Source organism: Talpa europaea, assembly GCF_964194135.1.
Source record: "Talpa europaea genome assembly, chromosome: 7".
Lineage (NCBI taxonomy): Eukaryota > Metazoa > Chordata > Mammalia > Eulipotyphla > Talpidae > Talpa > Talpa europaea.
This window is the reverse complement of record NC_140074.1, coordinates 128,239,937-128,308,534: the sequence shown is the minus strand read 5'-3', so window position 1 is coordinate 128,308,534 and position 68,598 is coordinate 128,239,937. Positions and strand designations below refer to the sequence as shown.

Genomic DNA, 68,598 nt, shown 5'->3' with positions numbered 1-68,598 from the left:
AGAATTGGTTTGCAAACCTGAATTGTGCTTGAAGTTATAGTTATTTATTGCACAATAATCTGGGGGAGGAGCACTTTGGAAAAACGTGTTCTGACTTTGAGACTGGTTACCAAGAATGTTTACAGAAATACTTTTATTGTCCCTTTCTCTCATGCTCATGATGTAAGAATTTGGGGAATGTAAGATGAATTCCAAGATCTTTTTGCTCTGTGCACACTGAGTGATGAATCAGAACGGGAAATATGTAGCTCTTCTTAGCACAGTGTTACCTCAGTGTTATCACAGGCTTTTCAATAAGTAGAACTTTCATGCTTCTAGGATGTCTGCATTTGTCTTCAGTGGAATGACCAGATGAGAGGGGAAAAGTAGAACCTACTCCATGTTGAAAAGGGGGTTCATGTACTCTTTGGTCTCCTGATAGACTCCAAGCAGACAGAAACTGGGGAAGAAAGCAGGCAATGCTAATTCATGACGGGACATATAAGGGTTTAGAGCCAGAATGAAGTTCCCCTGCTCCATGGGGCCATGGCTGGTTCCACAGTGAGGTGTTATTTTCCTGCTTTGCTAAGTCACCTTCCAAGTGTCTATGCTGTATGCTCTGTATTGGAGACCACCTGTGGGGATCCCCAGTCCTTGTAGGGACACGCTGACTTAATGTCTTTTCCTGGGAACCGCCTTCCATCCTCCAAATATTGTTCATGGGCTTTATGAGCTCTGTGCTTCCTCCGCTTCTACCTACACTTGCCTCATCCTCATCAGGCAGCCTCGGTAGCCTCTTCTTTTGGCATCACTTTTGGAAGCTGCGTCTGCCAAGCATGCCCCCCAGAGCATCATCCTTCTCCAGGAATAGAACAGCTGCTCCAGGCAGGGCACACCCCCTCCTTATGGCTGTGGAGGAGTTTGAGGCCACAAGGGGGTTTCTTATCCCTGGCCAGCTTGACCTTCAGGTATAGGGACCTGACCCCTTGTGTGGCAGCTCCTGCCTCCATGGTTGGCAATGCCACTGTTGCCACCATTGCTCGCCAGTAATTGGATGAAATAAAGAGTGGCTATACTGTGGATGCTCACAAATAGAGTACGTAAGACCCTCTTCCCTGTGCACTGGACTGGACAGTCAATGACGGGTAAGATCGGGGGCAGACTAAAGAAGGCACTGGCCAGCCTCATGTCTGTGACTCCTGACGACCTAAGACAGGCGCAGTCCCCGAGGGGCTTCATCATAATAAACTTTGGCGTTCAGATCAAACAAGGCCTACAAGCCTATAAGCCCAATCTAGGCAATAAGCCTGCAGTAAAAAACCCCTTCTTTGCTTGAAAACAAGGCTGCTAAGAGCGTTGCCTACAAACAAGCCTGATGGAATTACCTACAAAGCAGTTTAACCATTAACCAGTTAATCATTGTTTCTGAATAAGTAGTAACTTAGCAACTTGTCCATAATTAATTTTCTTACCTGACTTTTTCTATATATGTAAAAATCAGTTTCAGGAAATGTAACCACATATGCTTAGCAACTTGTAAACTATTAGCTAGAAAATTGTATTCTATGCCTAGGTAACAAGAAACATTGTTATGCTGGGAAAATAGATTTTGTGTGACCTAATGCCTTTTGAAAATGTATAAATATGCGTAATGATTTGAGCAAATTACACTCAGATTTTCACTCTCCCTTGAGTGTGTCTGTGTGTCATTCTTTCTTGTCCCCGGCCCTAATTCCTTCGACCACCTTTTGCTCGTTCTCACTCAACCCTGAGACTGTCTCGATCTCCCGCCACCGCAGAGCTGGTCTGTGGCACCCTTGCTCCAGATTCACCAGTTAAAAGCCAACTGCCAACTGCAAGCCCCCAAGTCCTGGCTCATCTTCCAAGTCACCTCCCTGGCATGCTTCCCAGGGGACCATGATTGTTCCAGGATCTCTTAACTTTCTTTAACTTGGTTTACAAACACTGTTTGCTCTACAGTGAAGACCTTTTGAGTGCACTCAAGTCCCATGGTTTCCAGGAGGGGCCCATTAAATATTTGTGTAGTTTGGGCTGATTAGGATTATGGGAAGATGTAATGTTTTGGTTATGCACAAAGGCATCTCTTTCTGGGAGGTATTCTGGGTTCCTACTGCAACAAAAAAATAGAGAAAGAAAGGAGTAACCTAATCCTACACACACACACACACACACACACACACACACACACACACACACACAACTCCAGGTTGAATGGGCTAACTCCTGGGTAGGAGACACTGCTTTCTGATTGTCTAGTTTCTGGTTCTTGGTACAATGATGGAGGGATAATGCTGCTCTCTGCAGGCAATTCTAGGTAAAGTCCAGGGGATACTTTCACCATGAACTGGCCTACACTCCAGCCAAAGGGTGCTGGGTTCTTAATCCAGTTCATCCCTATCCAAGCCTATCATGTTGGACCAAATACATTTCTACCTTCTATCTTACGCACAAACTCAAATCTATCATAAACTCCCCACACCACACTAGCCTGGAAAATCCATTGCATGTCTAGTTAGCAATGGGTGATAAAAATAAATGTAATTTATGTATGCTTTGATAGCTGAGTGAAATAACTATCACAATAGTGCTTTTTTCTACAGCTTACCAACTCACGCACAGTAGCTTTTGCTGATCCTTCTCTGAGTCTTTGACCCTTTGTAACGACCTGGTACATTTTCTCTTGCGCTCTCATTGTATTATTTATTGTACACGCATAATCGAAAGGTTTGTGATGTATTGTGGATGTCATGATCACATACTAGGCTTATGTGACTTCGGCATCATGATGGATGATGAAAGGAAATCAGACTTTTTTTGTGAAAGAAATTACATTTTTTGTTAAATTTACTGTAACTGTCTCAAATAGTTCAGAGAAGCAGTATCTTCCAGAGCAATCATTCCTCTGATCATATGACCAAGTTCGAACTCAAAAATGAAAAGTCCCCAAAAGCAGAGAAACATTAATGTAGCAGAAGCTGAAGAGTCAGGCGGAGGGGACACAGCTGGGCCTGTCGCTGTGTTTACATCTCACACCAACAGAAAAGCCACACAGCCTTTGGCAGTGCCTGGCGCCTGTCTCAGGGGCACTGCTGGGCTTGGATAGGTTTGCTCCTCCTCTGCATGGTTATCGGCTGACACGCTTCTCAAAACTGGGGTGACTGGTGCATCTTTGATTTCTTCTTTAACTCAATAGTGGTTCAAGATTACGTTGTTTAGTTTCTACATATTTTTAAATTTTCTAGTTTTTAGTTTTTTTACCATCGCCACCTGAAAATCATTTGGTGCCATTTCCATCTTTTTAGACTTTCCTGTTTTATCATGCCACCTGCCCTCCTCTATCTGTTGCCGGTAATGGGAGGTGAGAGCTTCCTCTCTCCTTCAGCCATGGCCTATCTGTGCTTCATATCAACACCCAGTCCTCACAGCACACCTCAGCAGCAACTTTGCTCTGGGGGAGTGGTGGGAAGGGTTCCAGCCCATTCTCAGTGGCAGATGCCACTGCTGTTTCCAAGGGGGAAGGCTTGGGTCTAGGGAAGGTGGTGTGTTTGCCTTTTTCTAGGGAAGATGACTGTTTGCCTCTACCTACCCCTTAGCCACGGTGTCAGTGTGCCTGGGTGTGGGGGATGGACGGATTGTCTCTGGGCCAGGAGTAGTGGCTGTTACTTCAGACCATACCCAAGAGGCAACAGCAGGTCTTTGTAAAAGGCTGAGAAGCTTCTCCAGGAGGCTTACACCTCCTGCCCTTAAAACATTCTGGGAAGCCAGAAACTACTATGGTTATTGGGCCCCATCATGCATGGAAGGAGGCTTTTACTTTCTGGAAGTCAGGTCTCCTGGTTTCCTTGTGACCTCAGCTCTTTGGTAGCCTCAAGAAGATATAGACCATCTGGATTTCTGTTGTTAGGAAGCTAGCAACATTTTCTTGAGACTTTATGCATTATGATTTGGAAGAATAGTTAGATAGATGAACAGATAAATGATAAACATGTCTAGATAGATAGTAGACAGATGAATGGAAGGATAGATAGAGGGATATGAATATTCTAGAATATACTCCCTCTTACAATCTGCCGAGTTCTAAACTCTGGCGACTTTTCTATCTCAACATTATAAATTTTCATAGAACGAAAGTGAAAAATAAGGGTTTTTTCCCAATGGGGAAAGAAAATATTACAGTATTTACCTAAGAAATCACTACAGAGTGCAAGGACTTCTGCTAGAAATAACAGAGATTCCACTGAATTTTCATAAATTAATGTTTAAGATGATCATTTATTTTAGATATGCAAGGATGTGTTTACTGAGGCTAACAGGGGTGCATGTGTGCACTGGTCTGGGTGACCGCAGATGAAACCACAGTCACTTACAGGAGGATTTAAGAGAGAGAATTAGTAAGCAATAGTAGAATAACTGAATAAGGACTGGGAGAGGAAAAGGGCATCGTAAGGCTGAAGGAAGAACAGACTTGTATGAGGGGAAAAGGTGTTGAATAAGGTGAGATTGATGGGGTGTGTTGGCAGCCCCCCAGAATGGCAGGGAAGCCCCAATGTTTTTAGCATATGGACTGGAATGCACTGTTTTTGCAATAGGAGAACTGAATGAGACAGCTCTGGGGGAGAGATACTTGCGGTCTGAGGCTCCCAGACACACCCTTGTTCCCTAAGTCAAGAGCTGGAGAAAACAGTGAAACCAGCAATTTTCAGGCATTTTGAAGTGGAAAAAGCAAATATTGACATTGGGGAAAAAAATACATTCTCAAAGAACCAGGCAAATGAACCCCACTGATGCAGGAGAAAGAACCTCTTCGGCCTGCTATTTCTCTCCAGTCCTTTCTAGTGGAGTAGAAAAAAGTTTTTCATCATAGTATTAAAAGGGCCGGATCTATTTTCATAATGCTGTGAAATATGAGGTTGTATCTGAGAAACAATAAATTGATAACTGACACTGTATAACAAAGAAAAAATAAAGAGGTGTGGAATTTGGAAGTTAAGGGGTGGGAAGAGCAGGGGAGCAATGAACTGCCCATTTTGGGGCCCTCGGATTCTAAGTTCTCATTTGGAAAGCTGAGTTCTCAGAGAATTGTCTTATTTCATGTGTTTGCAGACTCTTATTAAGACCTTCACATTTACTTTTTTTTCTCCTTTTATTCCTTATTAAACAAGGGGAAATGAGAAAGAGAGAGAGAAGTGTGTGTCAACAAACTTGGGCATTACTCTGCAAGAACTTTTTGAAAAAATGGAGAAAGAAAAGAGAGCTTTTCACGGTATGTATCTACTTCTGGGTCACTGCGTACTTATGATCAGAAATAGATCTCTTGGGAAGTATCTGTGGCTTGTTTTTCTACCCTCCAAAAAAATAAAGACCTTTATACAACAGAAGGAGTTCCTCAACTACAAATAAACCTGAAAGCATTTTGATTGAGATTTAAAAGCCGTGAGCTAGTGAGAAATACAGAATCCAATAAATGTTCTCAAAGCCAATGGTCATACTTTTTTTCTAATTGTTCCCACTCATGGATCTCAGGTTAAATACTGGTTTTCTGAAGACATGCTAAACAAATTAACTCACAGAAAGAGTAACTAAGGTTTTCACTTTTATATCTTTCCCTTTATAAAAACAAAATCATTCTCTTCAAAAATAGTAAAAAAAAAAAAAAAAAAAGAAACATTGGGAATGTTTCCAGTACCAAGAGGAAAGTTATCATTAGTTCTTGTAACCTTACCATTTAACAAAAATTCTGGTTCATCTTTAGTAGCTTTTTATAATCAAATGTGTGTGTGTGTGTGTGTGTGTGTCACTCAGTAACATATTTAACTAAATTGAAATTTAATATGAGTTTTTTTCTACAGTCAGACATTGAGGAAATAAAGTGATTTCTGGTTAGAAGTTTACAAATGACGAATACTGATAATTGACCAAGACAGTGTTTATCAGGTCACCTGCATTCTGTTGAGTTTCTGATACCAGAATCTTGTCATGCAAACAATATATTATCACTAAGTGAGCAATGACCCAAAATGTATGTCGTAACACACTGGCCTTCAGCTGAATCAAGTCCAGCTTGCATAAGCCTTCACTGTAACACCAGCTGATAATTTATAACAGAAGGGTGCTGTTGCCTTTCATATTATTATAATGAATGCACGCTGTAGACTGTCTCATGGATTATTACCATTGAATTTCTTTTAATAGCCCATCGGGATTACTCAGATTGCTGAATTCTTCATTGTATATATTTTTCAGCAATTCATAATCTGGGATATATTGAATTTAGGGAGAAAAAAAGGTGCAACAAATTATAGGAGCAAATGTTTGTGGATGACTGATTGGAATAACTATTCTTTTTATTCTTTCTTTTGGATCCTGTAGGAATGGTTCTTCACGTTGCTCCTACTGTTTATTTTGTACTTAATTCCCGGGAGTCATCATGTTAATTATTTTTCTCAGAGGCCAACCATAGACCTGGGACGGGTAGATTCATTTAGTGACTCTTACTTTATCATTGCATATGCACCTCTGGACAAAACAACCAGACAGATAATGGCTAAAGCAGCCTCAGCCTCCTTCATCAAAGGTGAGTTTTCCTTTCCTGATGTCAATATTTGGCTCATTTGTGTGCAGAAGCATACATTTAATTTGTAGTATCAGTTGTTAAACCACGTCGGTTGTCAATATCTCTAGATTACGTGACAGGTGAATATACTTTCCCTCTGTTGTTAATAAGACACCATTACTCAATATAAGTCAAAACTGTGAATGTATTTCTGGCCAGGCAAGGAAATATCATTTAGAGTGCGCAGTCTCTTGACCAAAAATCTGCTAATCTTTCATGGGCTTGGAGCAGCACGGAATACACACATCAGCAGACTTTGAAAAGCAGACATGTGTTGACAGGTTGCTATGGAAGCACTATTACTTGAGTGAGTCTATTGCTTTAATATTTGCTGGTTATTATGGGCACAAAAAAACAAACTCTTTCTTTGCTTTCCTTGCATTTGATTGTAGGAGTTTTATTCTTACCTGTTACTACCAAAAAGATTGCCTTAGTTTGCTTGTAGATTCTGTTGAAAGTATTCTGCATTTCAAGTTTTCATCCTTTATGTTAAGACATTTACCAGTGGAATTAAATGGAGCATGATGATTATTGCGATCACTTCTGCGATTTCCTGAAGCCAGAGAAGCTTGTCTAGTGCACAGCAAGAGAACAGGGTCCTCTGACCAAATGTAGTTCTGGAATGTGACTGTAGCATAGTTTTTGTAAATTATCTAGCCCTCTGAGCCCCATCACCACCATATTCAAAATAAGATGAACGATGCCTGATTTTTAATGAATATTTCAACTAAGAGTGAGAATCCCAATTCAAAATGTCTTAAGGAAAAGGCATTGCAGGTCCCCACAGCAGTATTACAGGGGAAGAAAGAATTCACCAGAGACAGAATGAGGGACAGAAAAGGCAGATTTATTGAATTCACTGCAAAAGGGAGCAGAATTAAAGCCCATCTTTGTCTGCTGGGCAAGCTAGAACTTGTTTTTAACCCTATAACCCCCAACAAAAGGAGTCTTATTTGCCTAGCTTAAAGAAAAACAGTGTTCATGCACAGCTGATAGTGTGTCACCAAAAAAGGAAAACATGTCTCTACCTCTCAGGTCTGTAGTGGGGTGTGCGCCATCATGCTGGCCGGCTTTCCCCAAACAGAAGCAGAGTTGGTCTTCAGAAACCCACGTGATGGCCTCCCATGGTGGCGCAGGTGGTTGAGCACAGCGCTGTGAAGCTGTCTGCAGCCTCTGCAGTGTTAGTTTGATTCTGGCAGGCAGGCGAGAGTCCCACATGGCGCGGCAGACCTCTCCTGTCGGTGCCCGCTGCTCCCCTCAGCTGTGTATTTTGTCAGTCTGCCTGTTCTGCTCCCCACTCTGTCTCTGGTGAATCCTCTCACCCTCCCATGCATCTGGCCTGTACCCCAGTTCTTGTATAAATAAATAAATCAATAAATCTTTAAAAAAAGAAAAAGGAAAAAAAGAAAAAGAAAAAGAAAAAAAAAAAAAGAAAAGAAAGAAACCCACATGAACAGCTCCAGAGGGAGTTCAGATCTTTCCTAATGCAGTTTGAAATGATATAACCACTGGAACAAATGGTCCCTTTGGATTAGTGCTGGCCATGGTCCATCAAGAACGAGCCTCATTGGAGAAGGGGATGCAGTATTAGCATTGCCCATTATTTGGGATCCCAGGTCACCCTGTGAACCACATTCAAATTACATGATGCTGAGTGGAAGAGGTGCAGTGTCCCAAATGAGTTTTAGGGCATTCAATCGGCTGAATATTAGGCAAATAAAAACAGTTGTTCTTTACAAACATGAACGCACACCCTAAGTGGGTATCTACAAAGATTGTCCCATAAATGTGAGTTGAAAAGCAGCTCACCAAGCAGTTAATTGGTTTAAAAGTGGCTTAAAGAGCTTGTCCAACTTTGTGATTCTACCAAAAGCCATGATTTTTTTTAAAAAATAAAAATTTTCATATATTCCTTCTAATTGTATCTTGTTAGCACTTAGAAATGTCTCTCCCAAACTTTACTCTGCCTGACTTACTCAAAGTTAGTACTTGACTTCATTTTATTTCCTTAAGAATTCTACTAAAAGCAATTGAAAAGGACATCTTGAAGTTGGTCTTCTCCTAATGATTAACATACTATTCCCCTTTTGTAATGGCAGGTGAACAAATCGTGGGATGCCCTGATGAAGAAAGTATGAAAGAATTATCATCATGCCATGGTGGAGAAAGCATTTCTCTCCAGCATAGGGAAATAGTAAGAGTCATTTTTACTACGACACACGCTTATCATTTGAAATTCTTGCTGGGAAGGAGAATCCCGATCAAGAAGGAACACAGTGACCACACAGGTAACTGCCCAGCTCTAAGTGACACTATTCTTTCTTTCAGTTATGTCATAGCCTTGTATGGGGACAGATGTTAGTGCAGCAAACCTAAAGCTCTGTCTGCAATTGATGTAACAGACCAATCAGCATGTTTAAAAATGTACATATTCATGATGTGTTGGCACAGTTGGCACTGAAATTTGGAGCAGGTGAGTGACACGTGTACATCATTGAGGTACAAAGTCATAACCTCCCATTATACAAATGACTAGCAAATAAGTAAAATTTGATCAGCAATTAACAACAGACTTAAAAAAGTATATTAATTTTTGTATGTATTAACATACTGTATTACATGGTGCTTGAATATGGTCATATATACATATATTTACACACATACATATGCATATACTTGCCTGTAGACACACCTATTATATACAACATACTTTTTTTACAGGAAAGTAAAGCTGTTTATGGACAAAACTGAGCAAACTTCCCTTTAAAAATTTGAGTAAGGGCCCTCCTGGTGACCTAGGAGTTAAGTCCTAAGTTCCATCCCTGCCAGGGAGCTGACCCACATGGCACAGCAGACTTCTCTTGCCTCCCTGCTGCTCCCCTCAGCAGTGTATTTCAGTAGATCTGCCTGTTCTGCTCCCCACTCTGTCTCTGGTGAATCCTCTCACCCACCGCATTTCTGGCCTGTACCCCAGCTATTGTATGCATCAATAAATCTTTTTAAAAAATTTGAGTAACCTTAGAAGAAAAATAAGGGAAATTCCCAAGGGTCCAGAAGAGGAGGGCACCAGATCCCAGTGAGAGATTATTAATGCTCCATGACCTTTCCAACCTCAGTAACCAAGAGGTTTGAGTTGCAGTAACTACAAGGGGACAGGTGAGAGGATCCTGGGTTTATAGGAGGTGAAGATCCCCATATTCATTTGGAATATGGAAAAGCTTTCTTTTCAGTGAAAGAATAGACAAAATAATGTCTCCCATGGACAAAGGGGAAAAAAGGAAGCTTGTCTGTCTTTTCATGAGCCCTGGATAACAAAACAGAATTCCCCCTTGAGAATTTGTAGCTCCAGGTCACCTTCCCTTAAATTTGGGATTCTTATTCTTCTCACCTGCCAGGTCTGGGAAAACCAACAATGAACATGGATAAAGTGATCCTGGGTTGGCCAGGCTCTGGGGTGCCACAACAAAAGAGATTATAAACCTTCAACTCAGGACACAAAGATAAAATGTCTCTGGGTATGAATTTATAGTTCAGTCTGAGGAGAATAGGCATTAAAAGGTATCTCCTGAGAGTCAGGATATAGTGACAAAGCAGGATATATCTTCCCAGTGAAATTATCAATATAATTGATAATATAACACAAGAGAAAATATTACACAAACATGTCTAAAGTGTTCAAGAATAGAAGAATCACAAACACAAGAAAGGAAGAAGATACCCACAAAAAACACCAAATGTTAATAATAATAATTAGTTGAAAAATATAATTTTTAAAAGATACAATCAGTAACTGATTAAAGAAAAATAGTAGCAACTAATAATTTACCTGGGAGAAAAAATTACTAAGATCACAATTACGGAAAAAGGATAAAATTTTTCATAAACTTAACTAGTGGACCTTTTTTAAAAACTTAACTTTTTCTTCAAAGGATGTGTTGATATAATTTAGAGAGAGTTGTCTATAGCCTCCAAACTTCCAGTATTTCTCAATTCATATTAGACCCTGCTAACTTTTGAAAAACATTTAGTGATAATGTATTGGGGAAAAATGAGTTCTACAAAATCCTTGATTGGCAAAGAAGCACAGAGCGTGAGAAAGATTACAATGTGCATTATAATTTAATGCAGGATCTTCCCTTGCTCATCCAGCTTTGAGAATCATTACTACAATTTATGTTTTCATAAGCTATGGGTCAAAATCAGAACATTTAGAATTGGGGTCAATATAAAGTCCAGTTTCCAACCATCAGGTTTGAAATAACTCAAATTGACAGTTACGATTTTCTTCTTTTCGGAAAGCTCATTGCTATGAAACTTATTACAATGATGAGTGTGAAGTTTCAAAATTCTGGAAGAAAGGTTTTGTGGCTCTTCAAGCTGCCATCAATGCGGCCATAATAGAAGTAAGTACAAAATGTTGTGTGCCAATTAATGTTCAGTGCAGACTCACAGCATTAGAAGCATCAGAAGCTTTGTGGAAGAAAATAATAATTGGATAACCTTGTTCTTTTACTTACCCAAGGGTTTCTTTCCAACAGAGTTTGGTTAAATTGCTAAATGCCCTAGGGAATAGAGACATTAAAAAGAAAAAACCAGAAATTTTCTACCTAAGCATATACTAAGAAAATTAGTAGACAGGTCCTCCCTGATGGCACAGGGGTTAAAGACACAGCACTATGAAGCTATCGTCAGCCACTATGGCCTGAGTTTGATCCCCGGCCAGGGAGCTGATCCACAAGGCACAGCAGACCTCCCCTGTCTCCCCGCTGCTCCCCTCAGCAGTGTATTTCAATGAATCCATCTGTTCTGCTCCCCACTCTGTCTCTGGTGAATCCTCTCACACCTGCACCTTTGGCCTACATGCCAGTTCTTATATGCGCAAATAAATAAATCTTTAAAAAAAGAAAATTAGTAGACTAGGAGAAGTAGGCTATCACAGAGGCAAGACTAAGGAACTGAGAAGTATACAAGCAAAAGCCTTTCAGTGGAAAATGCCATAGAAAAATTCTTAATTAAAATTACATTTAAAACTAAAGCTTGGGCCTCCCTGGTGGTGCAAGGGTTAAGCACAGCACTGTGGAGCTCTCCGCAGCCTCTGCAGCATGAGTTTGATCCCCGGCCAGCCTGGGAGCTACCCACATGGCACAGCAGACATCTGCTGTCTCCCCACTGCTCCCCTCAGCAGTGTATTTCAATGGATTCACCTGTTCTGCTCCCCACTATGTCTCTCTTACCACTGCCCCCCACCCCCACACCTCTGGCCTGTACCCCAGTTCTTATATGCATAAATAAATAAATCTTAAAAAAATAAAAATAAAGCTTGAGGTAAGGAGGCTGCTGAATACATAAGGCCATAAAGGCCTTTCAAGCAAATCACTAAGCGACGTTAGGCGGGAGGGTGAGGAAATACACAGTAAAAATCTGAAAACTGTGGGTAGCGCAGAATGACTAAGGCAGCTGAGACAGTCTCAGTACGTGGAATAAGTAGTTATCATCAGACCCATAGGAAAAAAGATGATTGAAGGAAGATTGGATATGTGAACCATTAAATATAAATTGTGTTTTTCCAATATCGTTCTTCAGATCACAACAAATCACCTTGTGATGGAGCAGTTGATGTCAACGACTGGAAAAATCATGAAGATAGACCCCTTCATTGGTCAAGGAGGATCGATAATTGATATCTGCCTTTCCCTGTGTGTTAGTTCCTTTTCTCTAGTCATCTATTATGTGTCTATTAATGTCACAAAAGAGAAGAAGAAGATGAAGAGCTTGATGACCATGATGGGTCTTCGAGAATCAGCATTCTGGTGAGTAAAGGGTAGCTCAGATGAATGAATGTAGGAATTTGGGACTTCTTCCAGGTTAAATGATTCCCTGATTTCTTCCCTTGTTCTCTCCAAATGAAATAAGTTGTCGCTGGTGTGACGCCAGCCAGGCCGAGGCGGAGAGATGGTATGCCTCCGTCTGGCTGGAGAAAGAACATCAGGTTCAGGTTTGCTGGGTGGTTGTGAAGCAGGAGTCATGGGAATGGCCTTTGATCTACTAGTAAAAGTATGGCAGAAATGGTGACTTTGGTGTCTAAGCCACCTGGGAATGGAATCCAGGGACTGAACAGGACTGAATACAACCAGATGGGACTGAAAGGAAAAGGAAGAGCTCAGGAATCAGGAGCTCCTCTGTGTCACTTATTATTTTGTTGGTTTTACTCTTATTTTTATTATTATTTCATTATACCCTTCAAAATATGAATAAACAAGATTAAGGAAGTGATGAAGAAAAAAAAGCAAACTATTTAAATGATGCATTGAAGGCAAGTATATAGATTATTTGGTGTCCATATACAAGAAAGATGAAAGTAGTTTTTGGAGCAAGAGGTGGCAGAATTCCTATCCCCAAGGAAATGTGTGAAGTGTCTCACCCCTGATATGCCCCAGAAAAGAGAAAATGACCCAAGAGTCACTGAGGGGTCTCTCCCAACTCTCCAGGGCTGTAAGAATTTAGGGAGATCCCAGAGTTAGCCTGAGACCACAGAGTAAGAATGCAGCAAAATTTTTGAACCAAAATATATCCGAGAGATTTTTTTTTTTTTTTACTTTTTGCTGCATAGTGTGTGTGTGTGTGTGTGTGTGTATTTCTGGAATTAATTTTAGGAAAAAGTGGGGCCTCCCTGGTGGCCTAGAGGGTTAAATCTCATTGCTGTCACCACTAAGACCTGAATTCCATCCCTGGCCAGGGAGCTGACCACATGGCACAGCAGACCTCTCCTGTCTTGCCCACTGCTCCCCTCAGCAGTGTATTTCACTAGAATCCGCTTGTTCTGCTCCCCACTCTGTCTCTGCTGAATCCTCTCACCCCCCTGCACTCCAGTTCTATGCAAAAATAAATAAAATCTTTAAAAAAATAAAAATAATTTTAGAAAAAAGAATATTCCTTTTTCCTAAAGAATTCTTCCCAAAATATTTACCTTGTATTATCCTCAACCCATGATAATTATCTGCTGAATGAATGAGTTGATGAATGAATGTTAGAATCCATTTAAGGGTCTCCTTTATGGTTGACATAAAGTGCTACAATAACGTTTTGTTTCCCTTTTAGGCTCTCCTGGGGATTGATGTATGCTGGCTTCATCTTCATTATAGCTCTCTTAATGGCACTTATTTTAAAATCTTCCCAGTTTGTCATTCTGTCTGGCTTCATGGTAGTCTTCTTCCTCATTCTCCTGTATGGATTGTCTTTGGTGAGTTGGTCTATTCGGTGTCTTCCCATCCAATGCTTGGCTTCCAGTTAGATTATCATTCTCCATATACATTTTCTTCTCTTTTCTCTGCATGTAGACTGGTAACAGTCAATTTCTCTACCTTTGTCATGCAAATTTGTAGCATAATTTTCAGTATAATTTGTATTTTACACACCATAAATGACATAACTCTAACTTGATATAGTAGATCTCATTTTTATGCAAGTAATAATTCTTATTGAAACATAAACCAACTGGATCTTCTCTCCTTTTAGATAGCTTTGGCGTTTCTAATGAGCGTGTTGGTAAAGAAAGCTTTCATCACTGGGCTGACTGTGCTCCTCCTCAATATCTTCTGGGGGAATCTGGGATTGTTGGCATTGTACAGACAGCTACCCACATCATTGGAGTGGATTTTAAGTTTTCTTAGCCCCTTTGCCTTCATGTTTGGAATGTCCCAGGTGAGAACAAACTGATGTTTTTTAATGGCTTTTCTAAAACATCTTTCCTCTTTGGAATTCAGTCATCTGTCTCATGTCCACACTCAGCATCATAAGATTTAAAACAGTAGTGAAGACTACTGGGAGTTTGCAAAGATCAATTCTTAAAAGCTTTGCAAGTGTTTAAGCCTTGCAAGACAAGCCGTTTGTTAAATGGACATGGAGGCTCAATTTATCATTCCTTAGAGACAATACAAAGTTCTTCTTTGACTTTTAATTAAATATGGACTTATTGCAATTTTAATTCTAAATAACTATTCCTGTTCAAATTTCACTTCATAACTGAGCAACACTCATGGCTGTAAAAATCTACAAAGTGAAAGAAACACAAAGGTTAAAAACTACCATCACAGGAGAGTGGGGGCTGTGGGTGCTTTGGTGGTTCATGTGGTAACATTCACCAGAAGAGGTGTGAACCGCTATCTCTGAATCATAGACGGTGTCATAAACTGGCATTACCTTAATAAAAAATAAATTAAATAATATAAATAAAGTGCCAGTTGGAAATTCAAAAGAAAATGAATAGGTTTGTACATCAATATAGAAAAAAATAGCTAAACATTCAATGTGAAAACACATTGATTGATTATCAAGTTCTGTTCATAAATTTTCTTTTCATCTTATTTCACATTGAACTCTGCCATCCCTCCAATTAAATGGTAGCACCAATAATTATAGATCCATTATTTAGTGCTTAGCAAAATGACTGTTTATTTTAAGTGTTCGTTAACTTAAACATTACAGACAAACGCTTTTCCCTTGGTGCTTTGTCTGGGAGCATAATTTCTCTTTTATTCAGCCATTTTCAATGAGTGCTACACCTTTTCCCACTGTGTCCTATTTGGTAAAAATGTAGCTAATGCTCCAATTTCATTTGAGACATACTTTTATTATAGTTACCACACACCCATGCCTGCCAATAGATTTGAAAATTGTCAAGCAGACAATGAGGCCAAAAGTAGCTATTTTATTTTTTATGCTGAATCCAACTGTTTAAAATGCCTCATAAATCTGACTTTCTTTAATAATTACTTTTTGATTTTCAGCTTATACACCTTGACTATGATTTGAATTCAAATGCACTTTCTACCCCGGACTTCTCAAATGAAATCATAGCCACCCACTTCATCCTGGCTTTTGATATTTTCCTCTATCTGGCTTTGGCAATTTATTTTGAGAAAGTTTTGCCAAGTGAGTAGTAATTGATTAAAATGGAACATTTTATGAATTTTATTTCCCAAAGTGAGTCTTGTGGCATTTGTGTTATTTATATCTGAGAGGTCCTTGTGCACCACCAGGAAGGAAATGAAAGTTGTTGCTACTGGACAAATGTGTGCTTTGTTTCTCTTTTGCTACCAGATGGGTCAGAAATAAAGCCTGAAATTTGTTTACTGAGTCACTAAGCTTTGTTTGAACTTCACTCTACTTAAAGTGTATGGTTTGTTAGTATTTTAAGAGATGCTTAGAAAGCCCAATTCTAAATCAGTCTGACATGGCCCTTAGCTAGGGAAATTTGTAGCCGTTTTGCCTAAATATTTAGTTCAGAGCTTCTGAGTTCTGACTATTTCAAAGCTGTGCAGAGACACCAAGCCCTACCCCACCAGAGAGATCCTGGGGGAAATTGTGAAAATTACTAGTGAAATAATATATTGAGTAGGCCAAAACAAGTGACAAAGTATTTGTAGAAAGGGAAGAAAGAAAGAAAAGGGTGAGATCAAAGATTCAGAGACCGTCTTGAAGTAGTGAGACAATCAGTTGTTTTTTTGATAACCACTTAGGAGCAAAGACTGTCTCTGACTTCCAGAAGCGTTCAGAATAATGGATGTCTGGATTGACAATTTTAGGTTCATTCATTTATTACATGATTGGGTCAGAATGGGGCGTTTGCAATTGTATGGGGGAATATAAAAATAAAATTTAATATTAAAAAAAAAGAAAACATAGCAGATAATAAAAAAAAATACATGATTGGAATTATTTGAATGCATATAGTATGTTTTAGTTTTATTTCTTTCCAGCAGAGATAAAAATCACTCAGCTATGTAGCACACTTTTTTTCACTCACTAATATTATAAGCTGCTGACATTGCTTCTAAGAAACATATTTGAATATTTTTTTCCTCTGTTGTACTCTCGTGGTTTTGCTTTCACAAGAAATTTCCGTGATCAGCGCTTGTGTGGGTTCCTTGGGTTCTATACCTGGGGCAGTTACCCCGAGGTCTGTTCCTGTGACCCTTGCAATTATTAATTCTTTCTTTTATCTTTTGCTTCTTCAAAAAGTCTATTTATATTTCCCTCCTTTTTTGTTTGTTTTTTCCCAATGTGTTCATTCCCACTATATCCATAAACAGATGCCACTGTATTTTTGAGCACTTAGTAGCATCGTCTTGGGCAACTGTTTCCTCTAATTTAAATCTTCTGTGTTGTGCATGATGTGATATTTGTCTTCTTTCTTCAGTCTTTGCTTTAAATACATTCCAATGATTTTACTTATAATATATCTTACAGTATTTTTGCGTATTCTGATACCTAGTATTGAAATGTTTTTATCCCTCCATCTTATTTCTTACCCAACATGTTCTTCTCATCACAAAGATTTTTCATCTGTACAGTGTACCTAGTTTCAAAATCACTTTATTTTTTATGAATATGCCTACAATGTTTCTTTAACCCAAGACAGCTGAATTTTTAAATTTTGTTCCTAGTTATCATCTATTCACTAAGCCTGAATTTAAGACCAGATGCAACTTTGCTCAAAATCATTTTAAAAATAAGAAATATGAATGACAGAAAGGAAAATTAACTAGACAAAGTGACAGAACCATATAACAGTATATCTAGTGCTGAGTGTTCCCATTATAGCTACCTGCTTCTATTTCTAGGTGTTCTAATCAAGGGAAAGAGATTAGATCTAATAACACACCATGCTCCAGGTATAAAGAGAGTGCTCAGTAAATATTCATCGCATGAATGAATGACGAAATGTGAAAAATATATGTAAGACTGAAAACCTATCAATCCTATAGTGGAAGTCAGTTCCAGAATATTAAAGAAATATATTTCTTCCATTTCATCATGTCTCCTAATACATAGAGAAACAAGTGATAATTATGTGCAAATACACTGTGGATTAGTTTTCAGCAAGAGGCTCATGTACAATTTCTTGAAGTAGACTGTGAATTTGTTTCAAAGGAAAACCAGTACTGGGGGACGAGCTAGGGTATATCAGCGTGGCTTTAAAATTTTTTCTTTGTGTTAAGTTTCAATAAATTATTTTGCCCCATTCTCTCTTTCTTAGGATGTATCACTTATTCTGTTTTTTCTTGGAATATTTTTTTATTTATCCACTAATCATTTCTCCATTTCTTCTTCTTTTGACACCTGGGGTCCTAAATTGAATCCATCATGCCTGCTTCTCTTGCATGTATGGTCCACTACTTGGCTTTCTGGAGGCTAAGAAAGATCAACCTTTTTTTAAATTCCTCCTGAATTTTTTTAAAACCACAAAATAATTGTTGCAATAGAGGCAATATTCACGATCTTTTTCCTTATGAAGATACACATACCAAAATACATTCATTATTCTGTGTCAACCAAATGCTCAGATTTGTGACCCTATAAAACTGAACGCGGGGTGCATGAGGGTGTACTTGGGTGACTCTGTCCTTTAAGTGGTGACTGATCCAATCTGGCATTGTCTCTTGGTGTGCAGATGAGTATGGACACCAGTATCCACCCTTGTTCTTCCTGAAGTCCTCATTTTGGTCACAGGAACAAAAACTTGGTCATGTGACCCTTGAAGACGAAATAGATCTCTATTGTTTGTCCAGTGACTGCTTTGAACCAATACCTCCAGAATTCCATGGGAAAGATGCCATCAGGTAATAAGGGTACAGCTGGAGAACAGGCCAAAGACTGAGCAGCTGCTTCTCCTGAAGTAGGCAAAGTTCTCTTGCGTGCCTTACAGTCATGTGACCTCACGTATCCCTGCTGTCCCCAGCACTTCCTGCCTTAAATTTAAAGAAAAATTCCTTGGACGCTGTTGTCTTCTACTGCTGATAGTGACATTAAATTCAGGCTTAGAGTTGTACCCACAAAAGTCATTCGATAGAATTTTTGCCTGAACTCTCAATCTCCATCCTTAACTTACCTCGTCTCTTTGGTCTCATTTATTCACACTTGGCCCCACCTCAATGACAATACTCCCCCCATTTTTCCCTAAACTTTTTTTACTTCTCTTTTTTTTTACTGACTTTCAAAGAGGATGAATGAATAGGGAAGAGTAAGGGAGAAGAAACCTGAGACAGATACAAAGGAAAGTGAGAGATGCTTTTAGAGTCAGGCACATCTTCTCTCCATAAGACAATGAAATGTACATTTTGTTTGATGCTGGTAAGTTTTATGTCCACCTAAAATAATAGGAAGAAAGTCCTCCAGGTTCCTGAGATCATATTTGACTTACCCATCAGTAAGCAGGACATATGAGTCCTCCTTGAGCTGTGTCATTACTCCAGCCCACTGGCTTCTAGAAACAACTTCAGTTTTCATTTTAGCTGGCTCCATATTTATGTTCCACACATATTTATCTAGCTGTGTCCTGTGACTTCAGCTAGATTTTAACCAACAGAACTGCTTGGAGAAAAGCAATCATTTTATGTGATGTATTTATGTGTTTCCTTTTGCTTTTCTTCTCTCTCTTTAGCATCTCTCAACTACAAGTGCTACAGAATGAGAGTAAAGTAGAATTAAAAGAGAGATTTGATAATCTAATGAAACAATTCAATTTGGCTGGAGTCTGAATTGTTGAATGAATAATAAATAGCAAAATAAGCATCACAAATTCAATTCCATTTATAAATTATACATTTACCTCATAGAATAAAATAGATCAAGTACCTAGGATATCAGATCTGTAATAGCACCCCAAAATGTTAATTTACTGTTACCATCATCACGATCTAACTAATATCATCTTATGTTTATTGAATATTTCTCATGAATCAAGTACTATGAATGCAAGATGAAATATTTCATTCCCTCTTCAACACAACCCTAAGCACTCCAAGTTTTCAGGTTGCAAAAGATGAAATTTACCTGGAATAACTACGTGGGTTAAGGTCACAGAACTCCTAGATGATATAATTAGGGTGTGTTCAGATAGACAGATCTGTGAAACTGGTGCCCTCACTGTTAGTATCATTGCCTTTCCTCCTCACTCATCACTCACTCCTCATCTACCTCTTACCCAACCTTTGATGATCTTGACACAGGATAACCAAAGATAGCTTCAACTGTGCTCACCCCAAGCCTTTCAGTATTAGATGTACTTGTCACCTATGTTCTCACTTCTTAGCTTGCATTTCAGAGATCATACTGGTTCCCTATACTGACATTAGCTCACGCTTTTATCTATGGAATCAGCACATCTGGAAGTGGGTTTAAACAGAAGTATATTATCTCAATTCCTTGGGTGGCAGTGATGTCTGATCAGAGCCAGGAAGCAGTGTTCTAACTGATCCTCTCACACCAATATGATTTGCAAAAGAGTGAAATCCCAGATCTCCTGTAGCCTGAAGGTAGGATTTACCCAATCCTGAAACTGAAGGAAATTGCCAAATTTTGTGTTTTTCTTTTCAGAATCAGAAATGTTACAAAAGAATATAAAAGGAAACGTGATAAAATAGAAGTCTTGAAAGGTAAAAAGAAAACAAATCATTATGATATTGATTTCCTGATTTGCAATCAATTTTATATTGTTCTTGGTATTTCAAATTGAAAAATGTTGTTTGAGTCACATGATACAATTTTCCTTCCAACACATTACTTTTGCAGAAAGTTAGAAAAATAAATGAGTATGCTTTAGAATGATATGTATTTGAATGGTATGCTATGCAATGATAGTGAGGAGTTGTTTTTTTATGGATAATCTGAGTTTTTTCTACAAACTAAATTTTTTCTTCTATAATTCCAAAGCTGTTACAGATATTGTATGTTTTTCTTTTGAACAAAAGTTCATTTAACTCAAAGGATTTTTAACTATGCTACAATTTACTGAACTATTTATCTGTTCTTCCAATCAATAAATGTTAACATCTACCTACCTTATGCCAGACAGTGCAATTGAACATGGGAATATAAAGAAGGTTTTGTTTCTTTAATACAAGCAAATGAAAAAATTACAAGCAGGAGAGACAATAAATTTACAAAAAGGTATTGCATCATATTTTATTTTGAATTTAATGTCAGTATACTCATGATTACAAAACATGATATACAAGGAAATAAAAAGGCAATTCATCAGCTTCATAATAGAATTTTTCAGTTCCAATTGCTTCCCTTCCTACTTCCCTATCACTTTTCCTTTCTCGCATCCTTCTTGTTTTGACTTTTCTCCTCCTAGATATGGTATTTGACATATATGAAGGCCAAATCACTGCAATACTTGGTAACAGTGGAGCTGGAAAATCAACTTTATTAAATATTCTTAGTGGCTTATCTATTCCCACCAAAGGTAAGAAGAGTTTTTATTGTGAAGTCAGGTTGACAAATAAATCAATTCTTAATCTAAGTTCTATTGATCATTAATCACAAAAACAGATAAGTGGGTGTAGGAGGTGGAGGGGGGAGTAGTTGTTAATTTATAGTGTTACTCTACAGACGAATAAAATATTTAATTTGTATATATGCAATTTCCTAATCCTTATTCTCATGGTCACAAGTTACCATTTGACATTCCAACTTGTATCTGTTAGCTTTTGTTGCATGACAAGCAACCCTAAGATGAATGAAAATAAAAATTTTCATCAGCTCTCGTCTGTGTGGGTTGATTGGCAGTTTTTCTGTCCAGACTGATGTGGCTGGGGCTGCATGGTTAGTGTGACCTCACTCGCATACATGAGGCTTATTTTGGACAGCACCTCACTTCCTACGTGGACTTTCATCTTCCAGGAGGCTATTCTGGGATTCTTCACACCACAGTGGTCTCCATGATTCCAGAAGCCAAGAAAGGGCAAGTGCCAATGGAGGCAGCTCACAGCCTCTACTTGTATCCCACTTGCCAAGATCCCATTGGATGCAGAGCCAAACCTGTATCCCACCTACTAAGAACCCATTGGCTGTAGAGCCAAGCCTGTACCCCACTTGCTAAGATCCCATTGGTTGTAGAGCCAAGCCATTGGCTAAGATCCATTGGTTGTGGAGCCTAATTGTGAGGGATGGATATAGACTACATATTAATGAAAAATGCTTCAGATGGGACTTCCCCTCACCTCCAATATACCACATAACTGAAATGGAAGTTTATAAAACAGATTTCCTCCACTATCTGAAAGTAGAGTGCTCCTCAGTCACCTTTTGTAATCTAAAATGGCATAAAGTGAGGAAACAATTGCCATAAATTTATGTGGAAGTTTTTTTGAGTATTCCTAGAAATAACCTGGCAAGTCATATCAAATAACACTAAAACCTAAAATCTCACTACCATATAGTAAATGTGGGAATTATCTGATAAATGGAGAGTTTGTGTAAAGTAGCTGCATACTTGCAGCTAGGAGAAGAGGCATATTTATAGTAGGAGAAGGAGCTTGGTGCCATCTACAATGGCTGCTGCAATACAAACGCTGAACACTGGCTTCACTCTTAAGATTTCTTTCCATTAGCAAATACAGGTAATAATGTAGGTCTTTCATAAGTGTGAAGTGAATTGACTAGAACTTTTGAAAAACAGGAGATACTTGTATCTAAAATATAATTAAGAAATATATGGTGATTTTTCATTTACAAAGGTATTGACTTTAACATTCTTCTGATACTAACTTTTAATCTTTGTTATAGGTTCAGTCACTATCTATAATAACAAACTTTCCAAAATGGCTGACCTAGAAAATATCAGCAAGCTCACTGGAGTTTGTCCACAATCCAATGTGCAATTTGACTTCCTCACAGTGACAGAAAATCTCAGATTGTTTGCTAAAATAAAAGGGATTCAGCCACATGAAGTGGATGAAGAGGTACATAAATATATTAGAATTAATATATTGTCAAGCTCAGATTACTAACCCTACTTAAATTGAGATTTTATGCTTTCATTAAGTTATCTTTCTGTAGAACATTGTATAAATGTTGAAAAAAATATAATTCAGGTAATAGCCAACATTTATGTGCAATTTTCATTGTGCAAGTATTATCTTTAACTTTAGATATATTAACTTATTTATTCCTGAGATAGGTACTATTTATAAGCCTGAGGTAGATACTATGATTATCCCATTTTATACATGTGGAAACTGAGGTTTCATAGAGTGAGTAACTTGACCAAGGTTATGTAGCTAGTTGATGTGGAGTGATAGTCAAACCCCATCAGTCTGGCTCAATGTCCATACTTAAAACTATTACACTTTACGATTCTTGGTTTATGACATAAATGTGGTTATTTGCTTAGATACAAAGAGTTTTGCTGGAATTGGAAATGACAAATATTAAGAACATCCTTGCTCAAAACTTAAGTGGTGGACAGAAAAGGAAACTTACTTTGGGGATTGCCATTTTAGGAGATCCACAGGTACGTGACACTAAATTTAAGAGAAGTTCAAACATTTTTAAATGAAATTTTTGATAGTAGCCCAAAACTTTTATTTGCAGGAGTCACCTGTGATAAAACATTTATGATAGACCATTAAATATAAAAGAAAAATTCCTAACTGCAATATCCTTTTAAATTAATAAAACTGTTCCCACATGCTTTCTAAAGGAAACACATTTGAATGGAGCCTCTTTATATAAACCCTCCCCTGTAGATTTTCCTATTGGATGAACCAACTGCTGGATTGGATCCCTATTCAAGGCACCAAGTTTGGAACCTCTTGAAGAAGTGGAAAACAGACCGAGTAATCCTCTTCAGTACCCACTTCATGGACGAGGCTGATATCCTGGCTGGTAATTGCTGGCTTTCTTTAAGTATAATGATGAGGGTTTGGTAACCTGGTCATCTGGCTGCATGTGGCAATCTGAGCAGCTGGCAATGACCTAAACTGGACCCAACAAGTCTCACTCCCAATACTTGTCATATCACACATCTCCTAGATTCTTGTGTCACCTCATTACACAGGGTCATGACCTGCCAGACCAGTCACTGCAAAGCAAGTAAGAGTATATATTATATTTGAACACCTTAATCTTTTACTCAAATTGAGGTAAATCAACTTGAAATAACCAAATAATTTTGATGTTTGGTTCATTAAAATGCGTAACGTGATGACAATTCTCTGCATTAAAAATATTTCCACATAACTAGGCTCTCTGACTGTCTGGATGCCAGAATAGTAGCCTAAAGTACATAAATAAGATTAAAATGTGTCTGTTTCAATGAGTCTTTATTAAGCCTTGTACTTGACAAGAATTTTGTGAGTTAGGATTGGATTCTGTGAATAATCACCTGTGTTTTCTTGGGAAAGAATAAATAACTTAAGTGTTTTCTTTGCTTCTTTCTTTTCAGATAGGAAAGTGTTTCTCTCCAAAGGGCAGCTGAAATGTTCAGGCTCATCTCTGTTTCTAAAGAAGAAATGGGGGATTGGATATCTCTTAAGGTACAGTCATTTGAGAAGCTGGGAAAGTGAGAAATGGACTAGAGTGAGGCACGATGGTTGAAACAACACAGGACAACACAGAAGAGAGATGTTTTCATGTCCATGTACACACACCTGTAGACATATTAAAGCTTACACCGAATGTTTCCATGTATACACACCTATATATACCCTCTATTTAATTGTACACCTTATGTATCCATATACATACACCTTATGTATCCACCTTATGTATCCATATATTTATACATACCTAAATGCATATTATATTTAAGTGTGCACCTATTTATATATATGGACTTAGTTACTATGCATATCCAAAGATGTTTAATGATAGATTTTTGAGAATATAAGATAACTTAGACAAATTTAAGTAATGTGATAGCAAATCTATCCACAACACATTGTACATACCTTATGAGTAAATGGACTAATTTTGACATAGGTATTTGATAAAGTGAAATAACTGTCATTATTTAAGGACTTGCTAAGTGCAAGCATTGCTATTATTCATATTTGGACTTCTCATTCCATTTTACTGAGGAAACTGTTCAGGTAGGCTAAATGATATTCTTCAAATAGAAAAAGTTTCAAAGTCAAGTCACCATTGATTTTAATCTATGTTTACCTTATAACCTTGATTAATAGATTTTTTTTTTTTGGTTTTCTATGTTGGGAAAATATATGTGGTATTTTTAAACGGATATGCTGATTATCTTGATGATACTTTGTTCTTGGTCAAAGGTCGAGGGTTAGCCCTACAAAGAAAGCAAAACTAGAGATCCTAACAACCCAAACCCACTTCCATCCGTAACTGATTATAACCAATTTCTACCTATAATCCCATTTGCTTCACAGCATTTAATTTATTATTGTTGATAATTATTTCAATATAGCTTATTTCTTTTCTTTTCTTTTTTTTTTTTTTTGTAGAGGCATGTTTTTATTTATTTATTTATTTGTTTGTTTGTCTGGTTTTTTTTGTTTGTTTGTTTATACAAGCACTGGGTACAGTCAGAAGCGCGGGAGGGTGAGAGAATTCACCAGAGCCAGAGCGGGGAGCAGAGCAGGCAGAAGGACCGAAGTACACTGCTGAGGGGAGCAGCGGGCGGCAGGAGAGGTCTGCGCGCCATGTGGGACCCTCCTCTGGTAGCAGGGGAGCAGCCGGGGACTGAACCAGCGCTGCAGAGGCCGCGGGCAGGTTCGCAACCCAGCGCTCAACCGCTGCGCCCCCGGGGAGGCCCTAGCTTATTTATTTTCTGTCTTTCCCACTAGACAATCAACTCCATAAAAGCAGGAAAATGCTGTTTCAGTCACCATTGTATCCTCAGGACTTAGGGTAATTTTTATCACATACTAAGAACTTAAAAAATTTGCATTAGATGACTACATTGAATAACTGGACATGTTTTTTTGCCTTTGTCTATCAAAAGTCCCTTGTTCATCCCCAACAAAATAATCCTATTTAGCCAATATAATTCCCTTCAAAATTCCCTTCAAATTCCCTTCAAAAAAATCTTCAAGACTCTCATCTTGGTAGTTGTGATATTTGTTGCATGTGTCCCTGGAACCTCCACTCTGTAACTATTCTCCCCTTAAGGACCTAAGTAAAATCAACTATTTCTTGGTATCACCCTTGAGTAACATGATCAGTAATTCTGGTTAGCTCATCGTATGCTTTCTGCCACCACATTTGATTGTAATTTTTGTCTTCTTATTTCATGTTTGGATGGTTTATGTGTTACATTATATTTTAGTTTATTTTTTTATCCCATAGAGACTAGTAACTGTTTCCTGCTATATTGGAAACAGTCAAATAACGTATTTCCTTTTTTTTTTTTTTTGAATTCCAGTTTACAGTTGAATGAAATGTGCATGGAGGGAAAAATCACATCACTTATTAAACAGCACATTCCTGATGCCAAATTATCAGCAGCAAGTAAAGGAAAACTTGTATATACATTGCCCCTAGAAAGATCAAAGCGATTTCCAGGTAATATACATGATCACATGATCATGAAATTAAATATATAAATAATTCATAATAATATTAATGATAATTGTTATAAATAACATTTAGTAAGAGCTTATAATATATTTGGGTATATGAAACATTACCAAAAGAATAGTACAATAACTGGGAATAGTACAATAATGTTATTTTTCCTAAAGCAGGAAATATTACTCTGTTTTAATAGTTGCATTACACTGCATGAGCATTTCAGGGGCTCTCTTAATCCTTTATTCCCCTTCTACTGTGTAGCAGAATTTTCTAGTATTTATAACTGTGAGTGAATACAGATGATTGAAGACCTCTGGCTTAACACTTATGATAAACAGCCTCATGATATGGCTGTTTCTTGCCTTGCCAAGACTTTTGTAATAACTTTGGATTTTTCAAGTCTGTACATTCAAGTGTACTTCACAATGGCTATTTTGAATTCTCCAACAGGTCAACCATGTAGTTTCATCTCATTGGGGCCAATTTATGGAACTTTACCTTGTTCAATTGTTTGGAAAATGTTTTTTTTTTTTTAATCTTACTTCACTTGGTTTAGATATCTGTGCATCAGATAAGGTAGGTTGCTCCCCCTGTCTTTGTACACTGCTTTGTGCAGAAGACCCCCCACCAATCAGACTATTGAGCAATGCTAGAAACTCTGTCAATTCTTTCACTTCCCAGGAAGAAATGGGCCGCTGTAGTTTTGTGTAATGAGCCAGAGGGATGAGCTATGATGTTTGTTACATTATCTAGAGGAATCAAGATTGTGCGGTATTGGCAAAGTGATAAATGCATAGATAAATAGAACAACACAGAGAATCCAAAAATAGACCCAGAGAAATATGTCCAAGTGATTTTTGACACAGATGGAACAATTCAATAAAGGAAATATAACTTCCCAACAAATAGTGCTGGAGCATGTGGATCCAGAGGGTTAAAAATGAACCTTCCCCCAGCTCTTATACAAGATGCAGAAATTAGCTCAAAGAAATCAAGGACAAATATAAAATACAGAACTATAAAACTTTTCAAAAATAAAGAGGGGAAAATCTGCAAGATCTACAACTAAGCAAGAGTCCTTAGACTTGACGCCAAAACCACAATCCGTAAAAGGAAAGAGATAAATTGTATTTATCAAATTACAGATGTTAGCTTTGTGAAATACATTTAAAAGAATGAAAAAAAAAACAACAAGCTCCATACTGCCAAAACCTTATTTATAAACTCTGTATCTCTCAAAGGACTAATATTCGGAATGTATGAGAACTTTGAAAACTATATTGTAAAAAAAATCTAGGTGGGAATGGGAAAAAGCTATTCAGAGACATTTCATTGTGAAAGAAATCCAGATGGCAAACAAGCAAATGAAAAGATGTCTACATCAAATGTCGTTGGGGGAATGTAAAGCAAAATTACTCTGAGATATCTCTATATCTTATCAGAAAGACTTAAAAGTTATATGAAGTAGTGATAATATCAAGTGCTGGTGAGGATGTGGGTCACTCACACATCGTTGTGGGTTGTGAAAGATCATAACCACCTGGGAAACAGTTTGCTGTTTCTTTTTAACACTAAACCTGTGGTTGTCATATAACCACGTAATACAGGCAGGCTGTTCATCCTTGCAATATGAAAAAATATTCACACAACAGCGATGAAAAGGATCATGCTACTGATTGACATAAGCAACAACCTGGCTGAATATCAAAGAACTATCTATGCTCAGTGAAAAATCTCAATCTCAAATGGTTAAATACTGTGTAACTCAATCCATATAACATTCTTGAAATTAAAAAATCATAGAAATGGAGAAAAGATTAATGGTTGTTGTAGGTAAGAAGAAGATGCTGTCAGGAGAGATATGGGTGTGGTTATATCAATAAATGGGGAGCATGATCTCTGCAGTAATGGAATCTTGATTACATTAACTTCAGTGCACTAAGGTAGTATATTGTGACTTTTAGGATATTAGCACTGGAGAAAACTGAGTAACATGCACAGATCTGTCTGTATTATTTTTACAACTATATGACTAAAATTATCTCAAAATAATTAAATAAGAAAGAAAAGTTTGCTCATTACATCTGTCATTCAGAGAATCTGCTCCCAGGTAATGGAGCACGTTAAGAGCCTGCACTGAATGATTGAAACAATTGACCTTGCCATATGTGTGGTTAACAAAGACACAAAAAAATTACCCCATAGAGTCACTCAAACATGCATTTTATGGTACTACACCATTCCTTAGTGTCATCAGATAAAGAGTTAAATGAACCTTAATTAGTACATTTTTAATAATAATTATAAGTTAGACATTGGTAAAATGAAGAATGATGCATAATATTCATTAGAAGTTTAAATCTTATTTCTTTTCTACTTTTCTGTATATGGTACTCTAATCAAAACAGAGAGTATTCAACTTATTTTTTTTGCCCAGGTAGAATTTCCAGGTTGAAGCCTTAGAACTTCTCTAATCACTATAGGATTTAAAATTGGGTTTATAAGTTTCCCTTAATTAATCACTATAATTAAAATCCTTGCAGACAGGGGCATCATTCATTGTTTTATGAGCAATGGCTGATGCAAAAGCAATTTTGGTGATGAACTAATGACTGAATAGATATAGAACGATTAGAGACAGTACTGACAGTCATAATTTCTTACTATTCTGTGAAAATTCACTGAGTCAATATTACATTCTCTCTGTTTCTTTCATGTGTAGATTCCTTCAAGAGTCAAAATCAGAAATTAGAAATTGACATTTTATTCTTCTTTTTATAGATTTTCTGAATACAAGAGGTTCTCGCATTAATTTTCAGAAAATAACCCAATTAATTTTCAGAAAATTAATTATTTTCTTGGTTAAAATACAAACAGTTCCCATTTGTTTCCATTTTCTGGAAAAGACTCTTCAATCAATTAGAGTTAAAGCTGAAAAACTCTGAAGTCCTTCTGTCATATTGCTTTTAAATGTTAAAAGAAATTCTGAAAAAAAAATAAAATTTTAATATAAATAGATATAAATTAATATTTGATCAGAAAAGGGCTGTAAAACAAAAGAAAGATACAGAATTTGAAGAATAGTTACTTTTTAAGTAATGAAGAATCTTACTTTTTTAAGAAGTCTTAACTGTTTTAATGTCTACTACATCACAAGTATAAGTTCAAATACTTATCATTTTTAGTTTGGAAAAACTAAGCTATTCTCAGTTCACTTGTGACTTATGTGCTTTAATTTGCTCTCTGTGTGTGTATGTGTGTTCTTTAGAAATGTTTCAGAATCTCGAAAGTTATCCTAACCTGGGAATTGAGAATTATGGTGTTTCCATGACAACCTTGAATGAGGTGTTCCTGAAACTAGAAGGAAAATCAGGTAAAGAAAATGCATGCAAGTCATCATGTAAAGATATTCACAAAATCTAGTGCAATATATATTTTATGAAGATACCATTCCAAAATGCTATCATGAAACATAACATCTAGTAATTAGGTTTTTTCTTAGATAAGAATATCTAAAGATGAAATACACCCTGACATTTGTTACCTCTGCTACCAATATTGCCTTGTTATTAAAGATGGACCATTTTCTTCCACCAAGGGCTTATTGCTTTCATCTTACTGCATTTTCCAAGAGCAGTTTCAGACAAAAATTTAAAAAATCTTCTAAATGTCTCTTTCTCCTAGCACTTAAATATCATGTGACTGCCTGTTGGTCTCCACGGCTTCTGATGAGAGGTCAATTTAGATCTCATTGAGGTTCTCTTGTGGTTGATGTGTTGTTTTTCTCTTGCTGCTTTTAAGTTTCTCTTTTTGTCTTTGAACAGTTTGATTATGACATATTTCGGTGTTGATTTTCTTCTATTTATCCTATTTAGAGATTTAGAGTTTCTTCAGTTTCTTATATGTGTAGATTTATGTTTTACATCAAATATGGGAACCCTTTAGCCATTATTTCTTCTATTATATTTTATGATCTTTTCTCTCTATAGCCCTCCTCTGGAACTCCCATTATTGTATGTGGTAGTATATGTCGGTAAGCTTGATAATTTCACATTTCTTGGAGATTTATTTTCTTCATTCTTTTTTCTTTGTGTGTGTGAGTGTGTCTGTGTGTGTGCATGTTTTAACAGAAGCGAAAGCAAAGTTTATTTAGAGACATAGTTAAAGTACACCAGGAGGAGGAGAAAGAAAAGAGTGAAAGGGAAATATTTTTGTGTTTCTTATACTTAATGTCAATTCATCTTTCATCATGTTACTGATTCTTTCTTCCACATTATGCCTATAATTATGCAGAAGAATAACTGATATCCTTCGTAAAACAAACAGGTACATAAAACTCCTTTCTTGTTTTGTTTTGCAAATATTTGGGGGAAAGAAGAAAGAAAACAAGCTGGTGACCCTGAAAGACTGGTAAACATAGAACAAATTCTGTCTTCACTTAATGAGATGAAAAAGACCATAGGTGGCATGGCTCTCTGGAGACAGCAGATCTGGTCACTTGCAAAGGTTCGCTTCCTAAAGTTAAAACATGAAAGAAGAGCTCGTGTAGTATTGTGAGTATCAGAATTTTTTCAGTCAATGCATTAAAATAAATCTAAGGTGAAAATAAGAGGAAACAAACAAAAAATTAAATTAATTTTCTGCATTTACATAACTGAATAAAGCATAATAACAAGTCTAGGGCCTCCCCTGGTGGCGCAGCGGTTGAGCGCTGGGCTGCAAAGATGCCCACAGCCTCTGCAGTACCGGCTCAATCACCGGCTGCCGGGCGAGGGTCCCACATGGAGCGACAGACCTCTCCTGTCTCGCCCGCTGCTCCCCTCACAGTGTATTTCATCACTCTGCCTGTTCTGTTCCCCACTCTGGCTTGGGTGAATCCTCTCACCCTCCCACGCTTCTGACTGTACCCAGTGCTTGTATAAATAAATAAATAAATCTTAAAAAAAAAAAAAACAAGTCTAGCCAATGGTCCTGATAGTTATGTATTTGCAGAACAACAGGTTGGAATTTGTAATATTTCTGAGTCAATTTTTTGGAAAAAAGTTGAAATAACATAAGCTTTCCTGTGTTATGTCCTTTCTTTCAAATTTTATACTATGGAAGTTGACAGAAATATTGAGACGTGAATCTTTTTCTCAGTATCCATGTGCCAATGCCCTATCTTAGATGCTAAATCGTTATTATACTGGCACTTTCCTGGATACTCTAATTCTGCCATTGTATATTACTTGCTCTTACCTAGAAGTCATGACCTTCCCCCCAGTCCTCTTACTGTACACGTAAAAAAGCACTATCCTGCTCCTAAGAATCATATCACCTTCTACTAGCACTCCAGTGTTCTTGGTACATGACTGCCAATCTATACCTTGTCTATGAAGACTAATTAAACATCAAAGAGAGAGGTTTGGCATATAACAGAATCTCAATAAATATTTGCTAAATGAGTTATGAGAACTCATTGAGAATCTTTGACAATAGAATTGCATGATTTAAGAAAATTCTTAAATATTAATCTGGCAACACTATGTAACAGAGTCTGGGAAGATGCCAATTATTTGGCAAGAATTCTCACATGATGTAACATTGTTAAACTAGAAATTAGGAAAGAAGAAAAGTATTAACATGAGATGTAGCAAAGGCATAGTAAAAAAAAATTTCAATTTATTTGAAATGAAGAATATAAGAGAACAAACAGTAAAAATAATTGAGAATTAGAGCCTGGAGAATAAAATATAGGACTGTGTGAAGAGGACATTGAGAGTAAGGTATTGATAAACTAACCAGCAGAAAGGGAGAGCATCACAGTGGAATCCCATGAGAGAGGCAGAATGTGGACAGAGTTAAAGGACACATATCCCCTTAAATTGTAAAAGATGTACAATAGCCAGAGTTATAAGAGAAATGAACAAAGGATAAATCTGCACTTTATCATCCTAATTTAGAGATAGAAAAAGGACAGCATATTCAAGAAATGACTCAGAGAGCTATATGTTTAATTTTCATGATTTCTTGATCTCATTACATTATAATCTACTCAGATCATTTTTTAAGTTTAGGAAATACGTTCACACTGGTAATTTTCTTCACACAGGCCACTGATTCTAGCAATTGGACTTTGCTCTCTGCTTTTGAAGTATATCACAGTGAAAGTCTATCAAAGCAGTTACGTTTGGGAACTTTCTCCTCATTCATATTTCCTTGCTCCTGGACAACCACCACGTGATCCTCTCACTAAATTATTAATCATCAATAAAGCAGGTAATAATGGGGTAGAGGCTCCATTTTTATATATTCACTATTCTAAGCATTACTTAGGAAACAAAAACAGGAGAGAAGAAAGTGTGCTTTTCTTCAGTATGTGTTCAAAGTAAATTATGAGGCTGGAGGGTGATGAACACAACCCCCAACCACCATGAATTAGGGAAGTGTTGCCAAAGAAAAAAATGATCTGATGGCACTTTGCAAAATGAAAGCTTTTGTAGTGAAAACATTAGTCCAGCTGTACTTTCATGGTCATTCACAGACAGGCTCAGAGAAGTGAACATCCCAACTCCCCCTGGATGCACATTTCCAGCTGAGGTAGAGCAAAGCAGCTCTCTGCTTTAGAACAAACTGATGCAGTTTTTTTTCTTGTTCCAGCTCTTCTACTGTAGATAAATATTCTTTCTTTGGTCTCTTAAAGCCCAATGTTAATATTTTTGTGCTATTTTCTTGATGGTCTTGCTGTCTAACATGGCTCCAGATGTAGCACTGAACTCCAGCATTCACAGGTCAGAAAGATTATGATGTCCTTTGCAGAGATAATATGTATTAAACCAGCCTCTTCAGCACGAGATGCTGTGCTGTTTCTGTGAGTTCAGTGTTAATGACTATATGGACATATGTCAAAGAATCACTCTTGTAAACAGAGGCTCACAGGAACCTAACCCTGTGCTTCCTTTAGGGGTGATTGTTCAAGTGTTACTAGTTGTTTGTGGTGACTATAGAATATAACCATCCTGAGTAATAAGAATCAACAATAAATATTTTGCAAATTTTTTACCTCATCCCACACATTGTCTTTTCATTTTCCCATTGATGTCCTTGAAACATGAGATTTTAATTTTTATGAAATCTGAATTTTCTTTTTTCCTGACTTGTATTCTGCTGTCATCTCTAAGTATAGGCTTTGTCTAACCCAAAATCATAAAGGTTTGCTGTATTTTCTTCTAAGGCATTGATGTTTTTTGTTCTTACATTTTGGTTTATGATCCATTTTGAGCTAATTTCTGGGTGTGATGTTAGGAAATGGTACAATTTCAGTGAATATTCAGTTAACTTCTCAGGAGGGACAAGCTGCCAACCTTCCTCATCACCCCAGTTCCATGTCAGAGGAGCTCTGGAGTTCTTTTCCTCCGTTTCACTCCCTGCTGTAAAGTAGCAGCTCCATTATAGGCATAGGAAGGCAAAAACAGTGGGTCCAGATCATCCCTGCTTCTGTTCCCCCCATGAAGATACTGAAGCCTATCCTGGGCTTGAGCAAGAAGGACCCCGAGTTCCTGACACAAGACTGGAACTTCTGTCTTCCTAATCATCCTAATCATCCTAATCACATTAGAGTAATCGTAAGCCTATAACATAGTACAAACTCCCTGGGAGGCAAACAGAATTTTAATTCACAGTAGCAGGTGTGCTAGAGTTTGGAAAAACATCCTGACCGTTCATATGACAGTAAATAGCACATAATGACATTAGTGATGATTTCACTGCACAAGTTGACATTGATCTTGGTTTTGTTATACCTAATATATTAAATCACAACTTAGGAGCAAGAATTGATGATTTTATACATTCTGTGGAGCGTCAGAACATAGCTTTGGACATAGATAAATATGGAAATAAAAATGGTGTAGATGACCTCTCTTATAATGGAGCCATCATAGTATCTGGTAATAAAAAGGTAGGCTGATCTGGATTTAATAATTTTTCCCATAGGTGTGGTAAACCAACATGATATCAACAGACTTAGATCTGTGATTTAGGAAACAAAATGAAAAACAAATACTACTTTCATTTATTACTGAGAGAATGATCGTCGTTAGTATGATGAATCATTCCCAAATCAACACAATTTGTGTATAGTAACAAAACAAATGCTATATAATTCCCACTGTCAAAGGCATGAAGTCCAAAGAATTCATAGGGATTTTATAATTCTGTGATGTCTGTTTTGCATTTAAATGATAATAATACTTGATTCTAGTTTTAGGCCAGATACCTAGTATCTGAGAATTAGATGTTGTCTATATGCATACTTTGTTTCATTTACATAGTGTTTGGTTTTTATTTTGATTATTTAACACCATTTTCTTAAATTATTTTTGGTCAGGTGGTGATTTATTTATCTATGTTACTGTTTTCAGTATTTGTATTTATTTATTTATTAATGAAGTACCATTGTTTTACATCCTGGTTAATAATTTGATAGTATAGGATTTGTCCCTTCAAGTGAGGTCACCTTAGCTCTCCCTCACCAAAGCATCCCCAGTCAGTTGTGCTCTCCCTCAACTCCCCCCTACTCCTCTCCTCCCCCCCCCCCTTTTGGAGGCCTCAGATCAAGGGTAGTTTTTGACATGGGTTTTTAATTAGAATATTGAATTTTGATCTCTTTAGGAAAAAACTGAACATCTTAGAGAAATGTTAACCTTGCTTTTCGTGTTTTAGGATTACAGCTTTTCATTAGTGTGCAATGCCAAGAGACTGAACTGCTTCCCAGTTCTTATGGATATTGTTAGCAATGGGCTAGTGGGAATGGTTAAACAATCTGTCCATATCCAAACTTACAGAAGTACATTTTGGAGGGTAAGTATATAATTTCATAAATTCATCCCCTCTCAGCAATCTCCCATATTACTTACTCTTCTAAGAGCTGGCATCTTCTTTTTTTTAAAAGATTTATTTGTTTATACAAGAAGTGGTACAGGCCAGATGTGTGGGAGGGTGAGAAGATTCGCCAGAGACAGAGCAGGGAACAGAACAGGGAGATTGATGGAAATACACTGCTGAGGGGAACAGCGGGCAAGACAGGAGAGGTCTGCCTCACCATATGGGTATCTTTCTGGCTGGCTGGGATCAAACTGGCGCTGCAGAGGCTGCGGACAGGTTCACGCGCTGCGCTCAACCATCTGCACCACCAGGAAGGCCCTGGCATCTTATTCTAATTGAGTAAGCCACCGCAGAATAAACTAGCGAGGAGTTATGCTAGCTATGACCTTGGAAAGCAATACACTTTGAAAGCTTCAATTTTTTAATGCAAATTGGGACTAACACAATGTTTCTCAAAGAAAATGTAAGGCAACGCAGGTGGACGCATGCAGCACTGTGACTAGCACAAAGATAACGAAAGAAAGAAGGAAAGAAAACATGAAGGAAAGTTGAAGGGGGGAAAGAGGGAAGAGAGATGGTGAGAGGAAAAAGAACAGAAAAGTCACCTTCTTAAAACGTACCTCTGTCTGCTCAAGAAACAAAAATCCCTCCCAGTAAAGGTGTGTAAGAAGCTTAATTGTTAAAGCAAAAAGTTTTAGTTAACCATCAGCCAGTAACTAATTTCAGAATACATGCTGTGGTTCATATAGGACTGTGCGGGCCTTGTTAGTTTTCTGGTTTCTCAGGGAAGAGACAATAATTGAACAAATCGCCTTGAGCTTCCATCTCTGAAATCACTCTGTTTTAGCTAGAGTAAATCTGATGCCAACCAGTTTAGCTGACCTAGTGTTTATGTGCCCAACATTTTAACTTTAATTAACATTGTTACGGGCAGTCATGTCCAAGGGTTCTTTAGTCCGCAGAGAGAATCAAGAGCAGACCAGCAAAGGGTTTATTGAAAATAACTACTCCACAGACAGAGCCGGGCTGCCTCGGAGGAGAGCAGCTGTGTGGTCACAGAGGGTAAACTGACTTTTCTTGCTGGGGTGGGAAAGTGGGGACTATGCAGATTAGGGGGTTTTCTTTTCTTCAGAGAAGTGTTTGTTTTTTTTTCTGGGGATTGAGTGCCTTTAGGGTCAAGGTGGCCACCACCCCATTATCTGGGGTTAGGACTCGGTTAGCAGCTCCTCCACCAAGCCAGAGTCAGCGGATGTGTGGACAGGTGCAGCATCTAGCTTGCAGCCAGCAGCTGTTAGGAAACAGAGGCAGGTCCCTTACCCAGTCTCAGTATCTCCAGCCACTCATTTTGTACTCTACTTGAATTGACTACTCATTGCTCGAGTAGTTTTCTGTAGTTTTACACCTGTCTCTGCCCACCCAGAGTCAATGGATTTGTCGCTCAGTAGTAAATCCACCTGTAACAGAATCCTGGAGGCTGCTTCTGCCGTCCCTTATATTTCTTATCAGAGTTTCCACACCCACTGCTCCTTTGCTCGTATTTCGCGGTGCGGGGGGGGGGGGGGGGGGGGCTGTCCATCCTCACCAGCACCCACCTCCAGGGGGCACCACCTGTAACCCTGTAACAGTCTGTCTTCAGCCCCCTGTTACACATCCAGCATGAGGTGGGGTCCTGTGGACAAAAATCTTAAATCACACCACTGGGTGGGTTGCAGGCTGCAAAGACCAGGCTCTGGTTATGATTTTTTTCAGTAATGTGCTTAAACCAATAACTACATGAATCATGAAAGTAACATGGGGACTGCTTTCAAGACCATAGTGGATCTTCAGTCCGAAAGATTCTTGACAAACAAGAGCAATGGTGAATATAACAAAAGGGAAAAGTTTTCCTTGGAGAGTTCACTTCCCCTTCTAGTACTTGTCTCTGCTTTTGAATCCTCAGTCACTATTTGTCAAGGCTCATGGAGCACCTAAAAAGATCTTTATTATTACTCCATCAATAAAACATCCATAAGATTTTTGAGTTAAGGGCTTCCCTGGTGCCACAAGGTGTTAAACATCAGCACTCTCCGCAGCAACTGCTGCATGAGTTCAATGCCTGGCCAAGGAGCTGACCCACATGGCACAGCAGACCTCTCCTGTCTTAAAATCATAAAACACCAGTTATTATTATTTAGCATCAGAAGAAATTTTAGAATCTTAAAGAGACTGAAACATTATAGTCATTACTTTCTGTGCAATGCTCTCAGTGTCTTTGAATTACTTCCCTTATTCATAAATTTGGGAAGAGACTCAAAAGTCAAGCTCTAAAATGAAAAATGGGATGGATGATGGAGACTCTGGGAACTCCCATGGGACCAAAGGCAGAATTATACTTAATCACTTCAGTGTTTTAAAATGTGTGACATATTTAAATGTTTTTAAATATATTCCAGAAAATGGAATATATTCATTCATTTCATTGTATTCTATGCATTTCAGGAGCAACAAGACATGCAGTTTGAATACGAGCTCCCATGGTTTGAAATCTGGCGTATGCGGCTCCCCTGGTGGTTTGTATTCTGGCCCATCCGGTTTGTAATCTACTTCATATCGTTTGTAATCCAGCTCATGAGGCTTGGAATGATCTGGTACATATTGGCGTCCATAGTTGCCCCCACTGTTGCCTTGAGCAGTATTCATGATTTTAAGGTAACACTGAATCATTGAAACTTTCATTACTTTGTATGATCAGAACCGAAAGTAATATAATTGCACAATTTTTCATGAGGCTATCTACACCTCTTTAATTGAGCAGCCATTGTTTGCTTTGGCCTGTGTGATATCAAGATTTTAACACATTTCTCTCAACCTTTGTTTTATTTCTGTCTCTGTGAGTTTCTTATTCCTCTATATCCTCTCTAAATCCTTAGATTAGAAATCTTTAGTTTGTCACTGTTCCTCTCTGTCTATGGCACTTATCATTCTCTCCAAGGCAAGCTCACCTAACCCCAGGGTTGCAAATCCCCCCAATGACTGGTCACACACAGATTTGACTCTTGCCCACCTCTTTAGTTTCTAATTACACCTTCAGTGCCAATTCTAACTCCCTTCTCAACATTTCCATGGTAGGCATCACAAAACTTCGTGTTTCCAAAACTGAATTTATGATATTTTACTGTGTTCCTCTTCATATTTTCTGTCTTCATAATTGTTGGTGCTGTAAACTCAGCTCCCCATCAGGAACCTGAGACCCTCCTTCTTCCCTCTTAGCTTCACCCCCATTTCTAGTTGATCATCAAATCCCTATCAATTGTACTAGCTCAGTGGACCTGTGTTGGGGATGTTGACATGAATCCTTAGGTCAAAGTACATCTTAAAAAAGAATATGATTTAGCTCATCAGAGTCCATCACAAATGAATTTAAATGATTTAAGAGAAAAATGTATTCAAAATTATTACAATGGTTTAATATATTTGATGTCACTCTAAAATATGTAATATGGTATGTTTATACAGAGAATGTTTATACAGCAATACATTTGTATTGATGCATACATTACATGCATTTACATAAATATTTACATAAATATTTCAATGGGTAATAAATATGTGCACATATGCTATGACACAAATTCCTTAATGCATCATTTACTTAGATTCAAAGGATAAAACAACTTTATAGACATACGTATATAATCTATCGATCAATCGGTAGATTGATCAAAATGTTCTGAGGTCTCCTTTTACATCATCAAGTTCATTTGTGTTTGAAAAGTTCCCGATCTCTTAGTCCAGAATTTGTGGCCATGATGCAGAATTACTAGAAATGAAGATTTTATTTGTGTATCTTATTAAATGATCCACATTTTCTTTAATAAAAATTGAAACATCACCGTGTATTTTTGTTGTCTCCTAATCAGATCAAGGTCCATTCCCAACTACGGATTTCAGGGCTCTTCCCTTCAGCTTACTGGTTTGGGCAGGCACTGGTAGATGTGCCAATATACTGTTTGATGTTCCTTTTTATGTATTTAATGGAATACAGTTTGGATCATCGTGAGACTCTTAAACATGTAAATAAGAATATACAAGTAAGTGATAATATTCACAGAACAAATATCATTGTACCATTAAATTAAAATGCTTGAAGATGGGCCTCCTTGGTGGCACAAGGGGTTAAGTCTGAGCACATGAAGCTATGGGCAGCCAACACAGAATAAGTTTGATCCCCAGCCAGGCAGTTGACCCACAGGGCGCAGCAGAGCTCTCCTGTCTCGCCTGCTGCTCCCCTCAGCAGTGTATTTCAGTAGATCCGCCTGCTCTGCTCCCAACTCTGTCTCTGGTGAATCTTTTCACCTCCCACACCTCTGGCCTACACCCTAGCTCCTTATGCATAAACAAATAAATCTTTTATAAAAAATATTTGAAGATGATTCAAATATTGAATTGATATAGATTCATTGATATTCATATTAATTTAATAACTACAGATTTTGCACTATGATAATGTTTTGGATCTTAAATGTTTTCCTACATTGTGGCCTTTAACTAAGCTTAGCATTTGTGCTGATTTCAGATTCCCTGTTCTATTGGTTATGCCATATCACTTATCTTCTTGACATATGTGATTGCATTTATTTTCCGCAAGAGGAGAAAAAATAGTGGCATTTGGTCACTTTGCTTCCTTGCTGTAAGTATGCTTCTTGGGAACATTTATTTTATGCATTTAATACACATATTTGTAAGCTAATATTTTAACATTTGCTCTCAATAGATTAGTAAATTAAGGTTACCGCTCAAAGTATTTTGTTTGCCTTATGTACATATCTTTTTCAAAAATCAGCATCTTTTTTAACTTCCTGTTTCTACCCTTATCTTTTTTAAAAAATAGTCAGATTGTTTCTAGAATTATAAAATGTTTACCTGAAGGAAATCTGGAAACCATCTCTATATTCTTACTGCAGAAGAAATAAACCCAAAGACCTCCATGAAGTTGTACATGATTACACATACCATTACTAATATAGTTAAAACTAGAAACTACTTTGCCAAATATCTACTGAGAATTAATTCCATAAAGCAACACTAAATTGATTAAAAATATGTGTGATTTATGAGTATCTATTCTAACTCCCTATCATTTAAGGATGCCAAAAAGAAAATTATTAACTAACATTTGTTGGTTTCCAACAATATGTCACAAACTAAGACTGATAACAGAGAAAAAAATAGGCAGTGTCAACCATTAAAGAGCCTTTGGAGAGTAAATGGATAAGTAAATAGTCACTTATTAAAATAAAGTGATAAGAAAAAAGATGACTTATAGGTCTTTAAAAGTCTATTATATAACTGATTAATGAAGAGGTCTGTGAAATCCAGAGAAGGGAGAGATTAACCATGAACACAAGAGCATAGATTTCCTTTAGGAAGTGAAGCCTGAAGAAAAGCAAGATTTCAACAATTGGAGGGATGGTGATGCAAATAGAAAATAATGGATGAACAGAAAGCCAAGGAGAGAAATTCCAGGAAATGCCTTGAAACTGGTAGTAAGCTGGTGTGAATATGAATCAAAACCAAGGTGCAGTAACTTGCTGGCCATGAGTGGAGTGTCAATGATTTATTCTACAGTGTGGGAAGCCAGGGAAGCTGAGGTTGGAGGTGAAATTGATATATATCTAAGATGAGCCATCTCAATTTGGAATATATATTAGCATTCATGGTGGTTAACATGCACATTTGTTTTTTCTCTAGATAACCGGTTTCTCTGTGTTTGTAATTATGTTGGCTAGAGATGCATTTGGATATAACACAGTGTACATCACATTTTTAATCCCACTGTCTGCATTAATTTTACCTGTAAGTAGAGTTACCATCTTATCTATACAAGTAAGTAAAGCTACCATCTGTCCCAGTGTCCTGGAATTCACGACCGATTGTGCAAATATTGCTTAGGGTTGGGACCCTACAACATGTTGAATAGACATGACATTTGAGGATTCTGTTTTGTGATTCTGTTTGAATTACTCCCAAATAGGGCAGTGTGCTCCACCTAACTGTGTGAGAAAACATGGTGGGGTCCGATTAATATGTGGGGAGGAAAGGTAATAGGTATGGAGCTTCAGCAGCCTTTGCATTCATTCTGGACCCTTCACCCTCCTGGGGACACTCATCTTTAGGAGGAAGAAAATGAAATACCCCTCATCTTTGGGATTTTAGGATTCAAAAGAAACATTCAATATGAATAAATTCCCTTTTCTTCTAGTTGACTGATACCTATATTTTGAAGGGGTATCCATGGAAGGGGTAGGAAAAGAAGGGACTTATGAGAGGAGCAGTGGGCACAGGAAGGTATTGAAGCTCTGAGTGATAAACATAAACCTGCATCTCCCATTATTGGGGGAGGCTAGCACAGATGCTCAGGATTCTCTTACCAGGTGATGAATAATTGCTAGATTTTGCCGCTTCAAGTAAGAGCCCAGTGACTGGTTCTTTGGCATTCGGATAAAGGAAGTTAGTTCCTCGCTGCACATTTCAAATTGACACTCACCTGATACTCATGATAAAATCAGGGCCCATGTTAGTGAGTCTGTTCAGTGGGCCAGTTCACATTTTATGGATGAAGTTCATGAAATAACTTCCTATTTAACTGTTATCTTTCCATTTTCAGTTTTTCATGTATGAACCACGTCCTAGTCTACTTTCTGAAGAAATAATGAGGACTGCTGAGCCCTTTCTGATAGTCCTAATAGTAAGAACATGATCTTATTTAAACATTATTGTGGTTTTTACTATATTCAGACATTTTAATTCCTGCACACACATGAAAATTTTTATTAAAGTGGAAATATACCATCTATAGCCCATGGAAATATTTATAAAATATGGAGCATATATTTTTATAATGACTAACTAATCAGTTAACATTCTTCTCAAAATTTAAGAATACTTTATAATTATTAGAGGAAGTAACATAAATTAATATGTGTAATTATGTTTGTTTGTAATGCTTCTATAAAGAAGATTAAAATTAATTTCATTGTATCATAATTGTACAGATTATTAGAAATTTTTAATGATTTTGTCCAATGTATTTTTGTAGAAGTTCAATGATTTCTAATTCACCTTCAATGTTAAAAAAATTCAAGTTTATGATTGTGCATCTCTCTCTTTATTCCTAGCCTTTTCTGAATTTTATCATATTTGTTTTTATTCTGCGATGTCTGGAATGGAAGTTTGGGAAGAAATTAATGAGAAAGGATCCCATCTTCAGGTTAGGAGAAATTGAATTGGATTTTTTTTTATTTCAGTGATCACTATTTTTTTCAAGAATTAGTATTTTAAAATATACTATCATGTTTAAGCTAACTCATTAACACAGAGGTGCCCTGTGCTAGATAGGCAGGGTCAGGAAGGATGTGCAAATACAGATACAAATAATAAAATGAAGTGTTTAATACAGAGAAGATCATAATCTAGTAGAGGAAACAGACCTGAAACATTTAAAAATTGAGGGTTCTGTCCTACATTGTGTGTTGTGGAGCACTGGGGAAAGTTACATGTGGCTAGTTCGGTTTAAATAGCAATCAGTTGGACTAGATTGGCGATTGAGGGAATGCCACCAAACCAGGAAGGAAGAATAGAGTGGTCAATAGGTCAAAGATAGCCTTAACTCTTTTCTTGGGAGTTAATGAGGAACCAAAAGTCAAATTTTTTGCACTATGCATGAACTTTCAAACATAACTGTTGTAGTCTGACTATGTCTCCATACCATGTCAGTTTCTTCTTTACTTATTAAAGATAGTTAGGTTGGAGATGTCCAAGGTGAAAACATACCTTTAAGAAATATTTTAAGATCAGTGTAGGGGATTGATTTGAGAGAAGAGAGAATAAAATGAGATATATTCTGGGTAGGAAAAACCAGAGTTAGAGTGGAAGAAAAAGAGTGAATCTAACACATATTCTCAAGAAATGGCCACACTTACTAAGAGGCCAAACATCTAAATTGTCTTTTCTGAGACCACCCTGATTTAAAATATTCTGGTCCACTCTCCCCATGAAAATATATTAATGCTGAGCAGTGTCAGAGGTAGGGGTTTCAGAAAATGTGTTTTATTGAGTTATGGTATACTTTGTCAAACTCATAGCCAACATCATACTCAGTGGTGAAAAACTGAATGCATTTCCACTAAAATCAATAATTATATAAGGATGTCCAGTGGCAAAATTATTGTTCAATATAGTATAGTCTATGTATACTGTACAGCATAGTGTAATTACTAGAGCAATTAGACAAGAAAAAGACATAAGCATGAAACTGACACTATTTGCATGTGACATGATAATATACAAGACGAATCTAAAAGAATCTACCAAAAAACTATTAGAAATAAGTGAATACAGTAAAGCGGTCAGATAAAAAACAATACATAAAAATCAGTTGCATATCTATATAAACAATGTATCAGAAAAAAGGGAGATAAAAGAGTTCTAAAAAGAATGAAATGCCTGGGAACAAATTTAATGGAGGAGGTGAAGGGCCTATATATTGAAAACTATAAGACCATTAAAGGAAATAAGATACAAAGAAATGGAAAGATATCCCATGTTCATGGATTGGAAGAATATACATCATTAAAATGACAATATTACCTAAAGCAATTTACAGATTCAGTGCAACACCTATCAAAATTCAAATGACTTCTTTGAAGGAACTTGAACAATTATAAAATTTGTGTGGTGACACAAAAGTCTCTGAATAATGAAAGCAGTTCTGAAAGAAAAGAAAAAAATGGAGGTATTGAACTCTCTGGCTTTAAACTATACGACACAGCAACATTAGTCAAAACAGTATGGCATTGGAACAAAACCAGAAACTAATACCAATGGAATAGAATAGAAATTTGAAGAGAAACCTATATAAATATGAATAGTTAATCCTTGACTAAGAGCCACAATTATACAGGAAAAAGGTAAGATTAACAAATAGTGTTGGAAAAAATATGAAACTAGATCCATGCTTAACTACACACACAAAAATGATTTCAAAATGGATTGAAGATCTGGGTATAAGGACAGGAGCCATAATTTTTTTTAAATATAGGGTATACACTGAAGGACACCCACCACAAAGATGTATTTGGGGACACAATTCCAATGGCACAGGAAAAAAAAAAAAAGAAAAGAAACAAGTGGGACTACACCAAACTAAAATGCTTTTGTACGTCAAAAGACTAAAATCACAAAAACAAAAAGGCAACCTACAGAATGGGGAAAAATATTTGCTCATCACACAACTGATAAGGGGTTAATTTCCAAAATATACAAAATACTTATACAATTAAAAAAAAAACCACCCAATCAAAACATGGACAAAAAAACTAAAAAGATTTTTTTTTTCTGAAGAAAACATTCAAATGACCTACAGACACATGAAAAAAATGTTCAACATCGCTTGGTATAAAGGAAATGCAAATCAAAACCATATTGCAGGGCCTCCCCGGTGGCGCAGCGGTTGAGCGCTGGGTTGCGAAGCTGCCCGCGGCCTCTGCGGCGCTGGTTCGATCCCCGGCTGTTCCCCGGCCACCGGAGGAGGGTCCCACATGGCGCGCAGACCTCTCCTGCCGCCCGCTGCTCCCCTCAGCAGTGTACTTCGGTCCTTCTGCCTGCTCTGCTCCCCACTCTGGCTCTGGTGAATTCTCTCACCCTCCCGTGCTTCTGACTGTACCCAGTGTATGTATAAACAAAACAAACAAACAAACCAGCAAACAAATAAATAAAGCATGCCTCTATTAAAAAAAAAAAAAACCATATTGCAATATCACCTCATCCCTGTGATAATGACCCTTATGATAAAGAATGGGAACAACAAATGTTTGTTGGGCTGTGGAAAAAAAGAACTCTTGCCCACAGCTGAAGGGAATGCAAGCTAGTGCATAGAAATCTCTATGGAGATTTCTTAAGAAAAAAAAAAAGGAAATTCCATATCATCCAGCAATATTCTGCTAGGTATTCCAAAAATATAAAAGTTCTAGTACGAAAAACTTACATACTCCTTTCATATCAGTACTGTCCACAACTGCCAAATCATGGAGCCAACCTAAGTGTCCATCAGTAGATGAATGGATAAAGAAATGATGGGGTATATACTCAATGGAAAATACTAATCAAAGTTTTACAAGGGGCATGGTCACTGCTGTATGGAAACCATTCAGCGTTCTATTAAAATGAACCATTAAAACCATGACATTTCTACTTTGTGACTGTGATGAATTTCCTGATGTCCATTGATACTGACAAATGATGATTGAATAGATAAGGAGAGTAAAGAGATGTAGGCAGCAAATGGCACTAAATACAGTTGTACCGTTGACAGAGGCAAGAAGGTTGTAAAGGGAGAAGGGGGCTGCACTGAGGATTTAGCACTTACCCACCTACTCAAGGGTACGATTTCAGGAATGCAATATCATGGCACAAGGATGAAAAACTAAAATCAAAATTATTAATGGTTGGTTTTGACTCTAGAATTTCTCCAAGAAACAATGGTGTGTGTCAAAATCCAGAAGACCCAGAAGGAGAGGATGAAGATGTCCAGATGGAAAGAGAGAGAACAGCAAGTGCCTTGAGTTCCATAAACTCTGATGAGGTGAAGCATAAAGTGGTTATTTCATCAAATAACACAAACGGTTAAAGGGTGGGTCTGTGGTTCTAATTCTTAAATGACTCCAGGCTTCTTGAATCCACAAATGAAGAGGAACATGACTTTATTTTAGTAGTTAGTCACCATTTTTGCAACCAAATGAGCAGACTAAAAGTCATGTTAACTCTCTTTCTTAGAGAATAAAAGAGAAGGTGCAATAAAAATGGCAAAAGCCAGAAAGAGCTTGTGAATTTTTAGAAACTGAGCAAAGGGATGTCCATCGCTGCAGCTTGGGGCAAGCCCATGATACCACGTTCAGGGTCAAGTTCCACAGACTGCTGTGCTTTGTCCTTGGAGGGCAGTCAGTGCTTCTCCAGGACTCTGCTCCTGTTCTGGGAGTCAGGTGGGCTACATAAAACAACAGGCTCTCAGTAACTGCTTTTGTAGGAGAGGAAAGGGCAGGCTCTTCCTTCCAAAAGTACCAGGATGAGGCAATGGTCAATCCGTGTGTCACCTGGAGAAGGTCTTTGCTCATGAGGAGAAGTTCAGCAAGGGCCAACCCCAGGGGAGGGCAGAGCTCTTTCCCAGTTAATGAAACAATGAAGTTCTGACATGACCTACTTGCCATTTCCAGAAACCCGTCATCATTGCCAGCTGTCTGCGAAAGGAGTACAGAAGGAGGAGGAAGTGCTGCCTTTTCAAGAAGAAGATAATAGCCACAAGAAATGTCTCTTTCTGTGTTAGAAAAGGTTGGACATGGTGGTCCTTGCACTTGATTCAGGGCGCCATTCAGGAGTAGCAATGCCCCCCTCTTGGCTCTCATGTGTGTCCATCATATGGTGCCCTTGAAAGCTCCTTATTTTTTATAAATTTTTTAAAGATTTATTTATATATTCATGCATACAAGAACCGTGGTACAGGCCAGATGTGCAGGAAGGTGAGAGGATTCACCAGAGACAGAGTGGGGAAAAGACCAGGCAGGCTGACTGAAATACACTGCTGAGGGGAGCAGCGGGTGAGACAGGCGAGGTCTGCCGCACCATGTGAGTATCTCGCTGGCCAACCAGGATCAAACTGAGCTGCAGAGGCTGCAGACAGCTTCACAGAGCTGTGCTCAACTGCCTGTGCCACCAGGGGAGGCCCTTGACAGCTCCTTTTATGTGTCTCATTTCCAAATGCAATGAATGAACCCGCCTTCTGGATGGGGCATCATCACATCTACACAGAAACCATTAAGCATTCTATTAAAATAAACCATTAAAACCATGATATTTCTACTTTGTGAATGCAATGGGTTTCCTGATGGCCATTATTTTTTTAACAAGAGAACTAACTAGGATGTGTCCAGCACATTCTAAAGGCTTGATCAGTCAAGGTTGTTGATCTCACACTGACACTACAATCACTGTGTAAATCCCAGGAGGTTGTTGGCACAGTTGGCTTCCCAGCTGTCCCTTGCCACTTCCCAGCAGTGTGGCCTTGGGCAACCAACCTCAGGCCTGAGAGCTTCTGTCCCCAAATATGTACGAAGGATTTTCATGACAATTAAATATGTCTATAAATCACAGAGCACAACATTTGTCACAGAGTGATACTTCAGACTGTCTTATTTTTAATTTTACTATTAAAATCAATTACTATTAAGTGTAACCATTTCTTCCAGGTGAGGTGTTAGGATTACTGGGACACAATGGAGCTGGTAAAAGTACCTCCATTAAGCTGATAACTGGAGACACCCAACCGACTGCTGGACAGGTAGGTGAATTCTGTGGAAAATAACATAATCCAGTGGTGCTCAGAATAAATGTCTAAGATATTAAAACTTTGTAAACAGTAGCATGCCATTAAATCATTAGATTGATGTGATTGATAGAGGTTGATGTGATTAATACAACAGAATAGCACATTCACAAATGATTGTGTTAGTACAAGGGAAAATTAAACATTGGATATAAACTCTTGGTCATGATGGCAAGACACCACATTTGAGAGACATGTGATTTTTAGCTCAGATTGAGTTGCTTTCATGTACTCACTCTCTGATGACCCTTCTCCAATGCCTAATGGTGACAGTTTCTCTAGTTTTTCTAGGGTTGAAAGGAGGAAGATGTCACTACAGAAGTGGGGGCAGGGAGAAGAGTGTAGCTCTGGGAGTGAACAGAGCACTTTTCTGTAGGTGTTGCTTAAAGGCTGCAGTGGCACAGAGCCCCTGGGGTTCCTGGGGTATTGCCCTCAGGAAAACGCGCTGTGGCCCAACCTGACGGTCAGAGAGCACCTGGAGGTGTTCGCCTCTGTGAAAGGGCTAAGGAAGGCAGACGCCACTGTGGCCATCGCCAGGTAGGTGGGAGCCACACATGTTCTATCCCCAGGGGCGGAAGCAGGTGGGGAGTGGCCCCTTCTGGGTAAACTCAGACAGGGATGCTGAACACGGACCAGACCACGGTGGGTAGTGTTACAACTAGAAACTGGTTGCCTGATTTCAAGGTGTCTAGTCTTAAAAAAAAAAAAAGGGGGGGGGCAGGAGAAATAATCCTTTTGCAAAAATACTGAAATTTATTTTTCAGTGCATACCATTTACCATAGGATAGCTATCTGGTTATCCGGAAATGTGCTTATAGCCTTTGAAAAGGAAGACCTGTCATTTCAGGGGATCATACTAGCCAGTATTAAGATCTTCTGGCATAGATTTCATAATGGCACTTCTGAGGCCTGCTCCCCATCCTTGTCCCGTGTGGCCCACCCCCCATCAGCTTTCCATGTCACCAAGAAGCCTGTAATGGTTGTTACTACTTTCAGGTTGGTGGAGGTGTTCAAGATGCAGGAAGAGCTGAAGCTTCCTGTGAAGAACTTATCCGAGGGGATAAAGAGAAAGGTAGTGTGGGACCCTAGGTTCCTCTGCGCACCCACAGATGCAGACTGTTCCAGACACTGTTCCTCTCATTCCAGCTGTGCTTTGCACTGAGCATCCTGGGAAACCCATCAGTGGTGCTTCTGGACGAGCCATCCATGGGGATGGACCCCGAGGGGCAGCAGCAAGTGTGGTGAGGGCACCACCCCATCAGGGCGAGGATGGATGTCTTGTAGGAAATCTATGAATTGTTTCACTCCTGTAAAAACTGTCCCTAAACTGTTACTTAATGGCGGCAGGGGCAGGGCCTCTCCATATCATTGGTAAAACCAATACTTTGTGGAATCATTCTCTGATATTATTTCCTTCTCATTGAGAGAAAAATAAGCATTAGACAAACATACAAACAGAATGAGCAATGACTCACTCTGGGGTGCTATAGTGCATTTTTGTCCCACGGTCCCAGTGTCTGATACCTCACTTGAGAATCGTAGTTCTCACTAGGGCCTGGGTGGGACCGTGGGTGCAGGAAGGAGACAGGGTTTTGGATGATATCATGAATATTTGTTGTATTATTGCTATTTTCTTCCTACTAGGTTATGATAACTGTTGAATTCTTTATCATTGAGTTCCCTTTGCATAATTTTTTTATAAACCCTCTTTGCTCAGCACTCCCATTTCAGCACAACCTCTATTCAGTACCGTGCTCTGCAAATGCCCTTCTACCATGTCCACTTCCAGCTTAACAGATTTCACCTGGTTTGACCCTAAGGGGTCCCACTTGCCCATTTAAGAATCCCCCCCTTGCTTAATCTCTCTTTGCTGTTCATATTCATGCTGGTTAAAAGTCCCTTTCCATGACTACTACTGATTGGAGGACTTCCTGAATTGCAAATGTCCTCTTGCTGACTTAGGCAGGCCATCCGCGCCACCCTTAAGAACACAGAGAGGGGCGTCCTCCTGACCACACATAACATGGCAGAGGCTGAGGCTGTGTGTGACCGTGTGGCCATCATGGTGTCTGGAAGGCTGAGGTGGGTGCCGCTTCCCACACACCTGACCCCATTTCCAACCCCTCAAGCTACCCTACACAGTTGGAAGAGTTTGTGGACAGAGAGAGCACTGTGAAGCCTGAACTGTCACCAGTTCAGGTGGCAGTTCAAAACCAGCAGCAAATCAAGAGTCTTAAACATTCTGTTCTTTGTCTTTTGTTCTTTCTGTTATGACCTTATTCTCCTCCTATCTTCAGCTGCATTGGTTCCATCCAACACCTGAAAAGCAAATTTGGCAAGGATTATCTGCTGGAGATGAAGGTGAAGACCCCCGAGCACGGGGAGACCCTCCATGCTGAAATTCTAAGACTTTTCCCCCAGGCTGTTCAGCAGGAAAGGTAAAGATGGGTATTGGTTTTGACCTGGTGCCTTTTTCCTGTCTGTTTCTTTGATTTAGAGTCATTCTAGCCCACATGTAGCCCAAAAGGAAAGCTAAAAGAAAGACATGATTTACTGTTTACTGCAGGAAGTAAACTAGAGAAGGGAGCACTAATATCAAAGGGATGGTTGTGTGGTATGGCCCTACTGTGTGTAGGCAGTCTGGGTCTTATGTTAGCTCATGTAATCCTCACTGAGACTTTCCACAAAGATACCATCAGTCTTGAAAAACAAGATGATATACACCCAAAGCTAGATAAAGAAGAAATAGAACACCTAAACAGACCAATTACAATTAGCGAAATTGAAATGGTAATCAAAAACCTCCCCAAAATCAAAAGCCCAGGACCTGATGGATTTACAAATGAATTCTACCAAACATTCAGAGATGAATTAGTGCCTATCCTTCACAAACTCTTCCAAAAAATTGAGAAGGAAGGGACAATACCAAACACGTTTTATGAAGCCAACATTACACTAATACTAAAACCGAACAAGGACAACACAAAAAAGGAAAACTACAGGCCAATCTCCTTAATGAACGCTGATGCAAAAATCCTCAATAAAATTTTAGCTATCAGAATCCAACAATGTATCCATAAGATAATTCACCACGACCAAGTAGGATTCATTCCAGGGACACAAGGATGGTTTAACATCCGAAAATCAATCAACGTTATCCAACACATCAACAAAAAGAAATATAAAAACCATATGATAATATCAATAGATGCTGAGAAAGCTTTCGACAAAGTGCAACACCCATTCATGATAAAAGCCCTTGAAATTCTTGGGATACAAGGAACATACCTCAACATCATAAAGGCCATCTATGACAAGCCAACAGCCAGTATCATTCTCAATGGTGAAAAGCTGAAAGCAATTCCATTAAGATCTGGAACAAGACAAGGATGTCCACTCTCACCACTGCTTTTCAATATAATACTGGAAGTCCTAGCCAGGGCAATAAGACAAGAGAAAGACATCCAAGGAATCCAAATAGGAAAAGAAGAAGTCAAACTATCACTATTTGCAGATGATATGATATTATACATAGAGAACCCCAAAAACTCCACAGAAAAGCTAATTCAACTCATCAATCAGTTCAGTAAAGTGGCAGGATACAAAATCAACACGCAAAAGTCAGTAGCCTTCCTATACACAAACAATAAATCTGAAGAAGAAGAAATCAAAAAAACCATCCCTTTTGTTATTGAAACAAAAAAAATCAAATATTTGGGAATAAATCTAACAAAAGAGGTAAAGGACCTATACAAAGAAAACTATAAAACACTGTTAAAAGAAATAGAAGAAGACACAAAGAAATGGAGAGACATCCCCTGCTCATGGATTGGAAGAATAAACATTATTAAAATGGCCATCCTTCCAAAAGCAATATACAGATTCAATGCTATTCCAATCAAAATTTCAATGTCATTCTTCAAAGAAATAGAACAATTATTGATGAAATTCACATGGAATCACAAAAAACCCCGAATAGCCAAAGCTCTCCTGAAAAAAAAAGAAGGGAATGGAGGCATCACACTCCCAGACTTCAAACTATACTACAAAGCCATAATCATCAAAACTGCATGGTATTGGAACAAGAACAGACATAGAGACCAATGGAATCGAATAGAAAATCCAGAAATAAACCCACAGATTTATGGTCAACTAATCTTTGACAAAGGAGCAAAGACTATGCATTGGAGCAAAGAAAGTTTGTTCAATAAATGGTGCTGGGAAAACTGGGTCGCTACATGCAAAAGAATGAAGCTTGACCACTACCTCACACCATACACAAAAATCAACTCAAAATGGATTAAAGAACTAGACATAAGACCTGAAACCATAAAATATATAGAAGGAAATATAGGCAAAACACTACGTGATTTGCACATCAAAGACATCTTTACAGACACATCACCCAAAGCAGTGATAGTGAAGGCAAAGATAAACAGCTGGGACTACATCAAATTAAAGAGCTTCTGCACAGCAAAAGAGACAATAACAAAAACAAAGAGAAACCCCACCAACTGGGAGAACATTTTTGCACCCAACACTAATGATAAAGGACTGATCACAAAAATCTGCAAAGAGCTGATGAGACTCAACAACAACAAAGAAAATAATCCAGTCAAAAAATGGGCAGAAGAGCTTAAAAGAAACTTCTCTGAAGAGGAAATGCAAATGGCCAACAGGCATATGAAAAAATGTTCAACATCACTTGTCATCAGGGAAATGCAAATCAAAACTACCATGAGATACCATCTTACACCAGTGAGAATGGCACATATTAAAAAAACTAGCAACAACAAATGTTGGCGAGGGTGTGGAGAAAAAGGAACTCTTCTGCACTGTTGGTGGGAGTGCAAACTGGTCCAACCACTGTGGAAAGCTGTGTGGAGATTTCTGGACCTACTAAACATAGAGCTTCCATATGATCCAGCAATTCCACTCCTAGGTATTTACCCAAAGGACACAGAAACATCAATTCCAAAGAACACCTGCACCCCTATGTTTATAGCAGCACTGTTTACAATAGCTAAGCTTTGGAAACAACCCAAATGCCCAAAAATAGATGACTGGATCAAGAAGATGTGGTACATATATACCATGGAATATTACTCAGCATTCAAAAAAGATAAACACATGCAATTTGCAGCAACATGGATGGCGCTGGAAGGGATCATGCTCAGTGAAATAAGCCAAAAAGAAAAAGAAAAATACCGGATGGTCTCACTCATAGCAGGAATCTAGAAAACTTAAATAAGGGACCAGGAAAATGAATATAAGAAAGTGAAAATCAAAATCAACAAAAAACTATGAACCAGAGACACTTTTAGGGGGGCGGGGGCGGGAGGGGAGGGATTAGGGTCAGAATGGGGGGGCTGCAATTGTATGGGGAATATAACAATAAAATTTATAAAAAAAAAAACAGTAAATACAGAATGGTGTAAGAACAAGAGAGATTAATTCTAGCTGAATGGAATCAGGGAAGTGTAGACAGAGATGAACATTTCATTGGTTCTTAAAGGATAGAGAGATTTTGGCAATTGAAAGATGAGAGTGGGAAAAACAGGCCAGTTCTTATTGAGGCCTCACCATGTCCCATGTACTAAGTACTTTCAGTAACTCATTCAAACCTCATAAGTCTTCTATAGGGAGACACTATTTTCCTTGTTATAAGCCAGGAAGCTGAAGCTTGCTCAAGCTTGCTCCAGTATATACACAGCTAGTGAGCAGAAGAACCAGGATTGAAAAAAATAAATTAATTAATTAATTAATTAAAAAAAAAAAAGAAAGAAAAACAAGATGATATAAAAGCCCCATGAGAGAGCCCCAAGGACCATAATAAATGGAATTGATGGTTTTTACTAGGGAGTTTATGGACATGCTTGACCACATGACAGAGTTAACAAGTGGCAAAACTAGAATGGAAAGCTGATTATTTTATTCAAAGCATATTCATACTCCCAATTTATACAAAATCTAGCAAGGGAACAATCCTCATAAAAGTCATACAATAGGGGAGCCTCCCTGGGGGCAGATGGGTTAAAGACAGCGCTATCAAGATATCACCAGCCACTGTAGCACGAGTTCCATCCCTGGCCAGCCAGGGAGCTACCCACATGGCATAGCAGATCTCTCCTGCCTCGCCTGCTGCTCCCCTCTGTGGTGTGTTCAGTAGATCTGCCTGTTCTGCTCCTCATTCTCTCTCGTGAATTCTCTCACCACCCACACCTCTGGCTTACACCCCAGTTCTTGTATGCATAAATAAATAAATCTTTTTAAAAAGAAAAAGAAAGTAATACAATAAAAAAATCAAAGATTAACTTTAGGGTCATTTGTAGAAACCAGAATTTACTGCAGAAGACATAATTTAGGAGTTAGGGGAGAAAACAGATAGTGAAGGAAAATGTCATAATGACCAAGTCAGAAAATGTATTTCTACAATGGAGTACAAATATAAAAGCAGCGTGTAGCTCAACATTAAGCCCAGGAGTGACTAGACATATTTCATAAAGGTGCAGAGATTGAACAAAATAGATGAGAGTGATAATCTCATAAATATATGAAATGGGGTTTTATTAAATCTAAATCTTCCTGATTTTCTAATGAAGAAAAGACAAACATGTCTGAAACAAATTATTTTTAGAAAATTGTTGTTGCTGAACATTGTTTGGTGCTGAATTCCTGGAGCTTTCTAGTCTCCTAATCTGATACTCGATTATAGTATCCCGTATTAGGAAAGTAGTTTGAGAGGGACGGGAGAAGGTGGAGGGGGATGACTTCTCCAGAGAATAGATCTAGATTTCTACCTACATGGGAAACTTTGAGAAACATCACTTGCTACAACATGGAGGCAACTGGAGGGGATGATGCCAAGTGAAATAGGTCAGAAGGAGAAAGACAAACACCAGATCGTTTCACTCATATGTCGAATATGGAGAAACAAAACAAAGGAACAGACCAAACAGAGCCAAAACAAGTCCTAGAAATCTGACTGTAGAATTGAGGGAACCAGAAGGGAGAGGGTGGGAACTGGGTAATAAAGGAAGAGGGCCCATTGGATTGTGGTTGAAGACTATGGGTGCTTTGGTGGTGGGCTTCATGTGATAACATGCATCTGAGGAGATGTGATCCTGTACCTCTAAATCATGTATGAGATTATAAGCCAACTTATCTCAATAAAAAATAATGTAGTGAAAAGCCATGCATGGTGTCAGTGGATAGCTTACAGATGGAGTGAGGAGTAAGCACTCTAAGGAGAAAATCAGGTGGAAGGTGACATGGACAAATCTTGACATTTCATCTGCATTGTGCCAACTCATTTCCATCCCAACAGTCAAAGATGCTCAACGGGGAGTATCTCTCCCCTCCCCCAGTTCTTGTAAACTGCCTCTTTCTTATGGATTATCTTAAACTTTTCACCTACACCAAGCCAACTCTGACTTACAAGGACCGGGAAGATGGCTTCAGGTTCAAGTTACCTCTGCCACAGGATAAAGGACCCCACCCCTTCTTGTGTGTTCACCCCATCTCTCCTTGGGTCATGTCTCCCGTCAAGGATGTGAACAGAGAGAATCCATCCAAGGGGACTAACTACCTGCTGACACTACCCACCCCTCCTTCCCACCAGATACTCATGTCTCATGGCCTATAAGTTGCCGGTGGAAGGCGTTAAACCTTTGGCCCAAGCTTTCTTCAAGTTGGAGACAGGTAAGAGCTCTCCACTTTGAAATAAGATCCTTGAAAGAAGCTACTCCCTGATCCTAAAATATCCCTCTGGCATGACAAGAATGGACTGTGAATTATGTGTTCAGTTTAAAAGTAAGAGTCTCAAATTAAATTTTAGGAGCCAGAAATCAAGGAGATATGCAGGCAGGGGAGTGGGGAGAGGGAGTTAATGGAATGATGTTTCCTGTTGTTGTCTTGAGGTTTTCTGTGTGTTTTTTAAGAAATCTTGATACAAGGTGAATCAGAACTCAGTTACATATGCATTTAGGGAGAATACTTTTATCTTTTTGGAAGATTGATGCACACATATTTAAAATAAAATTTTGAATGGACTGGCATCCATCCACATGAATGCATAAGGTTTTATTGTCTGGGGTGGCATATTAGGAAACTGACCTCTTATCAGCTCATCACCACACTCTTCAGCACTTAGAAGCTGACCACGCTCCACCCATCATCATCAGGCTGGTATTTTCCATGCTGTCTCACCAGTGAACTCTGCCTCTCTGAACTGTGCTCCCCAGAACCCCTTCCCGACATGCCCAGTGATCTTTATTCACTTGTCTCCTGCCCTAAGGAAGATATTCAAGTCTTCAGGTTCTAGAAGACTCTTATTCCTGTCGATAGCATCTGCCATCCCAGGGATGCCACCTTTTTCTAGTCTCTGAGCTGAATGCCCAGCGTTCTGGCCATGTGCTCTTTCACAACACTCCTGTGGCCAGTGACGGCTTGGTCCCCCCACTCCCCCCAGTGGCCTGTCCCCTGTCTTCTAGGCTCCCCTCAGAGTTCAAACTGCCCTTCCCGATCGATTTGATCCACCATAAAGATTTCCAACCCAATTAGGGGCAAGATACAGTGACTTCTGGAAAATGGCCCAGGAGGCTGTCTGCTCCATGAAAACTCCAGACATCTTTCTGTGTCATCTTCTGATGAGACTCTTGCAAAATGTCTCTTCCTCCCATTGCTCCCTGTGCTGACTGTGCTGAAACACATGGGAGGGAAGGAAGCCTCCTCAGCACCATTTCCTCCCCTGCACAGAAATCTCAAAAACTGTAGGGCATACAAGTCAGAGCAAGCACTTTTTCTCCCACCCCTGAGTGGGCACATGGATTTATTTATATCTGTATGCTGCACTTAAACCATGAGTGATTATTATGTTATCCTATTTACTTGTGATTTTTTAAAAATTTTTGAATTCTATGCTGACTTATAAGACCAGTTGGATATATGAGCCCCTAACATGTGTCCTCCCTTATGCAGTGAAGCAGAGCTTCGACCTGGAGGAGTACAGCCTCTCGCAGTCCACGCTGGAAGAGGTGGGTCAGTTTCGGTGGTGTTACATCCTGCATGGAATATCCATGGACTATCCATGAATATAGTATGTTCCTCTACTTTGCACACACGTGGAGCTGCAGGAGATGGGTTGACACCACTATCTGTGTTTCTTACTCCCCACCCCCAACCAGGTGTTCCTGGAGCTCTCCAAGGAGCAGAAGCTAGATGAAGAACTTCACCCCTCAGTGAAGTGGAAGCATCTCGCACAAGAATAGCCTTGAAGCCCTAAATACCCTGTTTCTACTTAAGCCTGTGTTTCTTTTTTAAAAAGACATTTATTTTATAGCCTCCATGTCATATCTTTAGAAACTATTGCAAACACACATGGTTCTTCATGTGGTGGAGAGGGGGCGTGAGGGCAGGGCAAAAGCAGTGATTATGTACAAGGAGGCACTTGGCTGAGCCCACCTCCTAGTCACAGACTCCTAATCTCTGCAGGTCGCTGTTATTTCATTTTTCTTTCTGATGCTGAGCAAGTCAGTTTCCTTTTATAAGATTGATTAACTTCCTGGGTATAATTTATTTTTTTATCAAAACCTTAAACACTTTTTTCTAACCTAGACTATGGAAGTCCATATATTTACTCTTTTGCAAGGCTGATACTTTGTAAAGCTGATGTTTTAGTAAGAGTTTAAGTTACCATGTTGAAAAGTATGATACTTTTAATGTGTAACATTTTGATGGGTTTTCTGACAGTAGTTATATCATTTCATGTCAATATATTTGATAGCATATCCATTATAAATATTAATAATATAGCTATAGTCCAGAGAACTTCAAAATTTGCCTTTAGGAATCTATTATTTTTTTATTTCAGTAAACCAATAGAGTCCCTATTTTATTTATTTTAAAATCTAGTCTTTAGAGATGCTATATTATAACTGATGTTTTATGAATATTTGCCACTTGGTCTCAGGAAGTTAATAAATGGAACAGGTCAAATGACCAAGTAGGTAGAAAACTATATAATAAATCTCATATATACCTATATTGGAAATATTTTTTCCATTTTATGGATTTTGTGAGTCCTTTTCTTAACTCATTGGCCTCCTATCTGCAAGTTCATTGACATAAATATTTTCTAATATAAGCAGAAATATAATAAGTGGATAAGCGTATAAGCAGTGTTTCAGTGTGTATATACCACATCTTGATGCATTCATCTGCTTTTGGCTATTGTAAATGATGCTACAATAAATATGAGTGTGCATATATTTCTTGGAATTAGTGTTTTTGTATTTTTCAGGTAAGTACCCAGAAGTGGAGCAACTAGATGGAATAGAATTTCTATTTTTAAGTTTTGAGGAATCTCCATCAGCTCTCCATAATGACTGCACCAATTTATATTCTTACCAACAATACAAGTGTTCCCTTCTTTCCACATCCTCTCCAATACTTGTTCCTTTTCTTTTGACCAACAGCCATTCCCACAGGTGTAGGGTATTATCTCATTTTTGCTTTGATTTGCATTTCTCTAGTACTAAGAGATGGTGAAGATCTCTTTATGTGCCTCTTAGCCATCTGGATGTCTTCTTTGGAGAAGTGTTCTGGATCTCCACCCTTCTTTTCATCAGGTTGAACAAGATTTTTAAGTACAGAATTTGCATTCCATATGGTCAGTAAATAAACTGACCTCTGAGTAAAACTGAGTCTCCAAGAATCTCAATTTTAATATCAGAGCTTTCATGGTAAGAGGAGATATGGAATTCTCAGTAGAAGCCTTTTATTGCTTATGTAACCTAAGACAGACATGTTACATACATTCGTTCTTACCCCCACTTTCCATGGATACTCGGCAAGGTGAGATTCTGGTGCTTATTTTACAGACAAGTAAAACACTTATTCTGATGTTCTGTAAATGAAAGAGCTACCTGGATTCTAAGTCTGAAGTTCACACCTTCTTGTTGGCACATTATACTTTGAAGCATTCATTCCACATGGTGTTGGGAACACAGTAGGATCTGGATGCATCGTCTGCTCTTTGAAGTTCTTACATTATATTATAAGAGAAAATCTATATACCTGGGGAAATTAAGGAATATTCATAAACCACACGAAACTAAGAGCTAGTTTGCTGCTTTAATCAATGTACTACCAAAATATAAAGAAAGAAGATACCACACCATGAGTAAGGAAGTAAAAGGTGGTGGTAAGCAAAAACATTCCCTAGAACAACTTCCTAAAAAATACCAAACGTGATTATTGTGCATAAAATGTGGACCATGTGATAAAATGTGATTACTGTGTATCAAAGTTAGATAAACAAGATTTTCTTCACCATGGAGATGATTCTCTGAGCTTTGGACATTCTTTCTTCACTTTCAGAATCCCTGACACTCTCAACCCCCAGCTAAATCCTTTCAGCCCAAGAAATTCTACTTTGGAGTAGTCCAGAGCTTGTGAGGTTTGATCACTCAGCTTCTGAAAGATGAATGAAATTCAATTTCCACCTTCAGTGAATGCTGCCAAAAGGCACTGATGAAAGCCCGGCCTCAATTCAATCTTGGATCTTCTGTTTACTATCTGTGCAAACTTTCTTTCCTTGTCTGTAAAATGGAGATGTTGGTACCTATTGCAAAAGGGTTACCGTGACAACAAAAGACAACAAAGGCAGTACAGCTCCAAGATGCTCCAGTGACCCCACAGACCCTTCTCGTTCATATTCCCTCACTTCTCACTGACACATCAAATGCATCAGTTTTCACTTCATTTCCCAAAGGCCAACTGAGGGTCTGCACTGGACAGATTTCACATTGTAACCCAAAGAAATACTACAAACCAGCTTAGGTTATTGGGCAGGTTAGTAGGAGAGAGATCCTAGGCCACGTAGACTTTTAGCATCCAAGTGAGCTTTTACTTAGTCTGTGCATTAAACAGACCTTGATGTCACAGACAAGCAGGTCTTCAGAAAAATGAAACACAACTGTGTGAAATCTGAGCTTAATTTTCTACCTTCTCTTCCACAACTCTTCACGAAGCTTCATGTGGGACCAAATTCTGGTGTTAGCTTCACTTAATATATCTGCAAAGGAAATCTGGTGCCATAGAGAGCATGGTAAACTATGAAATGTTTGATGACTGACTTGCAGATATTGACATTTCATGAAAAAACCTGGAACTTAAAGCACAGATTAGCTCTACAGATTTTGCCCCCAATATGACACAGTTGTATTTATAAGTCATAGAAGACAGGACACATATTGCTATGTTCCTTATAGTCAATCTTACTGTATCCATTTCTCTTTTTCTCTTTATCTTATTTACATTCTAGAATATTCTTTTAACCACCTTTGACTTGCCTTTTCTTTATGTAGATACTATACAAAATTGTGTTCAAGGGAAATGTTTAATTAAAGTGGTGTGGTAGGGCCTCCCTGGTGGTGCTAGGGGTTAAACACTGCACTATGAAGCAATCCGCAGCCTCTGCAGCACGAGTTCGATCCCCAGCTGGCCAGGGAGCAACCTACATGGCACAGCAGACTTCTACTGGCTCACCCGCTGCTCCCTTCAGCAGTGTATTTCAGTCAATCTGCTTTTCCTGTTCCCCACTCTGTCTCTGGTGAATCCTCTCACCACCACCACCCCCAGTGTCTCTGGCCTGTACCCCAGCTCTTGCATGTATAAATAAATCTTAAAAAATAAATAAATAAAAATAAAGTGGTGTGGTAGAAATAATTCTCTTGGCTAATGGACCAACATCATTATTTTATTTTACTTTATTTTACCTAAGTTTATTTGTTCTCTTTTCATTTTCTAAATTGAAGTAACATTGGTTTACAACATACGGGTTTCAGGTATTTATCCTTACAAATCAATATCTACATTTAGTCCATTTTGCTGGCCACCAGAAGTCTAATTTCTGTCCATCATCACATAATTGACTCTTTTTACCCATTTTACCCACCCACCCCACCCCCCTTTTCTTTCTAGTAATCATTGTTTTATTCTTATAATCTGTTTCCAGTGTCTTTATTTTTCAACCAGATGTACAACATTAAACAAACATGTCTTTGTCATATTCCAGCACCTTCATATTCCAGCTTCTACGCTTTCAATTTCTTTTCTTTTTTTTTTTTTTTTTTTTTAATCACATATGCTTATTTTTTATTTTTTTTTTTTTAAATAAATTTTATTGTTATATTCCCCATACAATTGCAGCCCCCCCATTCTGACCCCAATCCCTCCCCTCCCGCCCCCCTAAAAGTGTCTCTGGTTCATAGTTTTTTGTTGATTTTGATTTTCACTATCTTATAGTTATTCATTTTCCTGGTCCCTTATTTAAGTTTTCTAGATTCCTGCTATGAGTGAGACCATCCGGTATTTTTCTTTTTCTTTTTGGCTTATTTCGCTGAGCATGATCCCTTCCAGCGCCATCCATGTTGCTGCAAATTGCATGTGTTTATCTTTTTTGAATGCTGAGTAATATTCCATGGTATATATGTACCACATCTTCTTGATCCAGTCATCTATTTTTGGGCATTTGGGTTGTTTCCAAAGCTTAGCTATTGTAAACAGTGCTGCTATAAACATAGGGGTGCAGGTGCTCTTTGGAATTGATGTTTCTGTGTCCTTTGGGTAAATACCTAGGAGTGGAATTGCTGGATCATATGGAAGCTCTATGTTTAGTAGGTCCAGAAATCTCCACACAGCTTTCCACAGTGGTTGGACCAGTTTGCACTCCCACCAACAGTGCAGAAGAGTTCCTTTTTCTCCACACCCTCGCCAACATTTGTTGTTGCTAGTTTTTTTAATATGTGCCATTCTCACTGGTGTAAGATGGTATCTCATGGTAGTTTTGATTTGCATTTCCCTGATGACAAGTGATGTTGAACATTTTTTCATATGCCTGTTGGCCATTTGCATTTCCTCTTCAGAGAAGTTTCTTTTAAGCTCTTCTGCCCATTTTTTGACTGGATTATTTTCTTTGTTGTTGTTGAGTCTCATCAGCTCTTTGCAGATTTTTGTGATCAGTCCTTTATCATTAGTGTTGGGTGCAAAAATGTTCTCCCAGTTGGTGGGGTTTCTCTTTGTTTTTGTTATTGTCTCTTTTGCTGTGCAAAAGCTCTTTAATTTGATGTAGTCCCAGCTGTTTATCTTTGCCTTCACTATCACTGCTTTGGGTGATGTGTCTGTAAAGATGTCTTTGATGTGCAAATCACGTAGTGTTTCGCCTATATTTCCTTCTATATATTTTATGGTTTCAGGTCTTATGTCTAGTTCTTTAATCCATTTTGAGTTGATTTTTGTGTATGGTGTGAGGTGGTGGTCAAGCTTCATTCTTTTGCATGTAGCGACCCAGTTTTCCCAGCACCATTTATTGAACAAACTTTCTTTGCTCCAATGCATATTCTTTGCTCCTTTGTCAAAGATTAGTTGACCATAAATCTGTGGGTTTATTTCTGGATTTTCTATTCGATTCCATTGGTCTGTATGTCTGTTCTTGTTCCAATACCATGCAGTTTTGATGATTATGGCTTTGTAGTATAGTTTGAAGTCTGGGAGTCTGATGCCTCCATTCCCTTCTTTTTTTTTCAGGAGAGCTTTGGCTATTCGGGGTTTTTTGTGATTCCATATGAATTTCATCAATAATTGTTCTATTTCTTTGAAGAATGACATTGAAATTTTGATTGGAATAGCATTGAATCTGTATATTGCTTTTGGAAGGATGGCCATTTTAATAATGTTTATTCTTCCAATCCATGAGCAGGGGATGTCTCTCCATTTCTTTGTGTCTTCTTCTATTTCTTTTAACAGTGTTTTATAGTTTTCTTTGTATAGGTCCTTTACCTCTTTTGTTAGATTTATTCCCAAATATTTGATTTTTTTTGTTTCAATAACAAAAGGGATGGTCTTTTTGATTTCTTCTTCTTCAGATTTATTGTTTGTGTATAGGAAGGCTACTGACTTTTGCGTGTTGATTTTGTATCCTGCCACTTTACTGAACTGATTGATGAGTTGAATTAGCTTTTCTGTGGAGTTTTTGGGGTTCTCTATATATAATATCATATCGTCTGCAAATAGTGATAGTTTGACTTCTTCTTTTCCTATTTGGATTCCTTGGATGTCTTTCTCTTGTCTTATTGCCCTGGCTAGGACTTCCAGTATTATATTGAAAAGCAATGGTGAGAGTGGACATCCTTGTCTTGTTCCAGATCTTAATGGAATTGCTTTCAGCTTTTCACCATTGAGAATGATACTGGCTGTTGGCTTGTCATAGATGGCCTTTATGATGTTGAGGTATGTTCCTTGTATCCCAAGAATTTCAAGGGCTTTTATCATGAATGGGTGTTGCACTTTGTCGAAAGCTTTCTCAGCATCTATTGATATTATCATATGGTTTTTATATTTCTTTTTGTTGATGTGTTGGATAACATTGATTGATTTTCGGATGTTAAACCATCCTTGTGCCCCTGGAATGAATCCAACTTGGTCGTGGTGAATTATCTTATGGATACATTGTTGGATTCTGATAGCTAAAATTTTATTGAGGATTTTTGCATCAGTGTTCATTAGGGAGATTGGCCTGTAGTTTTCCTTTTTTGTGTTGTCCTTGTTCAGTTTTGGTATTAGTGTAATGTTGGCTTCATAAAACGTGTTTGGTATTGTCCCTTCCTTCTCAATTTTTTGGAAGAGTTTGTGAAGGATAGGCACTAATTCGTCTCTGAATGTTTGGTAGAATTCATTTGTAAATCCATCAGGTCCTGGGCTTTTGTTTTTGGGGAGGTTTTTGATTACCATTTCAATTTCGCTAATTGTAATTGGTCTGTTTAGGTGTTCTATTTCTTCTTTATCTAGCTTTGGGTGATTGTAGAGTTGTAGGAATTTGTCCATCTCCTCTAGATTGTTGAACTTGTTTCCATATAACTGTTCATAGTAGTTACTGATTATTCTTTTGATTTCTGCTGTGTCCGTTGTGATTTCTCCTCTTTCATTGATGATCCTGTTTATTTGTGCTTTCTCCCTTTTTTCCTTTGTGAGCCTGGCTAGGGGTTTGTCTATTTTATTGATTTTTTCAAAGAACCAGCTCTTGGTTTCATTGATCTTTTGGATTGTTTTTTTAGTTTCAATTTCATTTATTTCTGCTTTGGTTTTTATTATTTCTTTTCTTCTACTGGTTTTGGGGTTTTTTTGTTGTTCTTTTTCTAGATCTTTGAGCTTCGAGATTAGGTTGTTTCTTTGCGTTCTTTCTTGTTTCTTGATGTGAGCTTCTATTGCTATATATTTTCCTCTTATTACTGCTTTTGCTGCATCCCATACATTTAGGATATTGGTGTCCTCCTTGTCGTTCAATTCAAAAAATTTTTTAATTTCTTCTTTGATCTCCTCATTAGTCCAATGGTCTTCCAGTAGTGTGGTTTTTAATCTCCATGAGGTAGGAAAGTTCCTTGCCTTCTTTTTATGGTTTATTTCTAGTTTGATGCCTTCATGGTCAGAAAAGATGGTTGATATGATTTCAATCTTGGTGTATCTGTTGATGTTTGTCTTGTGCCCCAGTATGTGATCGATCCTGGAGAATGATCCGTGTGCGCTTGAGAAAAATGTGTACTCCGTTTTTTTGGGGTTTAGTGTTCTATAGATGTCTGTTAAGCCCAATTGCTCTAGGTCCTTATTTAGAGCTTTAGTTTCTTTACTTATTTTTTGTCTTGTTGATCTATCCATTGTTGATAGTGGTGTGTTGAAGTCTCCCACTACGTATGTGTTTTCTCTGATGTCTGTTTTCAGAGAGGACAACAGTTGTCTGATATATTTTGGTGCTCCTTCGTTTGGTGAGTATATGTTAATGAGTGTTATTTCTTCTTGAAGTATTGTCCCCTTGATCATAATGTAGTGACCCTTGGGGTCTCTTTTTATCTTTTTGAGTTTGAAATCTGTTTTATCTGATATAAGTATAGCTGTTCCTGCTTTCTTTTTTGGTCCATTTGCTTGTAGGATTGTTTTCCATCCTTTAACTTTGAGCCTATTTTTATCTTTTGTAGCTAAATGTGTTTCCTGGAGACAGCAAAAGGTTGGGTTTTGTTTCTTAATCCAGGCTGCAACTCTGTGTCTTTTTATTGAAGAGTTTAGTCCATTTACATTCAGAGTTATTATTGATATGTTAACATCTGTATTTGCCATTGTGTTTGTCTTTCCTTTGATTTTATTTATTTATTCTTTTAATAACTTTTTTTTTTGGCCTTCTTTCATTGTTATTCGTCCCTCTGAGGTTCTGGCTTTAGGACTCCTTGTAGTATTTTTTGGAGTGGGGGTTTAGTTGCAATGAAATTCCGGAGTTTCTGTTTGTCTGGAAAGGTCCATATTCTTTCTTCAAAGAGGAAGGAGAGCTTTGCGGGATAGAGTATTCTTGGTTGGCATCTGTTTTCTTGGAGTCTGTTGACTATGTCCCTCCACTCTCTCCTTGCCCGTAGTGTTTCTTCGGAGAAGTCTGATGTCAGCCTGATTGGTTTTCCTTTGAATGTTATCTGTTTCTTCCCTCTTGCCAGCTTCATTATTTTTTCCTTGTCCTGGATTCTTGGGAGCTTTACTATTATGTGTCTTGCTGTACTTTTCCTTTCGTCGTGGAAGTTTGGTGTTCTTCTTGCTTCTTGTATATCAATTTTCAGCTCCTTCTTCACATTTGGGAAGTTCTCTTCAATTATCTCTTTGAATATTTTCTCTGTTCCTACATCTCTCTCCTCTCCTTCTGGTATTCCTATAACTCTTATATTTCCTTTCCTCATGGAGTCAGATAGTTCCCGAAGTCTTTCCTCGTTCTTTTTCCTTCGTACTTCTCTTTCCTTTTCTGTTTTGGTTCTTTTTATTTCTATGTCTTCAAGATTACTTATTCGTTCTTCCATTTCATCTATTCTGCTTTCATTGCTTTTCCCAGAATTCTTTAGTTCTTCCATTAATTCTTTGATCTCCTGCATTTCTTTTACTTCCCTCTTTAGGGACTCAATTTCTTTCTTCTGACCATTGTTTTCCCTCTCTAGGGACTCAATTGCATTCTTCTGATCGTTGATTATTTTTCCCTTATCATTGTTTTCCTTTATGACTTCTGTTAGTTTTTTAATCACGGCAATTTTAAATTCTCTTTCTGGAAGGCTCAGAAATTCTTCCAAGTTATTGTCTTTGCAATCTGGGGGCTGGCTTTCTTTTTGTGGTGTGCTTTTTCTCTGGAGAGTTGCTAGGTTGCGTGTGGTTCTTCTCTTCCCTACTGTCTGTTTTCTAATTTGCCGTATGCGTTGGGACACTGTGTAGTTGGGACTGGCCGGCATCTTGGGTGGGCTTCTCTGTTCCCCTCTGGTTCTTCCAGGTGTCATCTGTCAGTTTCAAGCAGTCTTTACTGGAGAAAGGTCCCTGTTCTAAAATGCCAATGTAGGGACACACTCCCCTGTGCGCCTGGTCTGCCCCGGCGGTGGGTTCCTGCTCCCCTCTGGGTTTGGACTGCAGGCCAGAGGGGGTCTGGCGTGGGCGAACTTCCCCCGCTCACCTCTGGCTCCTGAGGAAGCCTTCTGCAGGTAGTCTTTACTGAAGAAATGTCCCTGTTCTAAAATGGTGATGTGGGACACACTCCCTGCGTGTCTGGTCTCAGGCACACTCTTCTGCGCACCTGGTCTGCCCCGGCTGTGGGTGCTCGCTCTCCCTGTGGGCTCAGACTACTTGTTCGGAAGGGGCCCGGTGTGGGCAAACTCCCCAGCTGGCCACTAGCTCCTTCAGGAGCCTCTGCTGGCTTCAAGTCGCTAGGTGGTGCCAGAGATCTCTCCTAGAGCCCTTGGGGAGCTGATTTTCCACCCCGTGGGACAGGGAGCAGAGCGGGGATGGTAGGGTACACCTCAACGGCTTTGGGGTGCTGTGTCTGCCTTGTGCCCCACCGTCGTGGGGAACCCACGCCCCTAATTTCGTGCCCCGGGTCTCTGTTCCAAAGCCCTCAGTTCCAGGACGCGGGCTGTAGCCCAGATCAGTGGGGCGGGAATGGCGCCTTTTGAATCCTGCTCCCCTGCCTGGGCGCCTTGTTCCTGCTCACTCAGGATGGGCCTCCGCCGTCTCCCCCTAATTTCGTGCCCGGGTCTCAGTTCCAAAGCCCTCAGTTCCAGGATGCGGGCTGTAGCCCAGATCAGTGGCGCGGGAATGGCGCCTTTTGAGTCCAGCTCCCTTGCCTGGGCGCCTTGTTCCTGCTCACTCAGGGAGGGCCTCCGCAGACTTCCCCTAATTTCGTGCCCCGGGTCTCAGTTCCAAAGCCCTCAGTTCCAGGACGCAGGCTGTAGCCCAGATCAGTGGCGCGGGAATGGCGCCTTTTGAATCCAGCTCCCTTGCCTGGGCGCCTTGTTCCTGCTCACTCAGGGAGGGCCTCCGCAGTCTCCCCCTAATTTCGTGCCCCGGGTCTCAGATCCAAAGCCCTCAGTTCCAGGACGCGGGCTGTAGCCCAGATCAGTGGCGCGGGAATGGCGCCTTTTGAATCCCGCTCCCCTGCCTGGGCGCCTTGTTCCTGCTCACTCAGGGAGGGCCTCCGCCGTCTCCCCCTAATTTCGTGCCCCGGGTCTCAGTTCCAAAGCCCTCAGTTCCAGGACGCGGGCTGTAGCCCAGATCAGTGGCGCGGGAATGGCGCCTTTTGAATCCAGCTCCCTTGCCTGGGCGCCTTGTTCCTGCTCACTCAGGGAGGGCCTCCGCAGTCTCCCCCTAATTTCGTGCCCCGGGTCTCAGTTCCAAAGCCCTCAGTTCCAGGACGCGGGCTGTAGCCCAGATCAGTGGCGCGGGAATGGCGCCTTTTGAATCCCGCTCCCCTGCCTGGGCGCCTTGTTCCTGCTCACTCAGGGAGGGCCTCCGCCGTCTCCCCGCAAGCCTAGGTCACAGGCGCGGGGACCTGGGCAGCTGCGATCCGGTCCGGATCCGCGCCGCTTTCCGCACGCAACCTTACCGGGCGGCCGGGGCTGTGTGCTGGTGCTGGTCTCCTCCTGGGGGGCGTGGCTCTCTTTAATGGCGCCTGGAGCTCACCTCCGCGGCGGATCCTGCAGGGTTCGCCTCTCCCGTTCACGGGGTGTGGTGGCTGCAATAGTTCCTTTCCACTCACAGTCCCACTTGCTGCGTCCGTTTTTCTTGTTGGCCGTTTTGGTTTGTTGTTTCCCTCCTTTCTGCCGGTCGGAGAGTGCCGACTTTGTGGGCGGGGGAGGGGAGCAGGGTTCTGCGCTTCCCTCCCTTCTCGTCCTCTTTTATGGCAACTTTCTTCTTCGGGCAGTTTGCTGGAGTCGTCCGTTTATCTTCCGTGTCCCAGTTCTCACTGGGACCTGCCGCTTTTCCTCCCTATTAACTTTTTTTAATGGGAGATCTTACTCGCAGCGTCTCCTCGCCGCCATGTTGCTCCGCCCCTTTTCTCAATTTCTTTTCTGTTCACATTTGTTTCTTCACCTCCTCTCCTTCAAAATCATTTCTAAAACTTTTCTCAAAACTATGGGGGAAGATTTTTCCCACAATTAAAAAAAATGTACAGTCTTCCAAGATCCCAGAGGTCAAATAACATATCACATGGAACAAGAGATGCTGGAAGGAACAGGGGAGTTAGGCAATGTCTTTAGGTTGGCGGGAGCCAAACGTCTCCAGAGATATCCTTCATCTATTTCATACTAGAAGAACATCTCCAGCTGTGCAAAGAGTGAGGGGAGAGACTAAACCATTGCCATCACATAATATGAGGTAACAGCAACATTTTGAGATGAAGCAGAGTTAATATTTTTTTAATAAACCCAGAATTTCCTCCTTTTTTTCCAGGTAATTTAAAATTCATGTCTTACCCCCAATGTGTTGGAGAGGATATGGAGAAAAAGGAACCCTATTACACTGCTGGTGGAATGTGAACTGGAACAACCATTATGAAAAGCAATCTGGGATTTACCTAATAAAACTAAAATGGAGATACCATATGACCCAGCAATCCTGTTCTTGGGCATCTATCCACAGACCATGAAATCCTCAATAAAAACTCCATATATCCCACAACGTTCATAGCAGAATTGTTTACAATGGCTAGGACAAGGAAGCAAGCTAAGTGTCCATTGATGGATGATTAAATCAAGAAGATATGGTATACACACCCCATGGAGTATGATATAGCCTTAAGAAAGGATGAAATGAAGCCATTTTCAACAAAATGGAGGGAATTTGAGAGTATTTCCTTCAGTAAAGGAAGTCAAAATGATAAAAACAAATACTGGACCTTTATAGAGCAGACCATTTGATGATACCATTTTCAAAAACCAGTGGACACCAATAAACATCTTGAGGCCCTGAGGTTAAGAGGGAGGGGAAGTGAAAGGGACAAGCAGATACAGTGGATGGTGGTGGAGGGAAATAT

At 38.9% G+C, this 68,598-nt stretch overlaps 1 protein-coding gene across 1 annotated transcript; it reads left to right on the top strand.

Moving 5' to 3' along the window:
• Window positions 1–8,693: 8,693 nt before the first annotated feature.
• LOC311173962 (ABC-type organic anion transporter ABCA8-like) lies at window positions 8,694–56,488 on the top strand (the record flags this gene model as incomplete). The annotated part of the gene is given in 34 exon segments (XM_084238046.1): window positions 8,694–8,901; window positions 10,913–11,016; window positions 12,197–12,423; window positions 13,712–13,853; window positions 14,129–14,314; window positions 15,400–15,544; window positions 18,066–18,234; window positions 19,991–20,049; window positions 20,754–20,864; window positions 22,187–22,362; window positions 22,794–22,913; window positions 23,149–23,287; window positions 23,847–23,937; window positions 25,791–25,930; window positions 29,208–29,338; window positions 30,317–30,492; window positions 32,031–32,197; window positions 33,745–33,878; window positions 34,643–34,780; window positions 38,704–38,874; window positions 39,360–39,473; window positions 40,535–40,639; window positions 41,962–42,053; window positions 45,305–45,425; window positions 46,054–46,168; window positions 47,083–47,174; window positions 47,596–47,756; window positions 48,216–48,291; window positions 48,366–48,460; window positions 49,182–49,301; window positions 49,517–49,657; window positions 54,841–54,920; window positions 56,199–56,254; window positions 56,405–56,488. Coding segments are annotated over 34 exon segments (4,374 nt in total). The 5' UTR covers window positions 8,694–8,705.
• Between the last annotated feature and the right edge of the window lie 12,110 nt (window positions 56,489–68,598).